Source organism: Spermophilus citellus (genome assembly GCF_964194105.1).
Source record: "Spermophilus citellus genome assembly, chromosome: 5".
Classification (NCBI taxonomy): Eukaryota; Metazoa; Chordata; class Mammalia; order Rodentia; family Sciuridae; genus Spermophilus; species Spermophilus citellus.
In genome coordinates, this window is record NC_138186.1 from 8,651,579 (window position 1) to 8,723,667 (window position 72,089).

Consider the following 72,089-nt stretch of genomic DNA (forward strand, 5'->3'; position numbering starts at 1 on the left):
AGAAACATAGTTCCATTTACCTTAAGGACCCCTAAAATATAATATTTAAGTATAACTTGAACAAAATATATGAGGAAAATACAAAATTCTGATTCAAGTCATCAAAGAAGAACTAATAAATGGGAAGATCATCTGTATTTTCAGAATGTCAGCTCTTTCCAACTTGATCCAGAAATTCAATGAAATCACAATAAAAACCCAAGTATGTTATGTGGATGTCTACAAATTGATTCTAAAGTTTCTATGAACAGGCAGAAAACTCAGAACAACCAATACAATATTGAAGAAGAATGGCGTCGGAGGTGGGACACTGTCTCACCTGAAGACTTTCCATGAAACTATAGTAATTAAGACAGAGTATTTTGGTGAAAGAATAGACAAACAGATCAGCGAAACAGAATGGAGTCCAGAAATATAATCAATCTACCTTTGACAAGATAATACAAATGGATCAAATATAGTATTTTCAACAGACAATGCAAGAACAACTGCATGTCCACATGTAAAAAATAAAATATGGATACCTCACCCCACCACACATAAACCTACTGAAAATAAATCACAGACCTAAAGGCAACAAAGTAAAACTATAAAACTCCTTGAAGATGACATAGGAGAGAACCCACATGACTTTGAGTGGTGATGATTTTTTTTTTAAATTCGATATCAGAGCATGGACCACCAGAAGAATTTAGTAATTTAGTAAGTTTAATTGGTTAGGTTTTATTGAAATTAAAAACAGCTCCATGAAAGACAATGTCAAAAGAATAAGAAGAAAACCCATAGACCAGGAGAAAATATTTGCAAAAGACACATGTGAAAAAAAAGCTTTAATCCAAAATATACAAAGAACTCTTAAAACTCAACAAGAATATGGCTCCATTAGAAAACGGATCAAGGAGCTTATCAGACACCTCATCAAAGAACATATACACTGGAAAATAAGCATATGAAAAGATGTTCCTCACCCTCTCTCACCAGGAAATTAGGATTAAAACAGGAATGGCCCCAAACTAGGACATGGCCAGCACCCACTGACACAAAATGGTGCAGACACTTTAGAAGTCAGGTTTTTCATTTAACCTTTATTTTACTTATTTATTTCTATGAGATGCTGAGGATTGAACCCAGGGCCTCGCTGAGCCACAATCCCAGCCCCAGTTTTGTTGTTTTTGACAAAACTAAAAGTACTTTCCCCGTATAATCCAGTCATCTTGCTTCTTGGTATTTACCCAAAGGAAATGCAAATTTATATTTACCCCAAAACCTGCACATGGATTGCCGCAGTCTTGGCTGGGCACAGAATCACGAGCCACTCAAGCAGGAACAAAACTTTATTTTGAAAAAGCCGCCAATACTCTGTAGGCGCCGGCAAGCCAAACCCGGTCCTCCCACGCGTGCGTCTACCGGAACCTCCCGTCTCCCGGAATCGGGGGTCCCCCGGACCTCCCCCGGAATTTCCTCCTACTATCCTTCCCCAACCAATGGGAACTCTCCATGAGTCCCGTAACATGAGTCCGGTAGCAGGCCAGGGTGAACAGCGGGAGTCCAATTTCCATATGAATGTAAATCTTAACATAATCATATCTCAGTGGCTAGCTGGCGTCACTTTACAACCAAAGGTGCCATACATCGTATATTTGCTTGTGGCTCCTAGCATCTGCCCCCTTCTGTTTAATTAAGCAACAAGCAATGTGGCTAGGGACCGTGCCTGGGAGGTTGTCCAATTTAACATATGGTTCTTACCCGTCATGGGAGAACTGACATTTAGGCGTCAGCTTCCTGTCTTAGGTTGAATCCACTGTAATCAGATCAACCCGTCACTGACTACCAGTCCAGCATTCAGCCATGCTTGTGGATAGGCCTATGCACCAGTGGGGGGGTGAGGTTCTTGCCTCACCTCTGTTGGCCCCCAAATTTAGCCTTGGTGCCAGTGGGGGGGTGAGGTTCTTTGCCTCACCTCTGTTGGCCCCCAAATTTTAGACCATCACTAGTAGAAGGGAGGAGGATACAGAAATGCCACGACACCAAGCCAATTGATGGCTCCTTTGGAAAAATTGCGTCACTGGTGACACCATCAGCAAAGATATGCCAGTATTACCACAATAAACATGGGGTGAGCTGGCAAGGAGATTGGGCTAACATGTGTCGATCTGTGCTAAACGGAGGACAATATTTGTTATGGAAGGTTGCCAATGAGGAATTTTGCATGGAGACAGCTAGGCGAAATGCAGAAGCTGGTTACCCTCAAAGAAATATAGATATGCTATTGGGAAAGGGACCTTATGAGGGTCAAAGACAGCAAATTGAATATGACCCTGGCATATACGCACAAATTGCTGTAGATGCAGTTAGGGCATGGAAAACTTTACAGGGGCATGGAGACTTACAAGGTCAATTATCTAAGGTAATACAAGGAACTAATGAACCTTACGCTGAATTTGTAGATAGACTTATTCAGTCAGCCTCTAGGATATTTGGTAATACAGAACAGGTAATGCCATTTATAAAACAACTGGCTTATGACCAAGCAAATCGTTGCTGCAGAGAGGTCATTAGACCATGGAGACATGAAAATTTAAACACATATATTAAATTATGTAGAGACATTAATGAACAAGGGCAAGTCTTAGCAGCAGTACAACAGGCTTTAGATGCCAGGCCAAAAACATGCTATAATTGTAATCAAACAGGACATTTTCAAAGGAGTTGCACCATAAGAGGAGGGTTTAACAAAGCTGGGTATCAAAGGAATAGAATACCGGGTATTTGCCCACGATGCCATAGAGGGAAACATTGGGCTAATGAATGCCGTTCTCAAACCACCATAAAGGGTATTCCATTATCAAAAAACGGACAAGGACCAAGTGTTTACCCACGATATCGTGGAGAAAGGTATCAGGCTCCATTGCCAAAAAACGGACTAGAGGGCCCAATGCCCCGGGGCCCCAAACCACAAATATATGGGGCAATGGAGGAACCCAACAGCACCATCAAGGTAGTGCCCAGGACGCATTATCCATTAAATCCCTCATCAGACAAACTAGAGGGAGCACAGGGCTGGACATCTGCGCCTCTGCCAGAGCAGTACTAACTCCAGAGATGGGAGTTCAAATCATTCCCACAGGAGTAAAAAGACCTCTTCCCCAGGGAACAGTAGGCTTATTATTGGGACGCAGTTCTTCTACACTAAAAGGACTTATGATAAGTCCTGGGGTAATTGATCCCGATTATGAGGGTGAAATAAAAATTATAGCTAGTTCTCCAAGAGGTATATCAGTAATTTCACCAGGAGATAGAATAGCACAGTTATTAATAATACCCAGCCTGCATGATAAATTTTCCAGTTGTAATGTAGAAAGAGGTTCCAAGGGATTAGGCTCCACAGGTATAGATTGGGCTATGCTGTCTTTAAATTTAGATTCTCGCCCAATGCTAAAATTAAATATTCAAGGACATGACTTTAATGGGCTGCTGGACACAGGAGCTGACCTTAGTGTCATCTCTCGTCAAGAATGGCCAAAACATTGGCCATTACAACAAGCCACTCAAACGCTTCGAGGCCTAGGAGTGGCGACTAATCCCGATAGAAGCGCAATGGTATTAGATTGGAGGGATCCTGAAGGATGTGAAGGAACTATACAGCCCTATGTATTAGATCATCTTCCTGTAAATTTATGGGGACGAGATGTCCTAGATCAATTAGGATTGACATTAACAAATAACATCAATCCTAACGCGCCCACTACTAGGGCTAAACAAGGCTTTAGGAAAGAAAAAAGATTAAGAGAACAAGAACAAGGTATGACAGCACCTATTCAAATAGATCAAGAAATAAATAGACATGAATTGGGTTTTCAGAAAGGGCCACTGAGACAATCAAAATTACTTGGAAATCAGAAAGACCAGTGTGGGTTCCTCAGTGGCCCCTGACTAAAGAAAAGATACAAGTAGCCCATGACTTGGTCAGACAACAATTAGCGGAAGGACATATACAACCTTCCGTATCCCCGTACGGGCCACCAAATGCCGCAGTCTTGGCTGGGCACAGAATCACGAGCCACTCAAGCAAGAACAAAACTTTATTTTGAAAAAGTCGCCAATACTCTGTAGGCGCCGGCAAGCCAAACCCAGTCCTCCCACGCGGGCGTCTACCGGAACCTCCCGTCTCCCGGAACCGGGGGTCCCCCGGACCTCCCCCGGAATTTCCTCCTACTATCCTTCCCCAACCAATGGGAACTCTCCATGAGTCCCATAACATGAGTCTGGTAGCAGGCCAGGGTGAACAGCGGGAGTCCAATTTCCATATGAATGTAAATCTTAACACAATCATATCTCAGTGGCTAGCTGGCGTCACTTTACAACCAAAGGTGCCATACATCGTATATTTGCTTGTGGCTCCTAGCAATGGATGTTTATGGTAGCCTTATTCACAACGGCCAAAGCCTGAAAGCAGCTGAGATGTCCTTCAGAAGTTGGGTGGATGGGCTGTGGTATACCGAGACAATGAAATGTCTTTCAGCACTAAACAAGAAATGAGCCCTGAGCCTGGGCAAGACATGGGCAGAGCAGGGCTTCTCAGTAGGTGAAGGGAGCTAGTCTGAAAAGGCTTAGACTGTATGTGCATTGTAACTCCACGGCATTCTTGAAAAGGCAAAACTATGGAGACCATAAAATGATGAGCAGTCATCAGGGTTAGGTAGAGAGGTAAATAGGCCCAGCAGAGAGGATTTTTAGGATAGTGAAACTGTTCCACGTGCTGCCATCATGGTGGGTATGCATTATATAATTGTTCAAACCTGTTCAACACAAAACACAAGCGTGAACCTAAAGATAAGGTAGAACTGTGGTTATAATGATGCAGGTTCTTCCATCATCACCAATGTGCCATTGAAGTGGGGGACGTGTGCTGGTGCGGGGCAGGAAGCATATGGGCAATCTCTGTGTCTTTGTTCAATTTTTCTGTAAAAATTGTTCTAACATATAAAGTCCATTTTGAAAAATTACCAGGTAATTTTATGAATTGATAATGATGAGTAAAATTATGGTACATTTACTAGATTCCCTCCAACAGAATGGAAATGCCAGCTCTCCAGGGGACATGGAATGAGCAGGAGGAGATCAGTGAAGCAATCTGCTGTACCCTGTCACTCTGCTCTCCCAACGTACTCATGATGGAGCTGTTCTTTGCAAAGGTATGACAATGACACTAATCTGTAGATTTTTCATCAGCATAAATAGAAGCTCAAAGGTGGGGGAAGCAATGTAATTCTGTGCCTAACTAAAACTAAACTAAGTCCTTCCTCATCTGAATCATTCAAGCCGAGAGCTGGAATGAAAGTGTGATCAGACACACACACACACACACAATTTATTCACAAGAGCCTCGATAACTACTAAAAGATATATGTAAGTAAGAAGAAATTAGATGGCAAAAGGGAAAGGGATGAAAGGAGAAACTAGCAAAGAAATTGATAACTTACTGAAATTCTAAGTAAGCATTGATTATTGGGGATTTGTTTATAAGTAAGATGAAAACACCATACTAGACAACAATGTGGAAAAGATCTTTGTGTATTTTTGAAGGAGTACAGATATTAACCTTAATAGCAGCCATATGTTGTTTTATGATGGAGTCTGGTTCTGAGAAAGGCATTGCTGGTGCTTTGGGGTTTGTGCAAACACCGTAGCGGGCACTTACATGAAGCTTAGTGGCCCAGGTCAGTCACTTGATGTTGCCTCCTGATGCCATCAGAAGGCTGGGCAAGCACGAGATGTGTGTAGCTGCTGCTGCTGCCGCCACCCAGCTCACTGTTTTACAGTGAGCTTTGTTTATGAGCAGAAGGAGCGCACGTTAAGATGATGATGTAAGTACCATGTGGTAAGCACAGAAGCAAGCCACAGTCATTTGTCATCTTTATCGAGTATGAGGTGCTGTGCGTAATTGTGTGGCTGTGCTTTCACATGACTGGCAGCACAGGAGGTTGGTCTGCATGAGCATCACACAAACACATATGAGAAATGGGCTTTGCTGAGACATTACCCTGGTTACGTCCTCACTAGGTGTTAGGAATTTCTGAGCTCCATTATAATCTTAGGGAGCTACCAGGGTATATGTGGCCAGTCCTTAACTGAAATGTTGTCAGGCTATAACACCTGGCCATAATTAACTCATTGTTAGCTGCTACTGTGTCCTATTTCATCAAATGCTGCTTAAGTGGTATTCTATTTACATATGTTTAATTTTTCTCACCTTTTTAGTAGATACTTATATCACTGATTTTCAGTCTTTACTTTTCTACTAAGTCCATCTAATATTATGAACTTCCTCTAAATTCCATCTTAGGCTTATACTAGAAATTGTATGTATTTGTGTATGCACTTCTTGACAAATTTCAGTTAGGGATATATGTCTAATTTAGGCTTGATTTATTTTTTTTGGCTGATGAATTAAAGATCACTCTTTCATTCCTTTATTTTAAATACACAGTGGGGATGAGGAATGTTTGTTTGTTTGTTTTTCTAGAATGTATTTTTAATGCACTGTGATCAGACATTTGCCGCAGTCTGGCTGGGCACAATTCAGGAGCCACTTGTCAAAAGAAACGAACTTTATTTTTAGAACCACACAGGCCAAACAAAACAGCTCCTCAGGAAAAACCCTCAGAGCCCAACTGCCACCACTGGCTTCCCACCAGCCTCTCTCTACCACCAGCCTCTCCACCTCCCACAATCCTCCTGCTCTTGAGGCCGATTGGCTGGGTCGCATGGGCGGAGCCAAAAAAAGTCCCCCAGTGAGCAGCTCCGTGGTCTGAAAGGGCAGGGAAACAGCCCAATGAGCATCACTGCAGAGGAGCCAATCAGCTAGATGTTGCTGGGGCCGCTGTGAGCCAATCATCAGCTGGCAGTCTGAAAGTTTGCTGGGGCCCCTTCGGCTGTGGCTCTCAACATCTCCCCCTCTCTGTTTAAACAACAAGCATGTGGCTTAGGGACCGTGCCTGCCTTAGGTTGTCCAATAGTACAGACATTGTTTTATATTAATTCTTTGGTTGTTGAGACTTCTTTTATAGCCTAGGATTTTTTTTTAATCTCTATGTGTGTTTCGTGGAAAAATAAGATTATGTACCCCATTTGTATCAAATGTATGATATGTCAAGATCATTGTAATGTTTTGAGCAACTAATAAAAAAATTAAAAAAAACTCTATCTTTGAAAGGAATCTCTACTATCTCTTAGCTGAATTTAGGATTTGTGTGTGCATGCATGTGGGGAGGGGCACATGTTTAATGGGTGTGAATGCACTTACTTAGAAGGTGGTTCAGCTTTGGTAGACATGCCCAGCAATTGTCCAGTGATTGTTTTAATTTCCCCTCCCAATAGCTGGGCAGGGTTCCAATAGCTCTGCATCCTCACTAACACTGTGGAAGCCAGTCTTTTATAACCTAATAAAAGCAATTTAGGATTTGCTGTTGTGAAAAGCGGCCATAGATGTTTAAATGAAAGGGCGTGGCTGTGTTCTAAAACCTTTTTATTTACAAAGTTGGTTTCAGCCTGATTTTGCTTAGGGGCTGGGGCCTGCAGACCAGGGGCCAAGGTGCTCCTCGCACTAATATTCTGCTAACCCGCCTTTTGTTCACCTAGTCTCTTGTCATCTTTTGGATAGACAGACAGATGAGAGACAGATATACATATATTTTTCTGAATCACTTGAATTAAACTGCCTGCTCTGGGACAAAGGGAAATTCAATGTTACAAGTGTTCAATATGAAGAGTTAGAAAAATTATGAGAGTAAACATGTATTATTAATCTTTTAATCTATTATCCATACTGATGGGTGGATTGAGGTAGCTCTTTATGACTTCAAATTACGTTTTCCTGAATACTCTTTTTCATTAGTTTATTGGCCACTGTATATTCTCTTTGCTCAATTCTTCATCTATTTTTACTCATTTTCCTAAGGGTTTGACTTTTCCTTATTGATTGGTTGGAATGTTTATTGGTGTCGCATTGCTACACATTGTTGGCTTAAGATTGCACTTATTCTTTTGCTGTTTGCCTGGGTCAAGAATCTGGGTGCAGTTTTGTTAGTTGCCTCTGGCTGATTAGAAGGTTGTAGTCAAGTCCTTGGCCAGAGCTATATTCATCCCAAAGCTTGACTGGGGTGGAAAGATGGCTTCCAAGCTCATTCATGGTTGGCAGACTGCAGTTCCTGAGAGGCCACTGGACTGAGGGCCTTGGCTCCTCCCCACACCATGTGACCTCTGTTTATGAGACAGAGACAGATGGAAAAGTTAAGGGAGGGGGAGATGCTTCAGTGGTGGAGGGCTTGCCTAGTGTGCATGGAGGGTTCTATCCCTAGCACTGAAGAAATAAAGAAAAACTAAGTTGAATTCTTTCACTATAATTGTGGCTCTATCTATTTTTCCTTCATTTTTGAATCTATTTTTTTGAAAGTATTATCAAAATTCTCATTGGCTCGTAGGCACGCACGTTCCTTCTCCGTCCTCGAGCCCCTTTTCCAAATACAGATATTGTTGAGAGCCACAGCCGAGTGGGGATGGCGCCTGGCATTGCCAGAAGGAGTGGTTGAGAGGTGACGGGCAGCAAGCCATTAAGATGATGATAATTGAGTTAAGCTGTGTATAATTGCTGTGACTGGATGATGCTGGATTGGGGCAGGCTGTGTATTCAGTTGTATATGGACCCCTGCTGTCCAGCAAATAGGGGGGCTCCTGCTGCCTCGGGCAACCCTTACTTTTGAGTTCCCATTGAGTTCCCATTGAGTTCCCGTGGAGTGCGGAGCCCGGTGGAGAGCTGAGGGAGTTCCCGGGTGAGAGTGCAGGTGAGAGTTTGGGCAATAAAGTAGTTCCTGTTTGAACCTACAAGTGCTTCATGGCGGCTCAGTTATTTTGTGCCCAGCCAGACTGCGGCAGATATGTTTGGATTGTATTTTCCATTTTATCATTTATTTTCTATTTATCCTTTATTGGTCCTACATTGTCCACGCTCTCATTTCGTGTATTCTTTGATATTCATCATCTATTTCTTTTGTCTTTCTGTTCTCCACTATTACCACCCACAGGTAGGTTAGATCTTTGTCTTTTTACTAGTGGTTACTTATAGAGCACATTCTTGACTCCTTCAAATCTAATATAAAATAATACTTTTACCTTTTCATGGAAAATAACAGAACTTTAGAGCACATTAACTCCATCTATCCACTTCTGCCCTTTGTGTTTTGGTTGTCATGCATTTAAATTCTATATATTTGAACCCTGTAAAAAGTTATTAGCTTTGTACAGTCAATGTTTGTATGAATTTGCACATTTCTGTAGCTTTTCATTTCTTCCTGCATGTATGTGCGACCATTTCCCTTCCACTTGAAAAACTTCCTGTAGTGTTTGTTTTATAATGGCATTAATAGTGACAAATATCTCCATTTGTGTTGATGTGGAAGTGTGTTGATTTCACTTACTTTTGAAAAAAAAATTTGTCAAATATAAAACGAGGTTAACAGTTATTTCCTTTCATTGCATGAAAAACGTCATTCATTTTCATTACTTGAAAGCTTTCTATTGTCTTCTGGCTTTCAACATTTCTGGTGCATCTCATTATTCTTTTTTTATCATTTTTCTTCTTCTCTCCCACTGAGAACAAATATGGGAAAAAATCTGCTTGAAGATGTAAGAGAGTTATCAAGACGTTGGAGAATTATAGGGTCAAGATCTAGAAGAAAAAAGAAACACAGACAGCTGAGCTCAGTATTTGTGGCTGCTTTCTCTTGGAGATATGTGTTGATTTCAGAAGAGACAGGAAAGAGTCTGAGAAGAGTTCTATACTGACTCATGAATCCTGGAGGACCAAAAGGAGAACTACGGACTGGCAAGGGTGGAAACACCCTGGTAACTCTCCCCTAAGACTTTGGATTGGAATCATGAAGAACTACATCTTAGAAGGAAGGGTGAATCAGAAATAGACCACTTTTGAATCATCTCATCTTTGATCAGATTAAGGTGATCTGGGATTGCTAATGCTATAGCCTAGCCTGTTAGCAACAAATATAAATCTCCTTGGAGGAATATAACATCATACAAAACCTAAAATTATCTTAGCTATCTTCACATGTAATGTTCCATGTGTAATTAAAATTAACCTGTCACAAGAGGAGAATACAGACCATGGCCAAACAACAAAGACTCAAAAGAAATAATAATAAAAATAGAAATAAATCTACATATTATACCAAATCAGATAAGGTTAAAAATGATCAGGAAATTTCTAAAAAGCCAATGAGAATTTTCACATATGACTGGAAAACATAAAAATGTACCTGATAATAATTTCAGAAGTAAAAAGAAATATATAATAGCTGGAATTAAGATCTCCCTGAATAAGTTTATTAGCAGAACAGACTTAGGTGAAAAGAGATTTGATAAGTGGAAGATAAATCAAAAGGAAATATCTATAGTGAATCCCAGATCAATAACAGTAACAAAACATGGAAGATACCATATAGTGTATAAGACACCTAGAGCATACACTGAAAATATCAATTTATTCATTATTGGAGTCTTGGAAGAGGAGGAGAGAGAAACAATGTGGGTAGAGGTAATAAATGAAGAAGTTATGATTGAGAATTTAAAAAACAAACAAAACCCCCAAAAGATATCAAGCCACAGATGTAAGAAACATCAAAGACCTCAGCTGAGTCAAATATAAGGAAAACCATATCTAAGCACATCGCAGGGTGCCAGAAGAGAAAACAAAATCTTGCAAGCAGTCTGAGGGGAAACTGTAAGAGTAACAGTTGATTTTTCAACAGAACAATGGAAGCCAGGAACAATGGAAAGATAATCTTCAAAAGTCTCAGGTGAAGTGACCAACTGATGGTTGTGGCAGGACTCACTCACATATCCTGAGCTCCTGGGTTGGCTCTGATCTGCCTCTCATCTTCCTCCTAGGTCTAGCAAGCTCATGGTAGTGGGAGAGATACAAGAGAGCAAGCAGTTATGTGCAAGCACCTTTTGAGCTTCTGCTCATGCCACATCTGTTAAGATCCCATTGACCAAAGCAAGTCACATGACTGAACTTTGAACCAAAGAACAGGAAAGTCTGTCCTGCCACTTGGCAGGAAGGGCTGTGAAGTTCTAAGACAAGCGCATTGTGTAAGACAGGGTGAAGAATCGGAGTCATTGATATAATGCACGCAAGGTAACCAGTGGAAAGGAACAATTCAAATGAATGTTTGTAGCTTGCTTCTCGGGAAAGAAACACATCAGGAATGCCTACCTAAGTCATGCTAGCTGTTCTGACCGGAAGAGATTTTATAAAGGGCATGGAAAGCATTCAAATGCTCTTTCGATTTGTACTTCAGACATGCTTCCTGTCATAGCTGCTTTTACTGAATTCCAAGAGCAACTTCTTCTGCAGGACAGAGGATAAATTAAGTGAAAGGAGAAGAAAACATGTGTTTACTCTTTAAAACATGGGAGTGATAGTAAATTGAGTTGAAGAAAAATAAATATGGATTTTAATAGCATCTTTACAATGCAAACTCCCAGAAAGCACTATGTAGAATTAAGTGGGAAGATGTTTTTTTAAGAAAATAAATGAGCAGTTCCTTTCCAGGCTTAATATTTCTAAAAAAATTGGCTTTGCCAAGTTGGATCTATAGTCCAAAAAGTACATGGCAAAAGAAGCATTAAAAACGATTCAAAGCTGGGCATGGTGGCATGTGCCTATCATCCCAGCTACCCATTAGGCTAAGGCAAGAAGATCTCTTGAGGCTAGGATTTTGAGGCCAGTCTAGGCAATATCTTAAAAAAAGAAAAAGAAAACATTAAAACCCCCCAAACCCCCAAATTAAAACACGTTAAGACATTTAGACCATTTCTTCTCTCCAAGAAGAAAATAAAGTAGATTTCAGTACCTGTGGGTTTGAATCATTTGTACTTGTTCATGTAGAAAAAATGGTTAGGATAAAAAGAAAATAGTCACAGTGGTCCTGGGGGGGGGCATCCAGGGCATCGGGGGCCATGTGGGGCCAAGTCAGGCTTGGTGCACGGTGCATGCTGGACAGTGGGGTGCAGCAACACCACCCACAAAGGTCTAAGCTCAGACTTCCTTTGGGGCTCGTGTTTTGCTCAAAGGAGTCCTGCGAGTTTGTTTCCTCCTGCATAATAAATACGTGGGTTTTTTTAAAATAAAAAAAATGATTTGCCTTACTCACCTTAAGGTAATATTCAGGATTTAGGAAGAAGGGCATATATTTATGCTGTGGCTTGGATTGCTTCCTGGCACATGATGGTATCTTTCCCTGCTCAGTGGGTCTGTATAAGAACCTGAGGTTGGAGTGCTGGACTGGGAAATCTGGAGGACTGGGTTTTACTCTTGTCTTCGCCACTAGCTTATGTTCATGTTGGAGAAGTTATTTAAACTGCCCAAACCCGTTTTCTTGCAAATTAGAGGGAGACTGGACTAGACCCTTTCTAAGGTTCCTGCCCCTTCTGAGTCCCCAGGAGTCCCTTCCAGGTTCCTAGCCTAGGTCCAAACTTGGAATTGGCTTATGAACAGGGCTGTCCTTGAGCTGATCACACAGTTGGTAGAAGCAACTTTCTAGTCCCAGGCAATCTCTGATCTAAGACGGTACAGAAGCAGCAAAGGGCGAGATGGGACAGGAAGGTGCGTACCCTAAACCATCCAACAGGCGCCGAGGTCAGGGGAATGTCTTCATGGAATTAACGAACTTTTCAAGGGGAGGTAGACGCCGTTGGTCTGTTAACAGATGCAGGTTTTTTGTTTTGTTTTGTTCTGTTTTGATTCCATCAGCATTGAAACTGAGAATGGTAACAAGATCGTCACATTAATAAAACAAGGTGGTATTTGGACACTTAAACTAAACAAAAGAAATTGGACCTGGGAGTGCATTACTTATTTATGGCATCTCCTCTTTGAGCTCTCAGCTCTTTTATGAGGCCTGGGATGCTCTCTTTATTGGTCTTTAAGGCAAGTGGGAAGTACTCTGCGGTGGCTTCTGGTTTAGGTCAATGTGAGTGGGTTGTGCGGGGTCATTTGGTCCAAAGCCTCCACACAGGGAATGTGCTCTCTCTCTCCTTTTCTTGAAGGCGCTTTGAAACCCAGCTAATGGTAAGCAGGAGATATGCTCAGGAATTTCATAAGGCCACTCAGCCAGGAGGCAGTAACCAAATGAAATCAGAGCGAGACAGGGCCAAAGGTCTTCATCAACTCCGAGAAGAAAAAAGTCCCGAGGAACAGGCGGCTGGCAGCTTGATTTCTTGTGTCTGTTAAAACCAACCTGGGGCAAGTGTAATTGAGCAGAGGGCTTTGGAGGGAACTTCTCTGCCAGGGAACTTAAAGTGCTGAGTGACTAAATGGCCTTGTTCATCTCCAGTTTCTACTGTTGTCCCCAAAACAGCCACAGCAGTTCTCAGGTTACCTTGTTCCACGTCATTTAAATACTGATGACCTGGAGTCTGACGTGACCCGCAGAACAGAAACATTTGCCAATCTCCAGTGAATTCTCAGGAGGTCTCAATGTGTGTGCCTAAGCAGGGAGGGACATGAGTCTTGTTGTGCACATACACATCCCCAAGGCGAGTACAAACTCATTGTAGTTGCATATGGCCACGTTCCCTATGGAAAACATCCATTCGGCTCGCACAAAGCTTTTGTCTTGGGATAAAATCAGTTCTGCCACAGAGCATCTTCTCCTTGTCTTTAGCTAGGAAGAAAGGTTCCGGTTTTGAGGAGAGCTGGAGGAAATCCCAGAGGCAGGGCTAGCTTCGCCAGCAGCAGCAGGGTACGACGTAGCCCTCCTTTTGCAGCCTGCTGCAGAGGTGTGATAGTGACCTTCTTGTGGTTCCAGCAACATTAAGGAGAGAGTGAAGGACCAAAATGAGTCAGAGCCCCCTGGAGATGTGATGGTCCCTCACCAGGCCCTGTAGTCAGAGTGGCTCCTGGATTTTTTTTTTTTTTTTTTGGCAAGACCAGGAAGATTTGAACAGACCTGAGATGGAATTCCTCTATATACAGCTACCATTTCAAGGCTCTCTCCTCCTCGAAACCTCTCCTTTTCCTGGCCCCTCTGCTTATCCACGTTGACCAGCCCCACTCCCAGCTGGTCAACTCCCTTCCTCACCTCCCAGTTTTCTCTTCCCTTTGGTACCATCGGCTCAGCTGATCCAGCCAGTCCCTCACCCAGGATCTCCACAACCTTTCATTTCCTCCATTCCTGTCCCTGGGCCAAAATATATATAACCCCAGACAAAAGCAAAACCTAAAACCCCAAACCGCATCAGGACCGGTTCCGTGACCATCATAGCATTCCCAGCCTCTTCCCTGTTTCCCAAGGCAGCAACCTTAGATCATCCTTTCTTCTATCGAATCCTGAACCTGCCCAGAGCCCGTCTCTCTCAGCAGAAGATGGTGTCCTGTTACACTGAGAAAAAATAAAAACTGCTGCACGGTGGCCATGAATCCCTTCCCTCTCTCTCTGCAGCCACCTTTCCTGTCTCCTTCAGAAAGTGGCTTCTCCGCCCGCTCCGGGGTGCACTCTCCGTTCTAAACCATGCCTCTTTCTCGGTACTTGTTATCCCAGTTGCTTTTTCTCATCTGTATTTTCAGTATCTTTTAACTCAATTCTTCCTTCATTGATCAATGTGCTCAAATCTCTCCCATGTATTTTTATTTTTTTGGTACTGGGGATTGAACCCAGGGCCACTTGACCACTGGGCGACATCCCAGCCCTTTGGATTTATTTTTATTTTGAGGCAGGGTCTTGCTAAAGTATGATCCTCCTGCCTCAGACGCCTGAGTTGCTGGGATTTCAGGTGTGCACTCCCCGCCTTAAGAAAAATAAAATAAAAGCATCTCTGTGTCAGGTTTCCTTGGTTTCCTCTACCAGTTTTCTCCTTCTCTTCTCCACCTCACTTAGCAGAGTATTCATGTTCCGCATTTGCTTCCTCTCCTCTCTGACACAGCATCGAGGCCACTGTGATAATGGAGAGGCACTCATCCTCGTGTCTGAATTGATCACCCCACTCTCCCTCCCTCCAGGTGGAAGGGGAGCATGGGCACCCTTGCTGGTGGGTCATCGTGGTCACTGTTGTTAACACCGAAATGTCTCCAGGAACCAGGCTCTTCTCCCTTGCTGTGTGAGCGGCGCTGCCTGCACAGCACTCAACCTGAGTTCCTCCCCAGTCATTGCTCTTGGCAGGGGGGAGCCATGTCACCAAGGTTATTCTCAGCCTGCGTCCGTGACGTGTCTATCTGGAGAAGGTACAAGGCTTGCTTCTTGCCTCAGTGTAGGACATCTTTGAAGCAAGCTTCAAATCTTCCCTTGAGATCAACAATTACAACTTCAAGACAAGTTTAGTTTCTTTTTTCTGCCAAGTCTTCCCTTCCCCATTGGGAGTTGTTTCTGAGAGCCCTTTCCTGCAGGCATGGGACTATCTCAGGGTCTGCTTCCTGGGGAACAGATGAAGCCAAGTATTTTCCCAGAAAAAAAATCATTCAGGCTGACCTTCCCTCACCTGAAGATCCAAAATCCAGAATGTTTCAAAATCTGAAACTTTTTGAGAGCCAACCTGATGCCCCAAGTCTGATGGTTCAAAGCACATAGACTTAGTTTCATACACAGAATTATTAAAAGCAGGTTATGTGTATAGAAGGCACGTAGGAAAAATGAGCTTTGTGTTTATACCAGTGTCTCTTCCCCACAATATTTCATTTGCTGTGACCAAAATACAATGTAGAGGGGGAAGAGTTTACTCTGGCTCACGGTGTCTGACAGAGGTTCAGTTCATGGTGGATTGACTACATTGCACTGGGCCGAAAGTGAGGCAGAACATCCATGGTGCAAGGATGTGGTAGAGGACCCCTGTCCCACTCATGGTGGCCAGAAAGGAGAGAGGGGGGTTGGGGGAAGGGCCTGAAGGGAAGATGCACCCTTCTAGGACACACCCCCTGTGACCCACCTCCTCCAGCCATCACCCAATCTGCCTACAGTCATCACTTGGTCCATTCAAACTAGGATGAACTGATTAGGTGACAGCTCTCACAACACAATCATTTCGCCTGTGAATATCCCTGTATTAACCATAGATTTGGGAGCCACCTCATATGCAAACCATAACAAGTGTGTACATGCAAATTTTCTAAAATCTGAAATCCAATCACTTCTGGTCCCAAGCATTCAGGTAAGGGATATTCAGGCTGTAGCAGAGCTAGGAATTCCTTACTCTAACTTTCACTTTTACCTTTTACTCTCCTTTGTGGGCACATAATGATCCCAGAAGATTTGATCAGATTGAAGCCATAAATATAATTTTGCCCAGGCTTTCAGAGCAGTGAATAAAGTTGAGCCCAATTTGTAAGCCTTTTGTTTAATTTCTTCATTTTTGTGAATAACGTTTACTTAGAACAGTATTAGATCAAAACCTTTTCATTGGATCCAACGTCAAATTTCTATGAATTAAAAATGTTAATCATTCTATCTCAATAATTTTCTCTTTAGGAGAAGCTGTACCCTGTACCCTTCTCTCTCTCTCTCTCTCTTTCCTTCTTCTCTTCCTTCCTTCTCCTCCTTCACCTGAGCTTCCTCCTCCTACTACTTCTTTTTCCTTCTACCCTCTTAAGTCCTTAAAGATTGATTACATAATGAAAGTTTAGCTTGCTCTCCTCTCCACATTCCCACTCTGTGAGTATCACAGAATTAAATGGTGCTATGCTCAGGACCTCTAGAACTAATAGGTACAACTGACCAAAATGTGCTAATATATGCTCTTTTGCTAGATCAAATCATTTTGACACATCCAATGATACATCTTAAGGAAGGATAGCTGTTCTAATAGTTCAGCTGCTCTGTCTTCTCTCATTCCAAAATATATTCTAGATCTAAACTTGTCTCATAACTTTTAATATAATTTATAGGAGTTATTTAATACTGAATAAGAAGCACTCTAAAAATATCTAAACAACCAGTTATTTTACACACACACACACACACACACACACACACACACACATATTTTTTCACAAGTCCTTGTTTGTCTGGACATGTCTGCTGATCTGGATTAGGCTTGGTCCCAAGCATGGGACGAACTTTGGGTGTGCTTGGAAAGTTGGATAGAGGCTGGCTGATCTAGGATGACCTCGGCTGAGATAATTCAGCTTTGCTCCACGTGGTCTCTCCTCCTCTGGCAAGCAGCTAGCTTGGACCTGTTCTTATGGTATAGCAGGGCTCCAAGAGCAAGCAAGACTAACTCTATGATAGAGCAAACCCCAGGACACAGGTCCCATTGTGTTTTCTGCTTATATTCTATATTCTTGACTCCTGTATCCTATTCTCCACCTAATGGCTAAAATTGTCTTTTCAAAAATCTCTATCAGACCATGTCAATCTCCTGCTTAGAATCCTCCAGGGGTTTCCCACTACTCTGAGACAAATTCAGATTCCTTACCATGGCTACCAGGCAACAGCCCCTGCTGATCTCTGTGCCCGGTCCCCTAATTCAGCCCTCCTGCAGCGTGCCCATTCTACTCAGCCACTCTCTTTTTCTCTCTGTCCTTCCAGCCTCAGGAATCTCATCTTTGATGCATGCTTTTCCCCAGGTGTTCAGATAGTTGATGACTTCTTATCTTTCAGCTCATACACCATATTCATAGAGACTTTTCCTGGCTAACAGAGGTAAAATAGCTGGGCCCCTTCTTCCCATACCACAACCTTTATCTTATTACTCTTTTTATAGCAAGTTGGTGCCTGAAATGATTATGCTTTCTAACTTTTCCCCCTGCTTCTGGCTAGAATGTGAACTCTGTGGCCATACAACCTGGTATGTTAGCCACCTTTCTGTCACTGTAACAAAATACCTGAGAGAATCAACTTGCAAAAATAAAAGATTTATTTTGGATCCCAGTTTTGGAGGTTCCAGTCCATGATCAATTAGCCCAATTGCTTGGGGCCTGTGGTGAGTCAGCACATCATGGTGGGAATATATGGTGGAGTCAAACCCCTCACCTCACAGCCAGGTAACAAAAGAGAAAGTGACGAGGCTCTGATATCCCACTATCCCCTTCAAGGGCATGCCCCCAATGACCTAAAGATCTTCCACTGGGCCCTACTTCCCATAGGTTCTACCACCTCCTAATGGTGCCATCTTGGCCACTAAGACTTCCACTTATGGACCTTTTAGGGGGACTCTTGTGATCTAATGTATATTACATTTTCTGTCTTGAACATTGCTTTCTCTCTTACCCAAAAGAGTGCATATAGACACTCACACAGAACACTCAGTCAATAGTTATTTACTGGATAGGTAAGTAAGCAATTAAATCCAAATCTCTTGGATCAACTTATAAACACATATATTCTATTTCACTGACTTAGGGTGCACCTATGGCCGTATCTCTTTCAGTGTTCTGCACCAATGCGGCCCTCGCTTTCTCATCCCAAGGCTTTTCAGCCAGATTTTCTGGTTAATTCTTTCCCTGTTTGTAGGCCCATTTCTTATTCTTTCCCTTCAGCCCATTGTAACTAGATGCTCCATAGCTAACCCTGTTTATCCTCTAGTCTCTGTCTAAAAACCCTCAAGAGAAAATGCAGTGGTCCACTAGACAAGTTGGGGGCATTCAATGACATTTGGGAGGTTACAGAGAGTGAGGGATGGACTGGCCATAGGAGCAAGATTTCTCTCTGTCTTTTATCATTGTCATCTTGACTTCTGATGACAAGTCAAGATGTCGACTTTAAATTCCACTGGAGTCAGTTTTCTGAGAGGACTGCTAGCCACAATTTCCCCCCCTATATTCTTCTAAGTTTGAGGCCTCAAAGATTGCTCTCCAGTGGAACAGTGTAAAGACATTTCAACTGAGGGTCTGCCTTTTCGATTCACAGCCTGCCCAAGGCAACATATTCTCAGACAACAGAACTCACCGACCAGTCTTATTATCTAGGCTCCTTTTGCCATATGATGCTCTGCCTTTTTGTTTGCTTGCAGGGCTGGGGATCAGACCCAGGGTCTTGTGCAAGTGCTCTACCATTGAGCCGCACCCCAGCCTGAGTTCTGCCTCTTGATGAGATCTACGTTTTTCTTGGGGCTTTTGCAGAGACCCAAGGCTCAGTAGGCATTCATTCAGGCTCATATTCTAAAATGCTTCTATTTTCTCTCTTTCTTCCAGAATTCTTCACTCTTACTCTTTCTCCACCTTTCCCCTGAGGTGCTCCAGAGCTGAATCTCATCAAGCCCCACTGACTAGGGCTTTGCTTAGAGCTGGTTGTCTGTCCCGGGGACGCATCAGTCTTCTGTTCTTCTTCAGAGCTCTTGCTTCTGTTCTTTCTCACATGTGGACTGATGTTCCTTTGCCCCAAAGCAGAAAGGACTGAAATCATTTCCATGAAGAAAATGAATTTTAATCCCCTCTTCTGTATTCATTCTTTCCAGGACCCTGGGCTGGGCAGTAGCAATGTATTTGTTGCCAAATAAGCAAAAACAAGATATTCTCAGGATAACAGAGAACATAATTCTCTTTCTCCTAGTGTTGGGTGGCCCTGGGAATTGAACTTCCCCAATTTAGGATAAGTTAAGCAGGGAAAGCATTGAGTTCAGAGACAGTGGACCCTGTCCATGTCCTCCAGTCACATCCAGAGACTGCAGGCCATTCCGATGCATGACTTTTAAGAATTCTACTGCCAGCTCTCCTGGCTCCCCGGGCAGGGCCTGGGGCCAATAATGTATACAGGTCTCCCCTTGGGAAACCGAAATACAGGGATGGTGGAAGAGAAGCAAGGTTTGAAATGCACTAGAGCCAGAAGGGCAAGTATTTGATTCTCATGAAGGCTTAGTCAAAACAGAGGTTTTCTCTGGAATATAGTCTGTGAGGCAGTGTATAAAATTATACATGCACTCTGTATTTTTCCCTATTTTATTGCAACCACATGAAATAGAATTAATCAGAATTTCTGTATTTGTAAGTGATAAGCTTGTAGCAGTACTATAAATAGAAAGTGTACTCTATATGAAGTCTCGGGGCTTATACATCCCAACATCAATAATAAGAAGCAAATTCAACAGCCCTGTTAGAACACTGAATGATGTTTCCATTTTCTCTATACACAATGTTACAAAAAAAACAATGTCATACCAAGAGGCAAAGCGTATACAGTCAGGATGTGTAGGAAGAAATATTAGAAAGAAGTATGATGCAATTACACTCTAAAATAATGCTATATTTTTAGATTCTGTCAGCTTCTTAAGTTTTGAATTTGTAGTGTTTCTTTATACCTGATTTTATATTCATAAAATTTTTATTATATTTTTAAAATAGAGCCAAAAATTGTATAAGCTTCAATCCCTCATAAAACCCAGGACATTTTCCTGGCAAAAACAAGATGTAATTTATTATCTCAAGAAACTCTTCCAACACACAGATAACAACTCTCATTACCTGAGCGCTTGCTCTGAGTCTGTCTATTCCAGGCACTTTATGTAATTCTCTTATTTGTTAAAACAACTTGATAAGCTATAGTCCTCATTTTAATGAATTTCAAAAAGAAAGAAAGAAAGAAAGAAAGAAAGAAAGAAAGAAAGAAAGAAAGAAAGAGGAGGGGAGGAAGGAAGGAAGGAAATGATTTACTCAGGGCCACGCTGGGCAAACCCCCTGATTCCTGTCTGTGCTCTTCCCAGCATGCTTTGCTTCTATTATGCGTTACAGTTTGGTGCTTTACAGTTTTTCTTGTGTAGCTTGCCTGCTGCTTTACGTCTGAGCTCCTGGGTCCCAGCTATAATGCAGGTTCCTTGAAGATAAAGAATAGAACCCAGATTTCTTCCATATCAGCCTCAACACATGGCAGAGAGCTCAACTTGTGGTGGAATCACTTTAATTCTTGACAATCAAAATTGATTAGAAGTCATGTCTGTCTGCAAAAACTGTCCCTGAGAGAAGCAAAGGAATCACTACAGGAATAAATGAAAACAAAATTTACTTATTTTTCCTGCCTTGGGTACAATGCTATCTCCTGGCCCTGGTGGGGGATATAACTGATCTTCAGCTCAAAATGCACAAGGAATAAATGTGCAGTCGGAAGCGACAGGTAGCTTTGGTTTCTGTTGTGAGCCATCCCTGTTGGCGGATACATGTGTGAAACGCTTGTTACCATAGCGACCAGCACAGCAAGATTTTTTCCCCCTCTTTGGTTTATGAATTCAAATCAATAAATGTTTATAAATAACTCTCCAATTGGCCCAAAGAAGTAAAAGCATAAGCCAGAACAATCCTTCTGTCCTGTGAATGTGAGTCAGAGAGACGTTGGCCATATTCTCGGGACAGAAAAAGGCTATCCATGGAATAAACAATTGGCCACATCATTTCCTTTGCAAGAGCACTTAGGGAAAACCTGCTGAGTGAAGATCTATCTCACAAGCTGACTGACAACACACAAAATGTGCACAGACAAGGAGCGTAGAGACCGAGGTGCAGAAATCGCACTGTTGGGTGGTACAGATGCTGGGATTGGAAGGCAAAATGGGGGTCATCAGACCTAAGTGATTCTACTGAAGTCCAAGGGCATATTTGAGGCTTTACCATGCATTTGTGGGTTGATTATGTGTTCTGTATGATATGCAAGTGGGAATTCATATAAATGTGGAATTTAGTCTCAAGAGTCCCAACAAAAATCAAATCAGGCCGTCACCAACCAGGGTAAGGATTCTTTCTATAGCATTGCAAACAGATGGCCAAACAGCCTCTCTCGGGGTATTTTTAGTAAAAGGGAAAGTCATTTCCCTCCACTCTCTATCTAGTAGCTGCTAAATTTATATCCTGAGCCAAGATCTCCTCCTACTCCCATCTCGTAACTTCCATCCATTGGTCTTAGTTTGTTCTTCGGCACCACAAATCCCTAATCCCTGAGGTTCCTCTTTTTGGTGACAGCCTTTCAACTCTCTGAAGGCAGCCCGGAATTCTTCTGTAGTCTTCTCTTATTGTAGGTGTGGGTCCAACCTCTCCTTCTCTTGGTTTCTTTTCTCAAAATGCTTTTTTTTTTTTTTTTTTGATTTGTCATCCTTCTTCTCAAACTGGGCTTCCAGAACAATCTGTACAAATGGGCCACATGTGGGTTAAGATTTCAGAGCACCGTGAAAAAACTTCCTTACTGACAACACACAAAATGACTTTCTCTGTCTGTGGATGTGGCTAAGTTGATGTTCAAGTTTTTAATCTTTCTTCCTCCCTCCCTCTGCCCACCCCTCCCTCCTCCCTGCTTCCTCCCCGTCCCCGTCCATGTTCCCACAATGCGCTGATGGCGCCCATTAGGCTTCTGCTAGGTTAAAACACACAGGGCATCCCATCCCTTCCCAGAATAGGGATGAATTATATAAATATTTTTACCAGGAAGAATCAACCAGGGCAGGGATTCCCTGGCAAGCCACTAGCCTGAACAGCACAAAGGAACAGCTGTTCTGATCGTTTTGGCCATGATTCTAGCTGGCTGACAACAAGTAGAAAAGGAATAATTGTCCACCAGATGTGCTCTCAAGGGCCTTAGGGGACCCTCTCTTGCTCCAAAATGTCTCATTCATACAAATGCTGGAATGGCTGGAATTTCACAATTTGGGAAAGCTAATCTACTCCTGACCATTTCCCCGCCCCCCCCCCAAAGGTCATATTAAATCACTAACAGTTTGGTCTGAATGAGATCCCATTTTCCTTTGGGAAAGAGTACAACTTGGGGCAGTTAGAAATCCCTCCTGGATTTGGAGGGAAGGAAGGGCGGGAAAACCAGGGGCAAAGGTTTGAAGAAGTCGTGGAACACTTTGAAGGGTTAACCATTTTACCCAAGTCCATTGTTGACACTCTCAGTAGCCAGGGAAAGGGTCACAACTCAAAGGCTGCAGTGCTAGTGACAGTAAGTGGAGTCAACAGAGAGTGGCAGGAACCTTGGGACCCGAGGGTCCTAGGACAGGGGCAGCCTTTGCTCAGCTTCAGCCCAGTGTTCCCAAGGCAGACACAGCCGTGCTGTCATGAATTTCAGATTGTCAGAAATCGGAGGTTTAGGGCTGGGGTTGTGGCTCAAGAGGTAGCGAGCTCGCCTGGCATGCGTGCGGCTCTCTCTCTCTCTCTCTCTCTCTCTCTCTCTCTCTCTTTAAAAAAAAAAAGAAATCGGAGGTTTACATAAAATCTTAACTTCATGTTGACCAATGCAAAAAAAAAAAAAAATCTCTCTCTATCCATAAAATCTATACTTGCAACTGTTCCAATTGAGGCAAAGAGGGTGACTCCAGAAATAGTAACTCAAACAAGATAGAAGTTTCTGCCTTACTGCTCCTCAAACCAGAGAGGGGTGTCCAAGGCGTCCTTGGTTAGCTCAATGCAGGTCTCGCTACCCAATGCATGAGGCCTGATGACTGGGATATGGGCAGTCCCAGGACAGGAAGCTGTGGCCATCTGCCTGCAGTGGCAGAAGACACAGGAAAGAAAACTCCATTGGTAATAAACAGCACTGGGCTGTTTGTGTGTGCGCATGCGGATGTTATCCAAGTGTGTCTGAAAAAGCTTTGGAATCTATTTCTTCTTGGGGCTGGAAAGGGCTTAGATTCCAGTGCAGGTTTGAACAGGCATGGGGAGGGAAAATATCAGTCTTTAGCTCATTCAGTAAAACAATCACACACACAGACAGAGGCACAAATGCATATAGGTTTTCTTTACCCACTAATATAAACCATCTTTATACAATGAAAATATCTGATATTGAGGGAGGAGGTAGGGGCAAAAGGACAGTCAGTGTAGGTAATGAATAACTGGAGGATGGGGGCTGACTCCAGAGGAAACAAAATGCTAATACCTCCAGAGCACTTCCCCCTCCTCCACCTGTTGCCAAGGTTACCTGCCTCCAGGGAATTGTTCCTCCTTGGCAAGTCCCTGAGTGTCTCCCTTCCTGCCTGGACCCCTGGGCAGGGGAACAGGACTCAACCTGATTCTCAACACTGGTATCAATATTGAGATTTTTTCATATCAGTATCAGTATTAATTCTCCCATCTGCGTATTAGATTATATGGATAGTGTATTTTTTCAACACAATACCTTTATTTTATTTGTTTATTTTTTATGTGGGGCTGAGGATTGAACCCAGTGCTTCAGAAGTGCTAGGCAAGCGCTCTACCCCTGAGCCACAATACCAGCCCCTGGATAGTGCATTTAAACAGTAAGATATCCCTTCCAAGTTTTTGCTATTGTTAATAATGCTGCAGTAAATTTCCTCATTCATATGTAATTTTACACCTATGTGAAAATACCATAGAATAATTACTAATTATCCCATGTATAAAGTGAAATTGGGACAAAGATGTGTGCTTTTTAATTTAAAAGGTGTTGCCAAATTGCCCTCTAGACAGACAATATAAATTTAATGCCCACCAGCAACACATGCTACATAAGGTGTGGGTGGGCCAGCAGAAGAAGAATCTCCAAAGAGCTTATGAGAAATATAAATTCTTTTTTTATTTGTCCTAATTAGTTATACATGACAGCAGAATGTATTTTGTTTCATTGTACACAGATGGAGCACAACTTTTCATTTCTCTGGTTGTACATGATGTAGAGTCACACCATATGTGCAGTCATACATGTACTTAGGGTAACGATGTCCATCTCATTCCACAATCTTTCCTGCCCCATGCCCTCTCCCCTCCCCTCCCTCCCTTTTGCCCAAACAAATTTCCTCCGTACTTCCCACGCTCCCTCCTCCATTATGGACCAGAACATTTGGCCTTTGGATTTGGGGGATTGGCTTACTCCGCTTAGCATGATAATCTCCAGTTCCATCCATTTACCTGCAAATGCCATGATTTTTATTCTCTTTTAATGCTGAGTAATATTCCACTATGTATATACATCACAGCTTCTTTATCCATTCATCTACTGAAGGGCATCTAGGTTGATTCCAAAGTTTAGGTATTGTGAGTTGAGCTGCTATGAACATTGATGTGGCTGTGTCACTATGCAGATTTTAAGACCTTGGGATATAGACCAAGGAGTGGAATAGCTGGGTCAAATGGTGGTTCCATTCCCAGTTTTCTAAGGAATCTCCATACTGCTTTCCAGAGTGGTTATACCAATTTGCAGTCCCACCAGCAGTGTGTAAGTGTGCCTTTCCCCCACATCCTCACCTAGAAATGCAAATTTTTGGGCCCCATCCCTGGACCTTCTCAATCAGTATATCTGCATGCTGGTAAAATCTCCAGGGAGTTTTTGTGCATCTAAATTTTGAGAATTCGTGCAACCTGTTCATGGGTAGCTATGAAACTCCATCACTTTATGGTTTTAGTTTGTCTTCCCTTTTGGTTGAGTGAGGTTGAACATCATTTTATATGTTTAAGAAGTATTTGTAGGTTTTTATGAATCTTCATGTCCCATTATCCAGGGTTTTACTAACTTCATTTTTCATTACCCATAGTTAATGCAGTTAATTGTGGCCTGGAAATATTATTCCTCTTGATTCCTTCAAGAGAGACTACATTTATATCATTATTATTGCAGTTTATAGTTATATTTGTTTCATTTTATTGTTGTTGCTAACCTCTAACTAGACCTGATTTATAAATTAAACTGAATCATAGGAATGTACACATAGGAAAAAGCAGGGTGTGTATGGGGTTGAGTACTAGGCACAATCACAGGCCTCCACTGGGGGTCTTAGAATGTATTCCTGGTGGATCGCTGTTTCAGGCAAATGATCTCAATGTCTGTGATTTGAGTAGCAAATACTTTTCTGCTTGTCATTGCCTTGAGTGGTTAATGTTTTTTCTTTGCAGAATTTTAAAATTTTTATATAGTTAAATTTATCTTTTTATAACTTTTGTTGAGTCATAGAAAGGTCTTTGCTCACTTCCTAATTAAAAACTTTGTTTCCTTTTAATACTGTCTGATCTTGTTATTTACATTGCAATATGCTTTCTGTATGAAACTTATTTTGGTTCAAGGAAAATGATGTGGATGTAATGTTTTCCAAGTGGCTACCTCCTTGTCCCAATACCATTTATTGAAAATTTGTCTTTTGCCCCATTTATTTCAAATAAAGTCACTTGAATATACTAAACGTATCCCATGTGAGCTCCCTGTCAATTACATCCTGGATCATGTCACCTCAACGAGAACCAAGACTCTCTACTAAACCTTGATGTGTTTCCCCAGTTCTGTGTCCTGCCTCCTGTATGATGATTGAAATGACTGGAACTCACTTGTCTTGTGTCCTGCTTCCTCCAAGTTCCCACAGGTAACAACTAAATTGAAAAGGAACATGAAATAAAGGCTATTTGGGTCTGGAGTTTAAATAATAATAATAATAATAATAATAATAATAATAATAATAATAATAATAATGCCTTAAATCAAACAAGTAACTGGGAGGGATAAGGAATTCTAGAATAGATGGGGTTTCTAGAATTTATTATTTTATGCCACAGAAATAGCACCTTATTGGCCTTCCCCGTCCTAGGTTTAAATTAGAAAAATAGACTGAATGTAAATTCCATCCCTGTCCTTTCTCTTCTTCTCCCCTTCCCCTTCTCTTTTTCTTTCTTCTTTTTCTTCTTCTTTTTGTCTTGAGTGTTCAGAGCTAATCATTGTTTCTCCAGGCTCTTTTTTTTTTAAACATACTTTATATTCTATTTCACCAAATCACGGCAACCAGCTGAGTTCAGAATTTGGAAATCACTGTCTCATCTTTATTTCTCTAGCCTGCCTGGTTCATTCACTTCTTTTTTCTCCTATCAAAACTCAAAAGTACTTAAGACAGGTTTCCTGAAGTCGTCCTTTTTATTTGAAATAAATTTGTGAATGGAGCCTGATTTAAAAGAATTACAAACTCAACTTGAAAACTCAAACGAAGTTACTTACAGATAAGAGTCTGGGTTCCTGACGGATGTTGCTGCAATGTTCTTTTGATCACGAGTCATTTTCTCTGCTGTTATTAAATGAGGGCATATTACCCGAACAAGGCAGGCTCCTGTGGAGCTCAGGATGCTCCTTGTGACACTCCTGTGAATGTTTGTAGATGCAGGCAGCTTTCCACGGAGGACTGAGATACGAGGAAGAATGCTGAGAGCTAAGGGCACCAAAGCCCGGCAAGGGAGCAAGTCAGTTAAACTCAGTACTAAGAGGGCTCTGCTGACCCTTTTCTTCCCTCGCCATCATCATGTCATCATTTCCTCTTTCCCATTTTGGAGCCATGTAAGTGCCCTCTCTCGTCGCCTTGGTAGAATATATATATATATATATATATATGTAGATAGATAGATAGATATAGATATAGTTGTAAACAGACACAATACCTTACTTTACTTATTTCCATGTGGTGCTGAGGATCGAACCCAGTGCCTCACACATGCGAAGCAAGCTCTCAACCACTGGGCTCCAGCCCCAGCCCTTGGTTGAATGTTTTAAGCCTTTAACTTACAGACATTTGACTGTTACCGATACTGTTAGCATTGAGCACATACTAGTGTAACATACAGAGTGTTGACATCAGTTTCCCTCTTTGGGGACTCTGTGTGTATGTGGTCCTAGGCTCAGGGACATGGAAGGTTTAGACCACGTGCTTTCCTGGCCATCCCTGCCGTGAGAAAAGCAGCTGAGCACCTTATGCACACAGGGCATGACCCAGGAGCAGGCTTGGGAGGGGCGCTGGGGACAGGGAGTCAGAGAAAAAGGGACTCCAACTCAAGAGAGTGTCATTGATCTGCTTATTCCTGTGGTCCAACAGGAGATCTTGCCCACTGCAAGGAACCTTCCAGAGTGTGCTTGAGGAGTGACCACAACAGAAGGAATATGTGCTCGCTGGCTCCACTTCCCTTGTTGTCCCCCTCTAGTTCCAATGTGGCAGGGGGGCTGGGTGTTCTCTGCAGGCATCCCAGCAAGCAGAGCATGAGAAAGAACACCAGGCGGAGTCCAGCGGGCCACGGACCCTGAGAACACTGGCTGTGGCTGTGGCCGCAGTGGCAATGCGGAGGAGGTGCTGGATCGGTGGCTCCCTGCGCATCAGGAAACTCACTCCAGAAGGTAACTGGCCACTGGCTGCACTTTACCATTGCTCTTGGCATGAATTTAGGGATGTGTGTGGATGTGACGTTTTAAGGTGCCCACAACAAAACAGCAAGTGGACAGTCCATACCTTCTCCTTGGGTCTACACCGCTCTATAGACCTTTGCAAAGGGGCAAACCACCAAACCAGTTCTAAAACCTAAGGATACTTGCTAAGTAGACAACCAGGTCACTTACTTTGTCCACTCAGAAAGTGTCCTGGGGCTTCTGGAATGCTGCCAACCATTTTTACTTACCCTGGTAATGAAGGAAACATCAGAGAGCAGAGAAACAAGTCCTGGGTGCTATGGTTTCCTGTTCTTGCCAGAAACATGGCAAACATTACAGTGGACACCTGTGAACTCATCCAAGGCCATGCACCGGTGCTGGAGAGACATGTGGGTCACAGAGATGGTTTTCGGTGTGAGGAGCTCATCCACCTTGGGCAGAGGGTCAGCACCATTCTGCATCCACCTAGTGGCCTCTCATCCTTATATTTGCAGGCACAGACATGTTCAGACATGCAGGATGGCGAGACCCATCGTGGGGCACTCAAGGACAGCGACAGATGTCTATGAAAATCCTCTTGGGTTGACACCAAGACGCAAGTAAAAGGAACATCTAAAGAGGGAATGTGAGGCTCTACCGCGTTTCAGGGAGGGTTCTGTTTCCACTTCTCCGGGTGGACTGGGAGGAGGACCCAGCCTGTTCCTGAGAGTTTTGGAACTGGCATCGAGTCCCTTGCCATTGGGTATGGGAGGGCACAGGGCTGGCAGGAAGGGACGCGGGATGGGGGCTCACCTCTCACCCGTGCTCTCTCGCCCTCCTGATGCTGTGTTAGCTGAGCCAACGCAGCCCCCGGGTCTTCCCCAGTTGTGTGACAAACACGTGGTCAGGCCTGGCTCTCAGCTAGGAAGTTGGCAAATGTGCTCTGGTTCAACTCCCATGGAAGTGGCGGGAAACACTGCCTTCCTCAAGGTCATGTGACAAGTGGCTGGTAGAGAGCTTCTAGCCACGCACTGCTGTCTGCCCCTGGCCCTTCTATGTGTGCCATCGAAAATTGATTGACCACTTTACTCCCATCCAGGCCTCCTGCGGTCCTCAGCTTGTTCCCTCCCCCACTCCCTCATTCTGTCTCGCCCCCTCCCTCCCTTCCCCTTCTCCACCTTTCCTTCCTTTAAAAAAATTAAACTTTGAAAATTCTGAGACCATTGTAATTCATGTGCATTGTAAGAAGAGAGAGAGGGAGGGAGAGGGCAGAGAGAGAGGGAGAGAAGGGGGAAGAGAGAGAGAGGAGGGGGGAGAGAGAGGGAGGGAGGGAGAAGGGGAGAGAGGGGAGAGAGAGAGGGAGGGAGGGAGAAGGGGAGAAGGGGAAGAGGGAGAGAGGGAGAGGGACTGCATGCCCTTCCCTCAGCCCTCCTGTTCACCCGGGTCCCTTGTGGTGGCTTCGCAGTAGCCTTCTTGTGTGATTCTCTGGTTGACCTTGCCTGTTTGCCTTCTTGGCTCAGCTAGATGGGGAGAGACCCAAGGGTGTGTTGTACTCAGAAACTTTCAGAGTCTCTGAAATTGTCCACGGGGATCTGAAGAGCTTGACCTTCCCAGGCCCCCCAGGCCAGCATTCAGGGATCCTCAACTCCCTTTCCAATCTCGGTCAGCTTGGTCAGAGCACCCATCAGAATCAGGGACCTTGCAAACAGCCACTCGGGCAGTGGGAGCAGCCGGGAGAGCTGGGAGAGGCAGGACGGTGCCTCGTTACTGCCCTGTAGATGTTCCCCTCGAGACGCTGAACCACCAGGGAGAACTTCTGTGACGTTCTGTTGACCGAGGCAGCCAAGTGTTGAGGACATCTTAGATTTCTTTCCCTCATAAAACAGTGCCTATAAAACTGTAGCATGAGCTGTTGTAATGCTGTTCAGGCATTTTATGGACGTGGAAGAGGTTGCTTTTTGTCAACGTGGATAGCTTTGAGGTGCCATGCAGTTCTTCTTGTCCCTTTAGTACCCTTTAGGGCCAAACCCCTTCATGAGCCCCCACCACCCCCTGCCTTTAGTACTGGGAATTGAACCCAGGGGCATTCAGCCATCGAGCTACATCCTCATCCCTTTTTACTTTTCTTTAGAGACAGGGTCTCACTAACTTGCTTAAGACCTCACTAAGCTGCTGAGGCTGGCTTTGAACTTGTGATTCTCCTGCCTTAGGCTTTTGAAAACAGGCATGAGCCACCATGCCTGGCTTCATAAAAACATTTGAAACTGATACTTTATCATTGTGTTGGTTTAAACAGTAACACAGTCTAGGCTGGATTCAATTTTCTGTATTCCTTTTATGACATCACTTATATTCAAGACTGTAACAAAATAGAATAACATTATTACTGAATATCATTATGTTCACTTTTTATTCTGATTTTAAAAGAAATTAAAACATTTTCCTGGGCCCAGGATTCTATGTCTACTAACGGTTCTGCTGGCCCTGCCCAGCTAGGGGGCTTAATCCACCGTTAGAGTGCTCGTGTTCCTCCAAAGGGCGTACACACTTTATAGAGGAAGATCCTAAATATTTTTTGCTCAGTTTCCCCAATCTTCCTTCCTTTTCAAACCATTTCTCACTGCCTGGAGGCACATTACATTAAAATTTGAATCAAAATACAGTTCCTAATGCTTTCTAAGCTGCTGGTACGAGTCTTTGCTGGCATTGAATAATTTGTCATTTTTGACACTAGTGACATTAATTTCTAAGTGTTTTTAAAAGGTCACAAAATATTTTCGGTTGTGTTATATCGTCACTACTATTTTCTAATTTTTAAAAGCATTTTAGCACCATTCTCTAAATGTTTAAAATAAATCTCAAAATTATTGCTTTTGAAAGACACTAACTTCCAATAGATGCATCACATAAATTGGCATCTGGCTTTGTGCCAGCTGAGAACATGGGAGAAACAATTTCACGGGGCTCCTTATCCCCTAGGCCCCCACCCCTTTGTGAAGATACCTCAGGAGGTAGAGCAGATTTCCTCCACCTCTGCACCCTCAGGCTCAGGGCTGGGCAGGCCTACTTGGGGAGGGGAGCTGTCCTGAGCACTGGAGGATGCTCAGCCGTGTCCTTGGCTTCTACCCCCAGCTGCGGGTAGCACCCACCCCCACCCTTCCAGCCGTCTCCTGACACCCCAGAAGGCCCCCCTGGTGCAACATTCCTCCTGGTTGAGATCCACCGGCTCTGAGAATGGAGCCAGGTAGCGAGGTTGTGGGAACAGGTGATAAAGGATGCCTTATTGTCCCCGGGACTTGCGCTCTTTTCCCCAGAAAACCCTCCAAGGCCTCGTTTCTGGATTGACCTCCACAATCCTTGAAAAACAGGCTGCGGTGCAGGCTCCCGAGCCCACTGCTCAGCCCAGCCTCCAGCTCTGCCATCGGCTAAGGGTGTGGTGGGTTCTGGCACAGTGAGACCCCTGTGCCGTGATTTCCTCATCGGTAAAGTGGGGATATAGTAGAAGCTACCTCACGTACGAAAATCCAGGCCAAGCGCTCATCATGCATTGCAGGGCCTGGCATGTACTGTGCGCACACACTCTCTCTCACACACACACACACACACACACACCCCTTCAAGGCACACAGCAGAGCAGTTGAGATTTCCTGGCAGAAAACATGGGGATGGCTGTTTTCTAGAGTTTTAAGGAGATTCACCCAGTTGGAGTGACCCCAGACAGCGAGACTAGGGAAATGAACTGCCATTTACAGAAAGAGGGGCGACAGTGTTGAGGAACTAAGTGTTAAGAGCCATTCCCCCAGTGTGTTGAGAAGCCAGGGGAAAGCACCTACCACAGGCCAGGCATTAAGGTATCATTCCTGATCTTCTCTACAGCCACTTGAGAAGGGCCTTAGTATTCCTAAATTTAGGGTAGGGAAATAAGGTTCAGAGAGGGTAAGTTACCAACTCAAGGTCACAGTGCAAATAAGCTGCTGGAGCAGGAATCAACCTACAACTGGACAGATTCCACTGCCTCTTTCAGGAGGGCAGGGAGAAAACAAACCAAATGACCCTGCAGGGACTGTGAAGGAGGCACCCGGCCAGAGTAAATGCCAAGAGAAACCAGGGAGAGCGGTTCTTTCTGCCAAGGGAGCTGAGATGCCTTGACCAGCAGTGAGGCTAATCCTCATTTGCCCTGCCTGTCTCTGTTTAGGGAAATGAAGAAGGAGAGAGAAGAGGCAGATGTTGCCCATCGGCAGGAGGAGGTATGATGGAAGGGCTGTTTGGTGCCCCTGGGTGGGTGGCTGGCTGCTGAGCGCAGGCTGCTCAGTGGGCAGCCCTAATGTAGCCTGTGGAAACCAGCCGGCGGGGGGGGGGGGGTCCCATTGGCAGAAGTTTAATGAGGTTTAAAGGAGAAGGGCCCAGGGAAGACGAGGGGTTTTTGACTTTGGCCTTGGCTGGGATTATTTGGGAGGAGGATGCGTGCACACTGCTGCCTGGTCTGCCTGCCACCTCTGCTTGTCCATTTCAGTCCACCTGGCAGGTAAGTCCATGAAAGGCCAGTTCTTGGGGTGCTGGAAAATGGGGTCTGGGAGAGTGTCAGCTCGAAATGCACACGCCAGCGCTCTGACTGCAAGTTCTTGAGAAGGGAAAATGCGGCCCTTAGAGAATAAGCAGCCATTGATAAGCTCAGGCTGAAGCTTGTGGCACTGGTAGCAGCACAGCGGCTTCCAGGCAGAGGGTGTTTGGACCATATTCCTCTTTTCAAAGGCCCCTGGGCCAGCTGGAGGCTTTACAAGGGCCCCTACTCAGGCCAGCCGGACAGCAGGGAATTGAAGTAATCTAATTTTAATTATGTGACAAAAGCATGAAGAATCATTTAAAGGTCTGTCCGAGCGAAAGATGGCCCCAGTCTGCCAGGAGTCCTTGGATGGAAATAGAGAAAACCGCAGGCTAAATGCTGGGTTTTGGTGCTTTAAAAAAATAAGACTTGCACAATAAGTGGGCGGCACATGATTGGAATAGAGATTGGCTGTGAGGGTCGTCCCCAGCTTTGTTAATGAGGGGCAGGGCACCTCCAAGGCAGCTGTTCACAGGAGACAACATCTGATCTTTCAGTGGCTTAGTCTTTTTAAAAATGATCATGCCCTATTTTTCTGAAATCAAAGAAAAGAACATTTCTGTGGACAGCACCAAACCCAAGTGGTTTATAAAGAATTTTCTCATGCATTATCTAACTGGGCTTCACAAACAGGATCTTCCTGGATGTTTAAGAAAAGTTCTTAGTTTTAAGTGAAAAAAAAAAGAAAAAGAAAAAGTGGATTTCTGAGATTTCAATTCGGTTCAGTTTACTGCTGGTTTCTTCTTATGTAAACATGAAAATCAATGTCCTTTTGTCTAGAGCTAAATAGCACTCTTTTAAAGTTCTGAGAGCCTCAAGCCAAGAGGTCAGTTTTTCTTTAAATCAGCCAGGCTCCACCAAAAGAACTTTGAGGACTGGGGCCATTTCCTAGGCAGCCAGATCCTATAGCAAGCCTGGACATCCCGTCAAAAAACAAGGCAGGGTTGAAATCATTAAGTGGAGCAGACTAGAAGCTTTTCAAAGGGATTGCTTCATGTTCCTCAAATTCAGGACAAGATTCTGCCTAGAGCTCCAGCCCAGATAAACACGATTTGATTCATTGAAAAGTTTGCCACAAAAGGTATGAATCAGGAGTATCAGAGTAGACCTCAGAGAATCATCTGGGCAAATGGACACAAAATTATCCTGCCTCACTATGTTTTTATCTCATCTGTCCCTGTGGCTCCTAACAAGTGGGAAGGCAGTCTCCCTGGGTTGATTTCTAAACTGAAGCCACAGTCCTTTGACCCTGTATACACCTTTCCAGTAAAAATTACAGAGCTGCCGTTCCCTTCTCCCCCAGGGACTGGGTTAGACAGCCTAAGTCTAGGTTCTGCTTCAGTAACAAGGCAACCCCAAGTTCTCAGTGGCTTCATATAACTAAAGTGTGCTTCTCACGCATAACACAGTCCCCGGCTGGCGCCCCTTGGCAGGTGTCATCTAAACAGTGATTTTGGTGTCTTGGTTGCCTCTCTTATAAGATACTATCTGCACCACATAGCATTCCAGTCCCTGTGGAAAGGGGAAGTGAGGAAGAGGGGAAATACCTTGGCTTTGAAATGCACTGCGACAAATATTGTTTCTGATCCAAGTACATTGTCTTGATCTAGTCCTGTAACCCCAATTGCATGGACCTGAGGAGATGTAGGAGAGCCCATCAACATCTGGACGTCTCTGCCCAAGGCACTTATTCCTCACCCACACTCTCATCTGATTATTCCAATGCACAGGGAAGTCATTTTTCCTCCAAAGGATGGAGTTCATACCATATAGAAACTATTAACCAGGATGAATTTTTTCTTCTTGCGTCTCTCATAGGACTATTTACAAAATATTTTAGATTTCATCTGCAATATATTGCAAAAAACTCATTTGTTTTTCTTACGGTACTAAAAAACAAACAGTCAGATATATATATGGTAATTCTTGGCAGCTGATTAATAAAAGCACATATGAATGTGTGGAATGTTGGCCCAAGAGTCCTGCGTCGAATTTAGCAGGAAAGCAGAAAGTCCCTGGGGTAGGCTTGCAACTTCCAAAACAAAATTCATTTGTACATCATCCTCACACATATAGGGCCTCAACATGGAGGATACATTCGAGGAGTCCGTAAATGTACTTAAAAGGCACACAGTCCCCTTCTTTGTATTTCCCAGAGAGAATAAGAAGAAATTCCTTCCGTAATCCATAGCCATACTTGGTCCCACCCTTCTCTTGTCTATCCTATTTGCTTTCATGCCAGGGTGAAGCTGAACAGAAACAGCCAGGGGAGTTTTCTGCTGTTCCCTTCCTTCTTCCCAGTCCTCCATCTGCATCTCTTCCAATACTGGTGGACTGGGGGAGGGGGAGGGTTGAAATCAAGGAGATTGATTTCAACCCTCCCCTCAGTCCACCAGTATTAAGACCCAATATGAACAATTGTAGAGGAGGAAACTTTTTTTGGGGGGGCTCATGTTTCAGAGGTCTCAGTCCATAGACAGCTGGCTCCATCCCTTGGGGCTCAAGGTGAGGCAGAACATCATGGCAGAGGAGCGTGGTGGAGGGAAGCGGCTCACAGGATTCAGGAAGCAGAGATAATAAGCTCAGCTCACCAAACATATCCCCTAAAAGCATGTCCCCAATACGCACCTCCTCCTGCCACACCCTACCTGCTTTCATTACCACTCAGTTGATCCTCATCAGGGGATTAATTCACTGATTGGGTTAAGGCTCTCCTACCCCAGTCATTTTACCTCTGAATGTGCTTGCATTGTCTTACACATGAGCCTCTGAGGGACAGCTCACATCCAAACCACAACAGAAACAAATACGAGATTCAGCAGTGAAGAAAGGGGGAGGACTCTGAGCACAATGCAGTGGTTATTTGTACCCCGTCCCATTTGCTGGCCTTGACTCTGTTGAAGCACCTTACATACTTAGTACTCCCAGGACTTAGCAATGGCTTACTTATTTAATAACTCATCACACCACATGCAGTGACAGGCCCAATGTGAAGTTAAACAGAGAGAAATGAAAAGGGTTGAAGTGGATTTGGAAATGATTGTGAAAAGAAAATGAAAAGAAGAATTCCTTTTGGCAGAAAAGCATTCAGGAAAGAGAACCTGAGTTCGTGCTTCAATACCTTCAGTTCCATTAGTTCATAATTATGGGTGCAGAGTTTCCTTTCTCATTTTTCCATTTTCCACCCTGTAGTAGTGAATTTTGCCCTTGTCACAGAGTGACAAAGAATTCCTATTGCTCTTTTGAGTATACTTAATAACTCATCTAACTTAATAACTTAACTCATCTAACTGTTCTTGGTCTTACTGGGGTGCCTCCTTCCTCTAACAATTTCTCTTCCTTGGAGGCGAACAACTTCAAACCTTGAGTCAACCATTTCCCCCAGTTTGCCTGAGAAAGTTCTAGGAACAGGCAACTTGAAACAAAAACAAAATAAATCAAAACAAGAACACATTGTTTTTTGAAATGGTCACCCATTTTTTTTGCTCTCCTTCAGGAGCAAGCAAATTCACTTACCCCCAAGCTTCAGACGTTCCCTGTACGGGCCACCAAATGCCAATGTCTTGGCTGGGCACAAGATCACGAGCCACCACACACCTTGTAGATTCAAACAGCAATTCTTTATTCCCGAACTCACACCGGCCTCTACACACGTTCTGGGGAAATCCCAGTTCTGCTGCCGCCCAATTCACCTACTCCACGAGGCTTTTTTCCCCAAATCCTCTCTGAATCTCACGAGAACTAAAAGGGAGCTCAGGTAGCAGGAACGCCCTATTTCCAGCAGCAATAATCCTCAACATCGAACTTCCCTAAAACCCATAGTTTTAAATTGGGAATGCCTTAAACCCAAGGACCGGGATACTTCCTCAAACCTGCAGGATACACCCTAATCCTGGATCCACCCTGGTCCTTGAGCAAGGTCACCTTACATGCAATGTCAACAGCAAAATTCCAAGGCAAGTCCATTTAACATGGGGTACGCTGGCAAGGAAATTTCGATGCGTCATTCCTACTTGGCAATAGCCCTCAGCATCTCCCCCCTTCTGATTAATTAAACAACAAGCAATGTGGCTTAAGGACCGTGCCTGGGAGGTTGTCCAATTCAACGTATGGTTCTTACCCGTCATGGGAAAACTGACCTTTAGGCGTCAGCTTCCTGTCTTAGGTTGATACCACTGCAATCAGATCAACCCGTCACTGACTACCGGTCCAGCATTCAGCCATGCTTGTGGATAGGCCTATGCACCAGTGGGGGGGTGAGGTTCTTGCCTCACCTCTGTTGGCCCCCAAGTTTTAGACCATCACTAGTAGAAGGGAGGAGGATACAGAAATGCCACGACACCAAGCCAATTGACTGCTCCTTTGGAAAAATTGCGTCACTGGTGACACCATCAGCAAAGATATGCCAGCACTACCACAATTTGATGCACCAGACGATATTTCACAATGCATGTAACTGATATATAGTCCAGGCAAGTTCTGCAAGCAGTTCAAAGTGGAAGAGTCTATCAATATGTCCATTTCTTCCCAAAGTAAATTGAGTCCTTGATTGAACATTACTTGTTGAGTTATATTCATTGATGCATCAGTTTATACAGTTTACTGTGATAGCTATCATAGAAGCTGTAGTTTGGTTTTATCTTAGTCTTCACCGGCACTGGGATGGAGATGGGAATTCTGGCAATGATGCTAAAGAGACATTATCCTGAACTGAATTATTAAATATAATGAAAAGGAAAGGTGAAAGTAAACAAACAGATCTGTTAACCTCCTTTAAAAACAATCCTTAACAGCTGTTTACCTAATTTAAATTAGTAAGCAAATTAGTTAGATCTGTTAACCACCTTTAAAAACAATCCTTAACAGCTGTTTACCTAAATTAAATTAAACCATTTAAATCATGTGAATAAAAAAAAAATTCGGATCCATTTTTTCATGAGCGCTCCTCATATATGAAATATGGACATACACACATACAGACATACAACACAAAACAGAAGTGTGCACATATAAAACACAGTCAAAAAATAAAACTGATCAGAAAAACATTAACCTAGGTTTGTATGAGCTCAAAAAATAAAATAGAACTTTATGATGTGGGAAAAATGCAATAATAAAATAGATATTGAAAAAAGCAGCCTGGTTGATCACTGTCGCAGATGTAAGAATAGCCAAGCTGGAGCTCTGGATATCAGCTGTTATGGATTTGAGTCAAATCATCTTCCTTTTGGTCTGTAGAAATTGCTTTAGTTAGTCTCTCTGGAATCCAAATCGGCTGCTGTTCTCCCTGTGGAAAAACACAAACGGAACCCCGACTCCAGACAATAACTGGATCAGGACCTTTCCATTGTCCTGTTAGAATATCTTTCCAAAGTACCTTAGGCTTATGTACATTTTTCGGATACATATGTCTTTTCGCAGCACTAAGTCCTGATGAATCCAAATTTAGAAAGTTTAGAGTAAAAAGGGTTATTTTAAGTTTATCTTTGGGAGACATATGCCCCTTAAAGATCCTTTTAAATTTAAGTCATTCAAAAGCATTCTGCCTTAGGTTTTAGAATTACTTTAGTCCTTTAAATTTTTTGATGTGGTTTTAAACCATAGTTGTCTTAGCCTCTTGCATTTTCTATCTGAAATACCTTTACTTGACATTTTCAACCATTTTTATCTTGTTACTATATTCTAGTTAGATATTCTAGTTTTCTTCTAAGGTTTTTATATTTACCCTTAGTTGCTTTTTTCTCTCCTAGTTTTCTTTTGTTTCCCATTTTGTGGGTTTAAAATTCTTGTCTTTCTACATCTTTTTTATCTTCCTATATCTTTTTTATCTTTATACATCTTCTCTCTTTTTTTTTACCTTTCTGTACTTCTGTTTTTAAAGTTTTTCACTTCAAATTTTTAATCTTCTTTATCTAAATATCTTTTATCTTATTATCTTCCCATTTTCATGGGTTTTTTTCCCTCCATCATGAAGGCATCTTAACCACCTTCAATTTGACCTTTTAAAGCCTTTTGCAACTTATTTAGACATTTTACAACTTTTTACTTTACCACAAAGATTATCTCATCTCCCTCTTTTTGGTTTAATAAGTAATAGTTTAATGAGTAAAGCAATCTTTTTTCCGCCATGAAGGTATCTTGACCACCTTCAATCTAACCTTTTAAATCCTTCCAATTATCATATATACTGCACTTTTAAATGTACTTTTTCACCACCTACAACTTCACTCTTTTAAACGAGGCTTAGATTCTGTTTAAATCGCTTAATGTTAGTTTACATGGCTGCCCTTCAACCAAAGGCTTTTTTTTTCTCCATTAAGAAGCTTTGTCTCAATCTGCCATGTACAAAATACCTTTTCTCTTCTTTCTTCCTTTCTCAAGCTTTTAAAGTAAGTCTAGTTTCCTCAAAATCTTTTTAAATGGCATTTTACAACTTTTTACTTTACCACACAGAGATTATCTCATCTAGAAACATTTCTTTTTTTTAACTTTTATATTAAAATATATTTCCACATCTTAAATCTTTTTATATCCCCTTTTTTACCATTGACCCTTTTTATAAATTCACATTCTGAAACAACTCTTATAAAATTTTTGAATTTAGACAAATTACTCCACTTTAATAAGATGAAATACTTTCACGTTTTTTTTTTGGTACTATAATACTGTAATTGAAACCCAACTGAAACTTCTTATACTCTTTGTATATAAATTACACATGATAGAATCTTAACTCTTAGTAACCTTGTTTCAGCAAAGACACAGACCAAAGCAATATTAAACTTTTTTCTATTTACCAATTTATGAAAACACACATAATGTTTAAATATATTACCTTATGGAACTTAATAAGTAAAGAGTACTTGATTTTATATTTAGTGGTTGATATTTTAACACTTTAGCTTTGTAAATTAATCAGATGTCTGTAAAAACCAAGATCTTAGACAAGTATAGTAAACAGAACTAACCATCTCTTTCTTGTTGAAGAAAAATCCTTCTACAGGATACCATGATGGTCCCATTGATATACTTAATAACTCATCTTCGCAGATGGTCTTCTCCAGCCGACTGCGTGGGTCCCTGTGTCTGAAGCCCTTGTTTTCACATGTGTGTTGCCAACCGGTTCCTCTGCAGCTCAAATGCTACAAACTCTCAGATCCTAACTCCCCTGCTCAGCAGGTCTCAGCCCTGGCTGCATACTGGAATCATCTGAAGAGCTTTGAGAGATCCCAGGGCCCTCGTGCACCTCAAATCGTCCAACCAGCAACTCTGGGGCAGGGACCCAATCCCGATATTTTGTATAGTTCCCGAGTTGATTAGAAAGTGAAGCCAAGTTTGGGAACCACAGCTCCAGTGTGGTGCTTCTCAAACTCTAAGGGGTATCAGAATTTCCTGGTAGTGCCTGTAAAAAAAAAAAATGCAGTTTCTTTTTTCTTTTTGAAAGATTCTGACTCACCAAGTCCAGTAACCTATTTTATAGCACCCGGGAGAATGCTAACAAAAGGTTCCCAGACCACTCTTTGAGAAATATGCCCCCACTAGGGCTCAGATAACAAGTCTCATCACGCTGCCACGTATCTGCAACCATTTAAAATATTTTCATTCCGGAATTCTCACACATGCATAAAAACAGATAATATTATGATAAACTTATGGCCATTTATTACTGCATAATAAATCACTTCAAATTAATTTGTTTAAAATGACAGCAATTTAATTTGCTCATGAATATGCAAATCAGACAAGCTTCAGTAGAAACAGCTGTTTTCTGCTCCATCTGTGGCCAGCTGGGATAGCTCAGCTGGGGCTAGAAGATCCACTCCCAAGATTGTTCCCTCATGTGACAGGCAGGGTAGTGGTTGGTCTTACCTGAAATTCAGCGGGGATGGCTATACAGCTCTCATTTCCTTTACAAGACTGCTTGGGCTTCCTCTCAGCATGGCAACTGGTTTCTAAGAGTGAATCTATCGACAGGCAGAACAGAAGTGGCAGTTGCTTAAGGCTTGGGTCAAGAAACTAGCAGAACATCGTTTTCTTCCTATTCTATTGACCAAATCGATAACAATAATAAAAATCTGCTCACATCTAGGGTGGAGGACATAGGGCCCATCTCTTAAAAGAAACAGCGTCAGATTTGCAACCTTCATTAACCCATCATAGTAGATGGCTCTTGTATGCACCACTCAACTGTACTTAGGTGTGCTTTTGAAAACTGGCCTCTTTCCTATTCCCAAACCATAAGATCAACCTTAAACCTAATTCTGTGAGTAGATTCCATTTTTGGGGTCTACCCACATTGTGGCCAACTTCTCTGGTGCCATCTTCCCTGTGTGGTTTGAATCTCTGAAAATTAACAGCTCCAGTTAATTCTCCCACCAGTTCTTCACCTGCCATTTGGGGTCCACAGATTCTGGGTTCTGGAGTCACTGTGCATTGTCTGGCCACTCGGACCGAAATCTCTGTTTGCCTCTGTGCCTCTCCCTAGCTTCTGGAGCTAGGTTTAATTTTCCTCTACCCAACAAGCAGATGGGAATTATCTCTACCTTTCAGTCCTGATCCCTTCTGGACAGATTTGGACACAAGGACTAGATGGAAAATACCAGTCTTCTCTGAGGTAGCACCAAACTTTTGACTTACCTTTCCTTCCTCCTTGCCACCTTTCTTCATTCAGATTACAGAATTTTAGAATTCTAGAGCAGGAAGGGGCCCCTGAGTATCTGGAACACAGGCTCCAGTTTTACAAACAAGGACAACAATATTCTTTCCCCATGTTTCCTCCTGGAGGCCTTTGGAATTCTGGGAATGGATTTCAGCTCTTTTTTGGGAAAACGACTTTCCCATTCTCCCATTCAAAACCTGCTTTTTCTGAAGAAGAAATAACCAGAGGAAGCAAAACTAACTTTATAGACCAAAAAAAGGGCTAATGGGGAAAATTGAGTGGGGTGTGGTAGAAAGAAACAAGTCCTCGCGTTCTTCTGATATTCAAAGACAAATTACACTGATTTCCAAATGATTTGAGCACATTCATGTGTTTGTATGCTTTTTGTGTTTTCTACTGAGCAGCACTGACAACTTAATAACTGTAAAACGACATTACTGTTTTCCCACTACACGGTTAAGAAGAGAGAGTGTGTCTCAGTCACAGGGATAAGGAACGTGTAGGACTGTGTCTTCCAGGGCAGCAGCTAGTGATCATAGCAACCTGAGCAAGCAGCACAATGCTTGCTTAGGAGATGCAAAGTGGAGAAGACAGGGGTGAGGTGGGAACCCCTGCCAACAGGATTACCTTTAGGCAGATGGGCTACTTCCCCGGACCTTGGCTTTCCAGCTCTCTAGTCCTGAGCTGAGTCAACAGGCAGAGGTCTTTTGTTGATGGGGAAAAGAATCAACTCAATTTGACTTTAAAAATTATGGTATAAACTAGTTGTACCCTCTAAATGTCAGTGTCCCGTCACAAAGCCCATCTACCTCTGACCCGTGGTACCTCCTCAAAAGTCCCAAATCCTTGAGCAGCTGGGTGCATCAGTGTTAAGGATTTCCGGTAAGTGGTGGTGTGTGGGAGCATGTACACACACACACACACACACACACACACACACCCTCAATATTGACGTTTTCCCAGGACTTCACAACAACACGGGGATTGAGTGACCATTATATGTAAGGTGCTGATTTAGATAGGCCCTGGGGATATAAAGCCAAACAGACAAGATTCTAGATTTCAAGGGTACTGATAAGTTTACAATTACTCTTAAATGTATGGAGTGGAGAAACTGGTGCTTTTTAAAGTATACTGTTTCAGATCTTAAAGGAGCATAATTATATCACTCATTAAAAGTCTTATCAGTAACCTATCTCTCACTCTCTCTGTTTTAACCACATTAAACATTTCCTTCTTTATTTCATACTTTGGCTTTAGGGAATCAAAATTAGGTCCCCTAAAACAGCCTGTCTTGCCCTGGCCCAGGCTGGCTCTTTTATTATTCTTATGATATGGCCCCAAAGAAGCATGGCCTTGGGGCGTTGGAGGGAGCTTTGGTTACAGAGCCCTGTCCCAAATTGGTCTTTGAAACACATGCGGTGTTACTTTCCATTCTGTTATATATATTGTGCAGCTGTTCAGGGTCTGAGAGTGGGGAGCGTCACTGGTATAAATAGCAGGGCTCACTCTACCAGGAATGCACCCCTGGGGCCTTTGGAAGTGAGAGGAATCATCCCCTGAGTACAAGTCAACAGCACCAAGATGAAGATTTACTGCTCCCAATAGGAAGAGAAAAGGGTTGTGGAAATGAGGGCAGTCGTGCTGAGGTGACTCTGAGAAGAGAATTTCTTTGTGAAATCATGTCCTAAGGCTGGTTTGGTGTTTCCAAGATCCAAACCCTCAGAGATAATTCAGAAAAAAAGCTCTTAATAGGCAAATGCCCTAGTGGGATGCAGGCGTGTCTCCCATGATGAACTGACTCCAGGAGTGTAGGAAAACCCAACCCAGGTGTTAATCACATTTAAGCAGCTCTTTAGCCATAGAGTGTCTTCAGAGGCCTGGAGCGTAATTATTAATCAGGTTGGCTACATCAAATCAGAAACTGCATTCATTTCACCTCTGCTCATACTACCATATATTTTAGAAATACTGGCTGAATCTTTCTTACTGCAGAGAACATCTTATATTTAATAAATGAATAAAAGCAGCAATTTTCTTAACTTTGGAGCCCGGAGATATGAAAATGCACAGAGGAAAAGACCAGCATATTTGACGGCTTACCAATAAAGAACCTTAATTTATTCAACAAATATTTAATGAACTCTCTCAAGACTTCATTATTGTTTTGGGAGGGGCGAATTTGGTATAATATATTCATGTGTGCACAAAATAAAACAGTGTAATTTGATTAATTTCCTTCCCCAGTACCTCCCCTTTTCCTCTCCTCCCTCCCCTACCCCTTCCTCTATTCTATTGGTCTTCCTTCAATTTTTTAAAAAAAATTTTTTTTAAAAATTGTTCTAATTAGCTACATGTGACATGTATATATAGAATGTATTTTGACACATTGTACACAAGTGGAGCACAACTTCCCATTGCTCTGTCTGTACATGGTGCAGAGTCACTCCAGTAGTGTAACCCTACATGTATACAGGGTAATAATGTCTATCGCATTCTACCGTCCTTCCCATCCCCACAGCCCAACCCCTCCCCTCACTGCCCTCTGCATATCCTTTATTCCTTTATTTTTCTCTACCCGCCACCCCCCACTGTGGATCAGCATCCACTTATCAGAGAAAACATTCAGCCTTTGTTTTGGGGGGATTGGATTATTTCACTTAGCATGATGATCTCTATTTCCATCCATTTATCTGCAAATGCCATAATTTCACTTTCATTCAAAGCTGAGTAATATTCCATTGTGTATATATACCACATTTTCTTTATTCATTCATCATTTGAAGGGCATCTAGGTTGGTTTCATGGTTTGGCTATTGTGAATTGGGCTGCTATAAACGTTGATGTGGCTGTGTCACTGGGGGATGCTGATTTTAAGTCCTTTGGGTGTAAACCGAGGAGTGGGATAACTGGGTCAAATGGTGGTTCCATTCCAAGTTTTCTGAGGAATCCCCATCCTGCTTCCCAAAGTGGTTGGACCAATTTGCAGTCCCACCAGCAGTGTATAAGAATACCTTTTCCCCTACAAGGCTTCATTATTCTTCATCATTATGTTTCTGTGTGCTGAGAAATAAGGTAAAATAAAAACACAAAGATTGTGAGAAAATACTATATGAAATCGAAAAAGGCTCCTATATCTACTTAGTGAATTTCAGTGGAATTATCGTTGGTGACAGTAACATCAAAGCTAAGTTAGGGAAACACGAAAGAGACCATAAAAAATGAGTAGGTTAAAACCTAATGGAAAGGGGATGTGGCTCAAGTGGTAGCGCGCTCGCCTGGCATGCAAGCGGCCCAGGTTCGATCCTCAGCACCACGTACAAACAAAGATGTTGTGTCCGCCGAGAACTAAAAAATAAATAAAATTCTCTCTCTCTCTCTCTCTCTCTCTCTCTCTCTCTCTCTCTCTCTCTCTCTCTCTCTCTCTCTCTTAAAAAAAAAAAAAACCTAATGGAAAGAAGAACCAAGGGACCAAATGGGATTGCAAGGTCCCGGTCTCTTCTACTCCGAGGGCGTTCTTTGGTGGAGTCAGGTGATTGTCGGCTTAGGTTTCGGCAGTGTCTTCATGCCAAAGGGACGGGTGCTAAAGCCAGATCCCCGGCACAGTGGACAGTCTCCCACGTGCCTCTCCCTCCCTCTGTCGTGGACTGAACTGAGTCCTCCCAAAATCCACATATAGGAGCTCTGCCCCTAAGACCTCAGATCGGACGTGCACAGGGAATTAAGTGAGAATGAGGCCATTAGGGTGTGTTCTGATACAATGATTCTGTCCTTCTGAGAAGAGGAGACTGGGACACGAAGAATAGACATCAAGGGCACTAGTGCACAGAGCCACCGAGGGCTAAGAGGCAGCAGCAGGATGGCCATGTGCCCCCGGAGGAGAGAGACCTGGGGGACCGCCGCTGCCAGCCGTCTGGACTTCCACCTCCAGCACCGTGAGAGAACAGAGGTGGCTTGAGCTGCCAGGACTCAGTGCTTGTCACAGTAGACACCTCTCTAAAGATGCTGGGGCTGGTCAGAGTCAGAGGAGACCCCAACCATTTCTGAGGAGCTACACCCAGCAGCTAGTGCCTCTGAGAATTTCCTGGTCAGTTTGATGTTTCCTGAATGATACGACAAAAACTAAAATCGTGGTTTAATTTAAAAGCAGCCCCACATTGGTAGTGCCTGAGGTGCCCACGTAAGCAGACGCCAATCCTCTCAGGATGACAGAGCCTTCCCCTTGGCACCAACCAATTCCCACGACAGATGCCACGGCACAGAGGCACAGAAGGACCTTGAGATAACCCAGACACACAGGGACAATCTCTGTATGATGCTCCTTACACCAGGGACCTAGAAGAGGAAAATTCACAGGGACGGAAAGTGGAAGGAAATTACCAGGAGCTGGGGGTGCGGTGGCTTGAAGGGGAGAGAGATTTCAAAGGGAAGAAGGAAAGTGTTTTGGAAATAGATGGGGGAAAGGTTACCCTCAGGGTGCATTTAATGACATATTAAATGCATGTATTTAGTGCCTTTTAACGTGGCATTTAATGCCACATTCACTTACAAATGGTTAAAATGACATTTTATACATTTTACCATAACTTTAAAAACTCCAATAAAATTCCCCCAAATAATGTCTCAAAGGCAACTCGAGCAAGCAGACAGAGATAAGCAAGTCCTCGTGAATGGGAAAAGCAGCAGCTGGAGAGACCTTCAAGGCCTGCAAAACCTTCCAATATAGAACCATTTCTCACCTACTCACTGTTTTATGTTTTGGTACCTGGGATTGAACCCAGGGGCACTTAATCACTGAGCCATGACCCCAGCCCTTTTTTATAATTTATTTAGAGACAGGGTCTTGCTAAGTTGCTGAGGCTGGCTTTGAACCTAGGAACTTCCTGCCTCAGCATCCAGAGCCGTGGGATTACAGGTGTGGACCACCATGCCTGCCCGGCCTATTACTCACCCTTTAAATTAAAACTCTGCCTATTATGGTTAATAGAACAAAGACAAGACTGAATCTGAAAATAAGCTGTAAAAATGACCTAGTAGCTTGGGAAAAGAAGCAAGTAGAAATTCTAGAACTCAAACATGATAATTAAAACGGAGCACTCTGGGGGTAAGTTTTAAATCAAGTTCAACAATGCCGATGACCAAGTGTAAGATATGTATGTTTATATGGAGAATTATCCAGAGCACAGACAAGAGTCAGAGATGGAAAAGATGGGAGACTGGGTGGAGAAGATGAGTTGAGGGACAGAATGAGAATCAAAGTTCTGTGGGGAGAACAGAGAAAAAAACCAGCACAGGCCAAACTGGAAGAGAGGAGAGCTACGATTTCTTCAGGAATAATTAGAGGCACATTTTTGTGAGTTCAAGGAAGTGGATGAACATGAAACAGAAGAGGCAGGAAGAAATCAAGGGCCAGATACAGTATGAAGAACAGACAGAAGGACAGAGGCAAAGACAAGAGAAAATCCCACAAGTGGCCAGAGAAAAAGGATAGGCTGCCTTTGTTTCCACTCTCCACTGTTGTGAAGCCAATGATTCCAAAACGTAGTTACTGGAAATAATGATGACTTACCATCTATCACCCTCTTGTGTGCTGGTTAGGCCATTCTTGTACTGGTCTTGTGCAGGCTCACTCACACAGCTGTCACTCACACAGCTGGGTTCTGAGTCTTCTGATGAGCTAACTACGGGTTGCTGAACTGGAACGCCAGGGAGGGCTTGATCTCTCTCTCCATGAGGTTTTTCATCCTCAAAGACGATAGACCAGGTTTCCTCACCTGGCAGCAGCCGCATTTCAGGAAGAAAAATAGGACATAGATGTTGGGTCTCCATGGTTTGTATCACATTTTTGGTGCCCACCCTCAACCAAGTAAGCCCAGGGTCATTGTGGGAGAGGATCACCGTGGTGGGACATCAGGAAGCACGATCCACAATCGACCACAGTCTGGCCCATGAGTCGGTTCCCTCCCTTACAGAAAACCCAGTTTATAGGATCTGAGTATCACCCAACAGCACAATCAAACTCTAAGTCCATTATCTTGTGATCTGCACCAGGTCTGGATGCAGGTGAGACTCCTTAGTTGTCAACCCTCATGGGGGTAACTCCTTCTTTACTCAGAGACCTGTGAGCTAAAAAGTTGTGTGTCTATTAACCACCCAGCTGCTCTTCCTGTGCTCACACACCACTCAACACCACACTTGAGACACCAGACGTGTGGAGTAATTTTTCTCCCACACCCTGGGTACTACGCCCTTCCATGGATACCAGTTGATGGTCTTCTACTTGAACGCAATTCTGATCCCATCTACCTGGAGGTAGCATCAGATACCATAAGTTAGGGGCTCAGTCCCACAACCACAATCATTTCAGATGCCAATTACTAAAGGTAACCTGTTGCAGATGGATCAGCTGTTAAGTTGGGTCTCCTAGGACCCTCTCCTCAGATCTGATTAACTTTGCTAGAGGAGCTCACAGAATTCAGGGAAACACTTTATCCTTATAAAGGGTATGGATGGAAAGCCGGATGGAGGAGATGCACAGGGCGAGGCATGAGGGACTATCCCCCAGGACCGTCCACTTGTTCAGCTTTCTGGCTTTTTGGTTTTTATGGAGGCTTTTTTACATAGGCATGATTAGTGAAATAATTGGCCACTGGGGGTCAAACGTCCCTCCCTGGAGGTTGGACTGTAAGTTCCAACCATCTCATCATGCCCAGCTTTGATTTTCTGGTGATTAGCCCCTATCTTGGGGCGGCAGGGTCCTGCCGGCACCATTCAGACACTCAGGTGTTTTAGGTTTGCGACAGGAACCGGGTGCGGAGACTGACACTACTTCATGTTGGACTGCAGTATCACAGCACTGGTCTCTGCAGCTCTCTACCCTCGTCCCTCTCTCATTTTGTTGTGGGACTTGTCTAGTGTTCTCAGCTAAGGAACATTCTAAGTTTTTAGTAACATTCTTAGCTTGTAGATAGTTGGGAGCCCAGAGACTTCCTTGCATTTTGAGCTATTCTTTACCCCTTTTAGCCCAACCAGGTACATCTTCCTTTAAAAACATTTTTGGTTTCTTATGAATTTAGTTGACATTTACTCCATGCTCTAGAGCCATAAGGCCCCAAGAGGCCAAGGCAGACCTTTCCATATTGGGCATATCAAGCTACTGTGTGATTCACCACCCTTAAGATTCATGGATGCCCATTTGTCTAGCTCGGAGATCTATTAAGAACTGCCTAAAATCTTTCCAAGGCCTAAATAAAGAAGTTTACAGCTACACTTGGGTTTTATTTTAAGGCCATTATCTTAAGAGTTTTGTGCTGGCTGGAGAGACTGTGTGAGTCAGTTTTCCTCCATGATAACAAAACACACAAGATGGTTAACTTGTGAAGAGAACAGGTTTATTTGGGATCATGGTTTTAGAGGTTACAGGTCACGACTGGGCAACCCCATTGCTTTTAGGCCTCTGGTGGGGGTGCCAGATGGCAAAGCAAAGCTGCTCACCTCCTGAGCAGGAAGCAAAAGAGAGAGAGGAAGGGGCCAAGGCCCCACAGTCCCTCCACGGGCTGCCTCCAGTTACCCAGGAGCCTCCCTCTAGGGTTCACCTCCCTGGGTTCCTCCTCTTCCCAGTAGCAACGCTCAGGGGGCCAAGACTTGAACACTTGGGCCTTCTGGGGTGGGGGGACGCTATCCCAACCATAACAACATGGTGAGGAAAAAGTTTATTTTATGACCCAACAGGTCCTGAACACTCTAGATTTCCTCTAAATCCTACTTTCAAACAGAACAGACTCTTCCAGCTCATCTCTCCGGCCACGGGTTACAGTATCTTATCCTTAGAGAGGCCTGCTGACACTTTCAGCTCTCTGTCGACACCTTAGCTACAGCTAGCTGTAAGTGTGCCTGGGCATAAATTAGGCACATCTTTTTTCTCTTCCAAGTTACCACAAGCAACACTACTGCCAATAAGTTATGGCACCTCCCTGGAATTCATAAATTGAAATCCCAGCTCACAGCCTGAAGGAATTAGAGGTGGGGCCTTTGGTGGGTGATTAGGTCATAAGAAGGGAGCCCTTGTGAGGGAGTCTAGAATGAGATTTCAGTGTCATCAAGAATACAAATAAAGCCAGGCGCAGTCGGGCACACCTGTAACTCCAGCAGCTTGGGAGGCTGAGGCAGGACGATCACGAGTTCAAAGCTAGTCTCAGCAACTTAGTGAGACCCCGTCTCTAAATAAAAATAGAAAAAAAGGGATGTGACTCAGTGGTTGAGTGCCCCTGGGTTCAATCCTTGTTACCCACCCCTGCCGCCCCCCCAGCACACACACACACACACACAAATGCTGGAGGGGTTGTGGAGAAAAAGGAACAATTTTACACTGTTGGTGGGACTGTAAATTAGTACAACCACTGTGGAAATCAGTATGGTGGCTCCTGGAAATAGTAGGCATAGAACCACCATATGACCGGTTATACCAATCCTGGATATTTATCCTGAAGGATCAAAGTCATCTCACTAGAGTGATGCATGCACACCCACGTCGATAGCAGCACAATTCACAATAGCAAACTACGGAGCCAGCCTAGGGGTCCATCAGTGGATGAATGAATAAAGAAAACGTGGTGTATATACACAGTGGAGTTTTATTCAGCCAAAAAGAAAAATGAAATTATTTTCATTTCAGGAAAATGGATGGAACTAGAGACCATTGTGTTAAGCAAGATAAGCCAAACTCAGAAGGTCAAGAAACAAACGTTTTCTCTCATTTGCGGAAGTTACAGAGGAAAGAAGAAAAGAAAGGTGGGAGTGGATCTCATGAAAATCAAAGGGACATCAGTAAAGCGGAGGATAGGGGTCGGGGTGAAAGGCAGGTAGGACGAGGGAAGAGCCGGGGAGTGATATTGGTCAATTTATATTGTCATTTTGTGTGCAGGTCTGAATGTGTAACAGCAAGTGCCATCATTACCTACAACTATAATGCACCCATTTAAAAATGTGGGAAAAAATAAAAGAGACTGCAGAGAACCTTCTCACTCTTTCCCTCACATGAAGACACGGTGGGAAGACAGCCATCTAGGAATGAGGAAGCCGGCCTCACCAGACACCGAATCTGCCAGCACCTTGATCTTGAACTCCCCAGGCTCCAGAACTGTGAAAAATAAATTTCTTTTGCTTATGAGCTATTTAGTTACTGATATTTTGCTATAGTGGCCCAAATGAAATAAGACACAATTGTTTCACTATACACAAAAATGACGACCTTTTTAATGGTTTTTGATGAAAAGCCCCGCCCCCCTGCATTTCCAGCTTCTGTTTAGTTTGCTCACCATAACTCAAGGCTTTATCAATACCCTGGAGGTTCTCAGCCTCTACTCATGGCCCACTTTCAAAGCTGACCCCACATGTTCTAGCTTTCTGTTATGGTAACAATCCTGGGTTCCAATTACTCTTTATATTATATGTTGCTGTATAACTAATCTCCCTAAAATTTAGTGGCTTAAACAACAATGATTTATTATTGTTTTTATGATTCTGTAGGTTGGTCAAAAGATTCTTCTGCTGGTTTTGCCCATGATCCCTTACTTGACTGTTCAAGTCGTTGGCTGGAAGTGGAACTCAGCTCCAATGTCTGGAATGGTGAAGTTGGTCTCTTCACCTGTGATGAATTCAAGGAGCTGTCATTCCCTGGGAGCCAGCCAGCGTCACAGACAGCAACCTTTCTATCAGAAATAGGAGAAGTTGGAAGGCAGTAAAATGGTGTCTTCAGTGCATTAAAACTAAACAGAAACAAACAAACAAAAACAGACAAACAGAATTTTCTACCCAATGAAAATATCAAGAATGAAGGTGACATAAAATCATACGTGCATAATTAGTGAGAAAGTACTTTTCTGAGTAAAACCGAGAGAGTTTGCCTTAAGTAGGTGCTCACTAAAAGAAATCACAAAAGATAAAATTGAGGAAAATGGAAAGTAATCCCAGGTGGAAAATCTGAGATGTGGGATGAAACAAAGGGCGCATCAAATAGTACATCAGGATCTCACGGTGGGTTTAACATGCGTTTATGATCAAATGTAAGCTGGACATGGGGTAAAAGGAGTTCAAGTTGTTCTAAGTTTCTTGATTTTGTATAGCTCAGTGTTTATGATGTAAAGATGTAAAAGAAAATGTAGAATGGGTTGGACAGATAAATATAAAGCACAGAATGATATGGTTGGCAAAAGTCAAAATATATTACCAAGTACATTTAATGTAAATGAACTAAAATTTTAAATTAAAAGGCAATATATTTTAGGCACTATAACTTAAGCACCCAATCTCAAAATACAGAAAACATAACAATGAGACAAATTGGACATCACAGCAGCAGGTTTTAATAAACACCTCTGGGTGAGTGATACATCTAGCATATAAGAATTGAATAAGCTATAGAAGCTTTTCATAGCATAAATAGCAATCTTGGCCTAATGAGCATGGAGATAAGACTGTCCACTGACTCTTTCCCTAGTGCACACAAAACATGGACAGCAAAGGATCATCAAAGAGAAGGTCATCATATCAGGCCTTACTGTAAGTCCTGATAAACGGTGAAGAACAGAAATTTTACAAATCGTGGTTCAGTTACAATGTAATGAAACCGAAAATCCATAATAACAATAAGTGGAAAAAACATAATTCTATAAATTAAAAAATATATCTCAATATAACACATAAATCAAAGAAGGAGCCATAATTGAAATTAAATAATATTTTGAACTGAAGGGAGTTGGCCGGTAGCGGCTGCTTGTGGAAGGCAGTTAACACTTTTCATAAAGGAAAATATCAACTCTAATGTGGACCCTAGATGAGAAGAGTGACTGAGAATTAATGAGGTAAGCATCTGTCATAAGAGCCAAATAGGCCTCCCCGAAAGGGAAACAGCAGGAATTAAGATAGAGAAATTAATTTAGAAAAACAATTGAAGAAATCACAGTGAAGAGAATCGATAACAGCAACAGAGGGTTCCTTGAAAAAAAGAAAGCTGAAATATGCCCAGTGATATTAAATCAGGACCAAATATACAAGGTGTAAATAATCAATAACGGGAATGAAAATGAGTTTCTACTTCAGAGGCTGCAGCTATTGTGCAAGTGAGAAGAGGAGGATGTGAGTAATATTGCTCGAAAGAAGTCCGGATCGAACCTGATGACATCACTGTGCACCAAGGAGCTTGGGAGAGTCAGTTTCCCCAGACCTCGGCCACTCAGCGTGCTGCTGGGCCGCCACCCTCCCCTCACCTCTGGTCACCTTCCTGCTTGTTATCCACGACCAAGTTATCCACAACCCCCAATGAACACAGCCCCTGCCTCTGTGCGCTGAATCCCAGTTCTCCCTGGTCCTTGTTCCACTTCATGGTTCAACTCTTTACTTATTTATTTCCTGTACCACTGGGCAACTAGGTGGTAGGTGAGGGGATGCTCAGACTAATGGATACCAACTGGAGCTCTTTCTCCCGCTGCCCCCTTCATCTCTAGACTCTCTGACCTCCCTTGCGACAGTCTTTGGCAGGGGATGTGGTAGGGAGGCTGCGAGCTCACGGATGTCAGTGGCACTTCTCTTAACGAGGTCCCAGAGAGCTCCCGAGCCCCTCTGCAGGAAGCAGCCCTCAACAGACACTGAGGCTGCTGTCGCCTGGAGGTAGGACCTCCCAGCCTCTAGAACTGTGAGAAAGGACTTTCCGTTGTTTATAAGCCACCCACCCTATGGTATTTTTGCCATAGCGGCCTAAGCTGACCAAGACAGAGAAATTTCTCTTTGTAGAAGTAGTCTAGATGAAATAAGTTGATAGAATATCATCCTGACTGAACAGAAGGGTCTACATATTAGTCACAGCAGGGGAAATGACTAGATACTGTGTTCCTCCAGGTGGAAGGACATACAACCATTTATGAAGCAGTCCTCAGAACAATCATCCTGTGACCACATACCCGGATCCAACTTCCCATTTTCAGGAAACTACAGAGGAGAGAGCAATACGTTAAGATTCCCTGGGGATTAATGAGCAAATCCACACTGGGAAGCTATGAGACAAATCCCTCAGTTTCCTCAACAGCAGCAGTTCAAGGAAGTAAGATGCCGAAATAGGATCCTAAAGACACTTACGCACATGGCAAGCAATAGCCCTAGACGGGCCTTGTTTGTGTCCTGATTCAAGTCAACAAATTTGTAAAAATCTAAAGGCACCTATTCATGCATTTGTGAAACAAAAATGCGAACACCAGATACTAGAAAGTTGACGATACTGTGGAATTCAGTTAATTTTGAGAGATGTGATAATCGTGGTTGTTTTTAAGTATTTTTATGTTTTAGAGATACACATTTAAAAATTCATGGATAAAATTTAAAAAGAAAGTAGAACTCATCCTGGAAGTCACAGAGAATTCACCGCAGATGTAAAGGACATCTCATTCATTTCAGCCAAGTTTCATTACCTGCCTGTCCCCATCCCCCTCCTCCCAGGAACAAGCCGAGGCCACCTGGAGGGTGGAACTTAAGCTATAGGAGCTGGAAAGAGGTGATGGATGGACATGGGGAAAGCATTCCATGCTTTTTCAGTCTGGCCCCTTATCATTTGACAGAATCAGTTAGCTTCAGCTGCTATAACAAACATCACAGACAGGGTAGCACACACAACAAGAGTTTATTTTATTGGTGTCATGTGGCTGAGAAGTCCAAGGTCAAGGCTCTGGCAGCTTCTATTTCTGATGAAGACTCTCTTCGTGTCTGTTAGACAAGGTGAAGATCTCTCTCTCTCTCTTCCTCTTTTTACAAGGACATATTTACTGTATTTAGGCGTATCCTCATGACCTCATGTAACATGAATCACCTCCTATAAGCCCCGTCCCCAAATATAGTTGCATTAAGGGTTAAGGCTCAGCATATGGATTTGGGGGTGCAACCCAGCCCACAGCATCCCCCAGGTGGGACTCTCCTCCTCAATGCAGGGTCCATGCCAGATCTCTGCCGGTAGCCAAGCACCTGAGAGGATCTAGCTCCACGGATGCTTGCCGGGTGTCGTGGCAGCCCATATGGCTGTGCCCTGTCTGCCAGAACCTGGCTCCATTTATGAGACCCCATCAAAGAAGAGAGCCTGATAGGATGCTGCTTGTTGCTGGACTTTTCCATCCTGAGGCCAAATACTGAAGGGAATTCATCAGACGCACACGGCAGAAACGGGAAGGCTGTGTTCTTGGGTGTCACTTAGTTTTGCTCAATTTCCAGAAAGCGTTTTCTCCAAGGGCAGAGCACAAGCATCTAACTCATCTGCTTTCCAACGTAAGAATAATGAACATGGGAACAAATCGGAGGAGACAACAGATTGTACCAGGAATTCATCAATATCAGGAGCAGTTGAGAGACGGGGTGTGGGAAGAGGAAACCCAGGGACCAAAGAAATGGAGAGAAAAATGAAAGAAAAGGCCCGGGCACCCCTGGAAGCAGAGTAGGAAACTGCAGAGGAAGGCGATCCAGAGAGCTCTGCGGAGGGAGAGCAGACCAGGGCCCAGGAACAGAACCCGTGATCCATGGAGACAGGACCCGGGGTCCAGCTCCGGAGCCCTGAGGTTGTGATGTCGCCTGAGAGGATGAAAGACAAAGTCGTCTTCTTTTCTAATTGTTTGGGTGGTTACATGGTCCCACTTGGTTCTTCTTTAGCTTTAAATGATCGGAGAGTACATTCTAGGTAGAAAAGCTCAGGCCCCAAGCAAATGGAACTAGAGTTTCAAAACAAGGTCAGCCCAATGGTAGAGTGAAATCAAACCAAGGACCAAAATGCTCTACACCTGCAGCGTGTGCTTCTTAATAGAGGTGGATGGTGTTGGTCGCCTCCCCAATAGCTGTCCCCACTTCTTTCCTTTTCTGCTAATAGGGCAGTGTTTTGTTTGAATGACAATGTGCCCCCTCTGTGGGAAGTGGGGAATAAGTTACCATAGGCTGAGCCAGTTCAGGACACCCTGCTCCCCACTGGTAGTGACGGGACTAGGGATGAACAACGAGGTGTGAGGGGAAACCTACTTAGGGACTTATGGGAAAGGTTTTTTCATTGATAATAGGGAGTATTCCCTCCTGCTCTGGAAGCTGTTGTCTCAGCATGTGCTGCTGCAGCCAGGTTGTGACCAAGAGTGGCAATTAAGAGGAAAAATGGAAAAACTGCCCTTGTGTCCTGGTCTTATTGAACCTTCTGCTCCGAACCATAGAACAAATTCTGAATCTCCCTATCTCAAGACTTCTTATAGTAGAGGACAATTAGATGTCCTGTTTCTTAAATCCTATTGACTTGATGTTCTGTTACTTGCAACTGGAAATAGTAAGCCAAGAGCATTTGTAGGTGCTATGGATTGAAGGTTGCCTCCATGATTTCACGTATTGGAAACTTAAACCACAAAGCCAGATGTTAATGGATTTTGGAGACAGGAAATTTGTGAGGTTATTAGGATCAGATGAGGTCGTGAGAGTGGGGCCTGCATGATGAAATTAGTGGCCTTATAAGAAGAGGGAGACCTGAGCTAGCAACTTGCTCTGTCTGGCCGTGTCATGTCCTTTGCCATGTCATGACCAACAATCAGCCCTCAACACATGCTAGACAGATGTTGGCATCATGCCCTTGGACTTTCCAGCCACCAGAACCATGAGCTGGGTAAACCTTTATCCTTTATAAATCACCCCGTCTGTGGTATTTAACTATAGCAACAGAGAATGGATAGAACGTGGGATTAGGTTCCTCTGTGAGGCACAGAAACCTTAAATAATACTGAATCAAAGGAGATGGAAGTTCTGTTCTCTCTTACATAATAGTCTAGAGATGAGCAGCCCAGATCACGTAGTCCTCAGATGTTCTCTGGTTGGTCAGCAACCCATACCCTCTCTTTTCAAGGTCACCTTGGGATCTGTGCCGGTTGCTCTGGTTCCAGTGTCATTTCCTTTCTTCATCCAGCAGAGATAGAAGGGAACAAGGGGCTCAGGCACATGGCTCATGTCCAAATAATAAAGAAATAAAGGTTTTCAGGTGTGAACCCCAGATAATGGGTGTGTCTAAAGGTCTCAGTAAGGCATGGAAGGAGATTCTCCCCACTGCAGAGATCCCCTGTGGGAGTGGTTGGCGGGCAGGGCTGGGGCAGGGTCGGCGGGTGGAGGCATCAGTAGGAATAGGGCATTAGGTTTCTGATACATGAAGAAGGCCCTCACGGAAAGCCAGCAGGTGGAGGCTCAAGGTGGTAAAGGGCAGCAGGAGGTCCCAGGGAGGAAGGGACTTCAGGGCAGAGAAATACTGTTTATTATTTTAACATGGCAATCCCCACCCTTACCCCCACGCTGGTGTGGATTGGGAAATGCAGGCCACTGGGCCATGTGGGTACCTTCTGAATGATAGACTGAGCCAGGCGGACCGGGGCACCAGGGCTGGTGGGACATCTGAAGTGCTAATTCCCAGCTCCTTAGAGCTCATCTCACTTCCAAAACCAGCCCGATGCTCAGGCGGGTCCGGACAAGGGCAGGGCTGAGGGTGAGGTGGCTTCCGTGGTCACTGGAGGATGGTGGAGGATACTGAGGCCTGGGGCCGCACTCTCTAGAGAGGTGCAGCTCAGCAACCTGGAGAGCAAGTGATGCAGCAGATAACAAAGGATCCACATTTGAAGGTGGCCCCTCGGTGCCACAGTCTGGCTGGGCACAAATCACGAGCCACTGAAGCAGGAACAAACTTTATTTCTGAACTCCACCAGCACACTCCACAGACGCTCCCCGGGAACTCTCCAGAACGCCACGCGGCTCCTCCAGGAACCACCAACCGGAAATCCCTCCTCCGGCACTTCCCCAACCAACGCGAACTCTTCAGGAATCCCCGCGAGAGCTCAACCGGAACTCAGGGGGAACTTAAAAGTCATCATCTTAATGGCTCGCTGGCGTCACCTCTCAACCACTACTTCTGGCAAAAATGCCATGCGTCATCCCGACTCGGCGGTGGCCCTCAACACCTCTGCTTCCTAGTTCTTGGTCAAGTTACCGGGCCTCATTCAATGTGAAGGTCCTCTTATAAAACAAGATGCAGAAGCAGTGTCCAGGCATGGTGGGATGGGAGTTTCCTTGGCTCGATCCCTTGCAGGCCCAAGGGACCATCCCCAGTCTAGGTGCTGAAGGGTCCATGCTAAGACGGGAAGGCCCAGGGCTTTGCTTTGGGAACAGACAGTAGGGAAACATTGCTGTGAATGGTGGTTGTGACGGCCAGAGGAGAGCCCTGTGGAGGCCTCTCAATGAAGACACCCCCGTGGGTCCTGCTGAAGGTCAGGCACAGCCTTCGAAGGACCCACAGAACCCCCCCTCAGAACACGGGGGATCTCACTGTGTCCCTGCTGCCCACCCAGTGGGAAGAACTAGTGTAGAAAAGGCCCCAAGGACCCCGAGTGGAGGGGCCAGGGGAAGAGAGACCCGGGAGGGAGATCGCTGAGCTGCCTCTGGGTCTAGGAGCTGAATGTTTCTCCCTGGGAAAAGTCGTGTTCTACACCATCTTCTTACCATTGTCTTCTTCTTCTCTGGTAATGGGCGACCCCAGGACCTTCTTACTCATGTGAACTTAATGAAGTGCTTGCATATTTCAGAGAGAATTAAATGTTCTTATGGGTCCAAAGCACTGAGCACAGAGCCCCGCACAGGGTAAGCTTTCAATAGCTGCCAGTCACTGGGTTTAGTCCTGGGAGCTGTGTGAAGACATAAATGCGGACCCAGGTCTTTCTTTAAAAAATGAGATGATCTCTAGCATCTGTTTTAGCTCTCATGCCCTTGTGGGGTCAGGGTGCAAGGATAGAAAGACCCTGTGTATTTGCTATGATCTTGGATGATGGGAATCAGAGGGAGGGGTTCTTGTCCTAAGATTCCCCTAAAGACAACTCAATCCCAAACCTGGAGGACTTCAAAGGGGAGAGTTTCTTCTTCTTCAGAAGGAAAACTGTGTCCAGTCTTAGAATATTTTCCGTGTATATGAAATCCTATCATTTGTCAGTTATTTTTAAGAATCCTCTTTAAAAATGGCAATGCTTTAGGCAAAGGGTAGCAGCATTTTTTTCTAATGGGAACTGGTTCAATTAAACTGATTTTCTTTGAAGACTTGAGCTGAGGACTTTCTTTGAAGACATGAGCTGCAGGTAGAAAATGAGTGGTTTGATATGAGGATGGAAAAGTACAGAGCAGTGGGGTGAGGGACGAAGACATGAAGGAGATTGTAGGTCTGCCTGGGACACTTGGGCTCTGGGTTTGGGAGGGATGGGAGGGATGCCTAAGGGCCTCCAGACGGTATGAGTGTCTCGTGGCTGCTGTAACAAATTAACACAATCTTGGTGACTTAGAATGACAGACATTTATTCTCTCACTGTTCTGGAGGCTGAACGTCTAAAATCAAAGCATCAGGAGGGCCAGGCTCCCTCTGAAAGATCTAGGGGAGAATTCTCTCTCACCTTTCTCTCGCCCCTGGTGGCTCCCAGATTCCCTGACTTGGGACATCATCACATGGTCTCCGCCTCCCTCTTCACATGATCTTCTTTCTGTTCACGTCTCGTCTCTCTGTGTCCTTTCTTCTTGTTATCAGGTAACAGTCATTGGACCACCCTAAATTCAGGTTGATTTCATTTCAAGGTTCCTCACAATTACATTGCCAAAGCTCTTATTTCCAAATAAGGTCCCTTGTAAGACTCTGGTTCATCATGAATTTGGGGTGGGGTATGATTCATCCCACCTGATAGACCCTGAAGAGCCAGGGGTGTGGTGGGGTGGGGAGGGTGACTTGAGGGGCAGGGTCTGAATGCCCACGAGGCCAGCTGTACGGTTTTCTCTGTACAGTACACGTTTTCTCTAGCACTGATGCTTTCTTCCAGGTGGAATGTGGCTTCTATTTTCAGAAAATCAGACTTAGGGGAAGGCAGGGCCTTTGTAGATCCTCTCCCCTTGCTCCTCCCCTTGCCCGTTTCCCTGCTGCTTGCTCTTCCCCGCAGAGGAATCTGCTTCCGAGGAACCCGGGAGGGCTTCATAGGCACTGGGCTGCAGGGTGTTCTAGAGAACCTGGTGTTTGAGGTTTCTGTCCAGGAAAGAAATCACTAGTGGCATTCAGGCATATAAAAGGCACCCTCTGTCTAAGAGTATTATTAATCACTGACATAACAGGTGAGTGAATGGGTCTCCTCAGCCTCTCCCCTGAGCATCCATCATCTATACAAGAGCTCGTGTCTCACAGGCACATCTGCGCCTCTCCTTTATGGGTGACGCACCCAGTCCAGGAGCGGAGGGTGGGATTCCTGTTAGTATTTCCCACCAGCCAGGCTGGGTTCTCCCATGCAGATGTGCCGGGCGCTTTCCTTTTATGTGAGCGTCTGATCTACAGCAGGGCTATCCTCTGACAGCTCTTACCCTGCTCAGATCCTGCAGAGCCCTTTTAAGGTAGGAATCACTAGGCAGCTCTATCAAAAATGTTGGCCTTCTTACACTAAGAAGGAGGAGTTCTGAGGTGGGCCTGAAACTCCTCCAGACAAGTGGTCCATATATGCTCAGTGCGATGGGGCATTCATCCTGAGTTATCCCCCCCCCCTTTGGTTATGATAAAGATCCACTCAAATTAACTTATGCATCTGAAAGGATTTGATAGGATATCAGTGTTTCTTGTATAATCAAAGGAAAGAGCCAACCAACGGCCGGAAGGGCAAAGACACGGGACTGCTCGAGGAACGGTTGCCGTGGGAGACTGCACTGTGGCCCTAGGGTCATCACAGACGGGCCTGAACTCTGCATCTTGCTGCTTGCACACCTACAACAGGACTGCCTCACTCTCTCTTTGGTTCCAAAGTAAAATTAAATAGCAGGGATGGGCTGATTGGCTCAACTTGGGCAGAGGGGTCTTTCCTGGGCTGAGAGCCTTCACACATCTGGAGAAGTTGGTTCCCTGGAGAGTTGATCAACTTAGGTTGAATGCGCTAAGCTTAACTAAGTCATCCCCTTTTCTGTGTCATGTAGATCTTGATGGTTTTATTCAACCCAGGTCTCTTTTGAGGAAATGGATGGTTTGAATATGGTGTTTGCTGCCTTTGACAGAACTTCTCTGGAAATATCCATTTCAGCAAAAATGTCGGCAGTTACAAGTTTATTAAAATGGGTTCTATATTAAAAATCTCTTGTTACTATGTCAAGACTATTTAGTGCTATCATGTATGGATTCAATAAATGCTATTCAAATATATTATGTCTTGCATGAAAAAACCGTGTTCTGTTTTTAAATATACCTTTCGTTTATTGAAGAATTGCAATGGGATTTTGGGGGAGAATCGATAAAGCAGTTCTGGGCTACATCTCCACTTTTTAAAAATAAGATCCACAATGGTAGGATGGAATTTGTAGGAAGACAAACGTTGATTGCAACACAAACCATATCCAGTCCTACCACTAGGCCCAGCTCTGACGCTGTCAATCATCATCCCTTGTTCCTCTCTTGCCTCATTCCTGGCCTGGCTCCCTGGGATAGCTGGCACTTCCTTTAGAAATACATATTTGCCCCTTTTGAAGGATGTGGGCCAAATCAAGAAGATTGAACAGAGAAGCTGGCTGTCTTGTGGCAACACGGTGCAGAGTGTGACACGTGGAGGCAGATGGGCCTGGATTCAAATGCGGACTTGACCTCATGCTGTGTGTCGCTAAATATAACAGCCAACACTTTAAAGTTCCCAGTCTCTCATTTGTGAAATCGGGATGCTAGCATCACAGGGTGGTTTTAAGTGTTAAATGCTGGTGCAGGGTGCTTAGCCGTGGTTACTTGGTGAGAGTGATATTTGGACACAACCATACTCTGATCTCATCCTCTCACCCAAGTCTCTTCCTAGACCCCTCGACTTTTTAAAAAATATTTATTTTTTTAGTTGTACTTGGATACAATATTTTTAATTGATTTATTTATTTTTATGTGGTGCTGAGGATTGAACCCAGGGCCTTGCCCATGTTAGGGGAACGCTCTACCACTGAGCCCCAGCCCCAGCCGCTAGACCCCTTGACTTTTCCAGAATAAGTGAGGACCACACACACTCCTGGTGCCATGGGATGGAAGGCCAAGGCCAGGCACCTTTAGCGTCCTTTCTTTTTGTTATAGGAATGAGCAGTCACTTTTGGTTGGCTGGCTCATCTGACGTGGAGTGACTGACTATCCTATGTGCTGTGAAGGCTTTGTGAGGTGCGAAGTGTGTCTTGAGCAGAGTGTTGCTATCCTTTATATGACTGGTATGTACCCCAGTCTCCCTTCTTTCACCTTCCACATTTATTGTATGTCACTGGAAGCATCCCATATTCTTCGGAGAACGTTTGTTAGAAGAAAGAGTTCTCAAGTAAAAGCACCAGACGGGGGGTATCCAAGTTGGCGGGATAGAGGGAGGCTGTGTTCTGTGTCACTCTGGGACCTGGGATTCAAGTGGTGGGAATACTGTTTCTCTGCGAGTGATTAGAGGACCCCCGGCAGCTGCTTCCACACAAGAACACGGCAGCTGTGCCGCTCAGTTCTCCAGGGCTCAGCATCAGTGCAGGACTCCGGGCCACTCGACCACACAGGTCCCCTGGGTACCCGAGTAGGACCACCCGCATCAGCACCTGTGCAGGACTCCTGGCCACACATCCATACAGGACACCTGGCTGCTGCCCATACGCAGGAGCTCTGGCCACCACCCCTGGATGGACCCCCACCTATCAACGCCGGGCTCCTCCCGTTGCCTCCGTCTTGGGACACTGCAACCACTGCCACAGTCCCCTACCCGCGGTAGCCTGTACCTGGGGACACTGCACCCGGTCTGCAGAGAGCCGCCTGCCACAACACTGCATGCCACAGAGCTGCATCTCTGAACACGCCACTCAGTGCCACCGTCTGGTCCCTTCTGACCCAGGACCCCATCACTGAAAGCAGCCTCCTCTTCTTGGGACACCTTCGTCACCATCTTTAGTGGGGAAACTCCCAGCTTGGAACACTGGCTGGGCCTTAGAATCAGTATCAAGGTATTGAAAGTCCCCAACTCTCCCCACTCCTCCCCTGGCAGCTGCGAACCCTGCACGGCCGGTCCGGTCCCTAGGTTGCAGAACTGGGTCACAAAACTGGGTCCTGAACTACCCAATATAAAACAGCTCTCCTCGGCAGGTGCGCAACTCCCAGAGCGCAGCCCACAAGACGTCCAGAGAGAGCGGTTCCTGATTGGGAAGTAGAAAGGGAGGAGTGAGTGAGATACAGTTTAGAGGTTAAATGAGAGACCAGGAATTTCGAGGTCTCCAGGTGATATAAGGAGATAAGACCAGGCGCCCACACGAGCAGGCCCCAAAGGAGGTCCTTGGACCAACCCTCCCACCCTGATGACCTTCACCATCCTGAGGGTGGAGATACCAGCAAACAAAAGACGATCCCACCTATTGGATGAGGAGGAAAACTGGAAAGATACTGACCTCCTACAGAAACAATCCTGGTATTATCTCTCAAGATGTTTTTGTCTCTCTCCCTTTCTTCTCCCGCCCTCACATCCCTAACATTTTTGAAACCAAGTACTTTTCATGAATTAGTCTACTGAGGACTGGGACATCTGAATAGTATGTTACAGTGGTGTTGTATATTGGTTTATCTCCTATTTTTACATTTTTTACTTTTCTTAATATTTATGTTTGTTTTTTGAGCTCTACTGTCTTCCCACTTATTTGTCTCCCCAAAATCACTTTATTTCTCTTCTCCTGCTACTAACTAACTTCTTTAGATTCCTCTTTTACACTTTCTAATATCTAATATCCCTATATCCTCACCTCCTTCCCCCTCAACATCTCATCCTACACCTCACCCGTGATTCTTTGTCCACCATCAGAAACTGTAGACCCTTTTGCAAATCTACAGTTTATATTGTAGATAATAATTGAACTCACCATTTCTGTATATTGTGACAAAACTGTAAACGTCTTAGTAGCAGCTATTTGGTTTAAGGCTGTATATTGTTTGTACTGGGATCTGTTCACATTGTTCTTCCCCTTAAAGGAGAGATATTAGAACCCTGTGGGAATACCATAGGCCTATAGGGTAAAAACTGTAACGTCTCGGATCCGAATTGCTAGAAGGGAAGACACACGAACAACATGGAAAAACAAGAGAAGAAAGTGCCCCCAACAAACCAAGATATTACATTATGAGAATCCATGGCCAGCACAGCAGAAGAAATGACAGAGGAGCTCAGGATGTACATAATTAAAATGTTCTGTGAATTAAAGGGTGAGATAAGGGAGCAAATACCGGCAGCAAAAGATCATTTTGATACAGAGCTACATAAGCAACTACAGGAAGCAAAAGATTACTTTAATAGGAGGTAGAGATTCTGAAAAAAATAGTAAACAGAAATGCTTGTAATGAAAGAAACAATAAACCAAATTAAAAGCTCAATGGAAAGCATCACCAACAGATTAGATCACTTGGAAGACAGGATCTCAGACAATGTAGACAAAATATAAAATCTTGAAAAAAATGTTGACCACACAGTGAAGATGGTAAGAAACCATAAGCAGAACATTCAAGAATTATGGGATAACATAAATAGACCAAGTTTAAGAATTATTGGTGTAGAGAAAGGCATAGAGTTACAAACCAAAGGAATGAACAATCTATTCAATGAAATAATGTCAGAAAATTTCCCAAACATGAAGAATGAATTGGAAAATAAAATACAAGAGGCTTACAGGACACCAAATATACAAAATCACAAAAGATCTACACCAAGTCACATTATAATGAAAATGCCTAGCATACAGAATAAGGAGAGAATATTAAAAGCCACAAGAGAAAGGAATCAGATTACATATAGGGGGAAACCAATTAGGATATCTGCAGATTTTTCAACCCAGACCATGAAACTAGAAGATCCTGGAAAAACATATACCAAGCTCTGAAAGAAAATGGAAGCCAACCAAGAATCTTTTATCCAGAAAAATTAAGCTTTAGATTTGATGACCTTCCATGATAAACAAAAGTTAAAAGAATTTACAAGTAGAAAGCCTGCACTACAGAACATCCTCAGCAAAATATTCCATGAGGAGGAAATGAAAAATAACAATAAAAATCAGCAAAGGAAAGTATTACACTAAAGGAAATACAAATCAATGGAGAAATCAAAACACGTTAAATACCAAAGTAAACAAATATGACTGGGAATACAAATCATGTCTCAATAATAACCCTGAATATTAATGGCCTAGAGTCACCAATCAAGACAGACTGGCAGACTGGATTTTAAAAAAGACCCAAAAATATGTTGTCTTCAAGAGACTAGTCTCATAGGAAAAGACATCTGCAGACTGAAGGTAAAAGTTTGGGAAAAAACATACCACTCACATGGACTATGGAACAAGCAGGGGTTTCCATCCTCATAGCAAATAAAGTAGACTTCAAGCCTAAGTTAATCAAAAGGGATAGAGAAGTACATTTTAATATTGCTTAAGGGAACCATACATCAACAGGACATAACAATTATAAATATATATGCCCCAAACAATGGAGCATCTACATTTATCAAAGAAACTCTTTTCAACTTCAAAAGACAAATAGACCACAATATAATAATTCTGGGTGACTTTAATGTGCCTCTTTCACCACTAGATAGATCTTCCAAACAAAAGCTAAACAAAGAAACTATACAACTCAATGATATAATCAATAACTTAGACTTAACAGACACAAGTATTTCATCCTTTAATGAGTGAATACATTTTCTTCTCAGCAGCACATGGATCCTTCTCTAAAATAGATCATATATTATGGCACAAAGCAACTCTTAGCAAATACAAAAAAAAAATAGAGATACTACCTTGCATTCTATCAGATCATAAGGGAATGAAATTAGAACTCAATGATAAAATAAAAAATTAGAAGCTACTCCAATACAAGGAAACTAAATAATATGCTATTAAATAAACAATGGGTTGCAAAAGACTTCAAAGAGGAGATTAAAAAATTCTTAGAGGTAAATGAGAAAACTCATACAACATATCGAAATCTCTGGCACACGATGAAGGTAGTACTAAGAGGAAAGTTCACGCATAGAGTTCATTTCTTAAAAGAAGAAAAAGTCAACAAATAAATGACCTAACATCACATGTCAAAGCCCTAGGGGAAAAAAATCAACTCAAAAACAGTAGAAGAGAGGAAATAATTAAAATCAGAGCTGAAATAAATGAAATCGAAACAAAAGAAACAGTTGAAAAAATTGACAAAACAAAGAGTTGGTTTTTTTTAAAAAATAATAAAATTGATAAGCCATTATCCATGCTAATGAATAGACAGAGGGAGAAAACTCAAACTACTAACATCCACGATGAAGAAGAAAATATCATGATGAACACTAACAGAAATACAGAAGGTATTAGAAATTATTTTGAAAATTTGAACTCCAATAAAATAGAAAATATTGAAGGCATTGACAAATTTCTAGAGTCATATGATTGCCCAAACTGAATCAGGATGATATACACAAGTTAAACAGATCAATTTCCAGTAATGAAATAGAAGACACCATCAGAAGCCTACCAATCAAGAAAAGCCTTGGGACCAGAAAAAAGAGGCAGCACTTCCAAACTCATTTTATGAGGCCAATATCCCCCTGATTTCAAAACCAGACAAAGACACATCAAAGAAAGAAAACTTCAGGCCAATACTCTAATAAACATAGATGCAAAAATTCTCAATAAAATTCTGGCAAATTGAATACAAAAACATTAAAAGATAGTGCACCGTGATCAAGTGGGATTCATCCCAGGGGTGCAAAATTGGTTCAACATATGGAAATCAATAAATGTAATTCATCACATAGATAGACTTAAGATAAAAATCATCTGATCATCTCAATAGATGCAGAAAAGCATTCAACAAAACACAGTACTGCTTCATGTTCGAAACATTAGAAAAACTAGGGATAACAGGAACATATCTCAACATTGTAAAAATCTATCTATGCTAAGTCCAAGGCCAGCATCATTTTAAATGGAGAAAAATTGAAAGAATTCCCTCTAAAAACTGGAGCAAGATAGGATGCCCTCTTTCACCACTTCTATTTAACATAGTTCTTGAAACTCTAGACAGAGCAATTAGACAGACGAAAGTCATTAAGGAGATATGGACAGGAAAAAAGAACTCAGGTTATCACTATTTGCCAATGATATGATTCTATACCTAGAAGATCCAGAAAATTCTACCAGAAAACTTCTAGAACTAATAAATGAATTTAGCAAAGTAGCAGGATATAAAGTCAACACCCATAAATCAAAGGCATTTCTGTACAACAGTGACAAATCCTCTGAAAGAGAAACTAGGAAAACTACCCCATTTACAACAGCATCGAAAACAAAACAAAATAAAACAAAACTTGGAAATCAACCTAACTAAAGAGGTGAAAGACCTCTACAACAAAAATTACAGAACACCAAAGAAAGAAATTAAAGAAGACCTTAGAAGATGGAAAGATCTCCCTTGTTCTTGGATAGGCAGAATTAATATTGTCAAAATGGCCATACTACCAAAAGCACTATACAGATTTAATGCAATTCCAATCAAAATCCCAAAGACCTCCCTCATAGAAATAGAAAAAGTAGTCATAAAATTCATCTGGAAGAAGAAGAGACCCAGAATAGCTAAAGCAATCCTTAGCAAGAAGAGTGAAGCAGATGGCATTATCATTCCAAACCTTAAACTATACTACAGAGCAATAGTAACAAAATCAGGATGGTATTGGCACCAAAATAGACTTGTTGACCAATGGTACAGAATAGAGGACACAGAGATAATCTCACATAACTACAGTTACCTCATATTAGACTAGGGTGCCAAAAACATACATTGGAGAAAAGAGAGCATCTTCAACAAATGGTGCTGGGAAAATTGGAAATCCATATGTAACAAAATGAAATTAAGCCCCATCTCTCACCATGCACAAAACTCAACTCAACACAATGTGGATCAAGGGCCTAGGAATTAAACCAGAGACTCTGCGCCTACTAGAAGAAAAAGTAGGCCCCAAACTACATCATGTAGGATTAGGACTCAACTTATAAAAGACTCCTATAGCAAAAGAAATAAAATCAGGAATCAATAAATTGGATGGATTCAAACTAAAAAGCTTCTTCTCAGAAAAAGAAACAATCAGTGAGGTGAATAGAGAGCCTATAGAATGGGAGAAAATTTTACCACATGCATATCAGATAGAACACTAATCTCCAGGATATATAAAGAACTCAAAAACATTAACACTAAAAAAAAAAAAACACAAATAATCCAATCAATAAATGGGCCAAGGAATTGAACAGACACTTCTCAGAAGAGGATATACAATCAACCAACAAATATATGAAAAAATGTTCAACATCTCTAGGAATTAGAGAAATGCAAATCAAAACTTCTCTAAGATTTCATCTCACTCCAGTCAGAATGGAAGCTATTAAGAATGCAAACAATAATAAGTGTTGGCGAGGATGTAGGGAAAAAGACACACTCATACATTGCTGGTGGGACTGGAAAGTGGTACAACCACTCTAGAAAGCCATATGGAGATTCCTTGGAAAACTTGGAATGGAACCACCATTTGACCCAGCTATTTCACTCCTCGGTTTATACCCAAAGGACTTAAAAACATCATACTATAGTAATGCAGCCACACCAATGTTCATAGCAGCACAATTCACAACAGCCATTGTTGTGAAACCAAACTAGATGCCCTTCAGTAGATGATTGATAAAGAAACTGTGGGATATATATACAATGGAATATTACTCAGCATTAAAAGAAAATAAAATCATGGCATTTGCAAGTAAATTGGATTGAGTTGGAGAATAAAATGCTAAGTGAATAAGCCAATCCCCGCCAAAACAAAGGCCAAAAGTTTTTTTCTGATATGTGGATGCTGATCCATAATAGGGATGCGGGGGAAGTATGAGGGGAATGGGGGAAATTTAGATAAGGCAAAGGGGAGAAAGAGGAAGAGCGGAGGAAGGGGGGTAGGAAAGATGGTGGAACGAGATGGACATCATTACCCTAAGTGCATGTATGAAGTCATGAATGGCGTGACTCTACTTTGTTACAACCAGAGACATGAAAAATTGTGCTCTGTACATGTACTATGAACTGAAATGCATTCTGCTGTCATATATAACAAATTAGAATAAATAAATAATTTTTAAAAAAGCACCACACAGGTGGAGGGGCACTGTTCTCTGGAGTCAGGGGTCCAGCTAACCCCATCCATGGCCTATTAACCCTATCAAGTCTAGCAAACCCTCTCTATGGCTGGCTAACCCGATCTATTGCCAGCTAACCGTACCCAAGGCTGGCTAAACTTATCCATTACTGGCTAACCCTATTTATGGCTGGCACATTCTATCCATGGTTGGCTTGAGTCCTGGAGAATTCAATAAAGGAAAATCCACTGGCAATCAGAAATAGCGCCATGTAAACACTCAGTCACCAATATTCTCATCCAAGAAACTGCTATGAATGTCAAGTGCATCATATTGACTGAGGCAGAATCGGAGAGTAGCCAAAGCCTCAGCCACTAGCAGTGGAAGGGTGAAATATTACTGTCATTTCCCCTGACACCCAGTTTTTCTGGGTGACATTTCCCCTTAGTCCTAGAAGGAAATAAACATGTCTTTGGCCTTCTCTTGGTACCAGGAGTCCACAGTCATTCTAATTTTCTATTTATATCAACATGGAGGCCAGAAAGAAAAATCCACGTTGCAGGACCTGGGATGAGATAGCAGTGAACACCATGCAAGATTCGGCAGGGGGCTCCACAGGATGGCCAAGAATCCTGCCCTTTCTAGCACAGCTGAAGGAAAGGCGGAGACCAGCTATCTCCAGAATCAGACCCAGCTTCCTGAGAATTTGCACAACTGCCATCGACGGCAGCTCAACCCTCGGAGCCAACTTTGAGTTCCACCAGCCTCTTGCTGAAGGCTGCACACCACATCCTCTGAGGGCTCCTCTGCCGGCCCAGGGCCAGGATGATACTATTTCTGTTGAGAAGAGTCAGGAATACTCTTCATTTAATCCTGTCTCAGATAACATTCAGCTGCTCTAATCCATACAATGAATCCAGTGCTTTGAGGTCTATTGTGTGTCTGGGTGTCTATATATAGACGGCGGGAGCTATGTTTCATTATTAGCAGAACAGGGACTAAATGTCTGTAAGATGAAGCTGTGAAAATATTTTAAAGACTATAATTGTCTTGATAATTGGAGAAAATGCAATAGAATCCGATAAAATAAGAGTAGATTTTTTTTTTGAAATTCTAAAGACAATAAGTGGATCTGTTGCAGAGGCTAATTTTTATTTCTTAATTAGAAGAAGGTAAGAAAACCATTCCTATTGCTTTTGGTTCAGGTTCTGAATGAATAATTGCTTCTACCCCAGAATGGGAATTGAACTTGTCTAAAGAGACGTTGCAGGGACATCTACGGTGACAAAGACAACAGCTTGTGACTCGGTCCAGAGCGCGCTTCATGAACGGGTGCCTGTGGCTGCAGAAACCTCAGCCTAGGAAGTGCACTGAGCTACAGTTCCTGTTAAGAGAAGCAAAGTGAAAATCCTCTCATCACGGGTTTTTAAATGACGTTTCTCATCTGTAAATACAGCCCAGCGAACACCACCAGCCATGTCTTGGGTCAGGCAGAATCTGAAAGTGTCTTAGGGTTGTCCTTTGGAAAAATCAGTTCCCCATGCAGAGACTCAAGCTGGGGTTATAGTAGCTGAATGTCCATGTGTGTTCTTAACAAGTTTTTTACTCATACTATTTACCTTTTTAAATAAAGCATATAAATGTATTTACTACATTTTTCATGAGATGAGAGGCTTCATAAAGTGAAATAAAGATTCCCCCAAAACAGGGAAACTGGATATTTGTGCTGAGGCTAGGTGAGAGTGGATGGTCATGCAGAAGCAAGATTGGACAAAGGGGTGATAACCTGGGGACAGCACAGTGAGCCTGAGGGTTCAGACATCTCTGTCTTCTTTGCTCTCCTCTAGGTCCAGGAAGTGTCTGGAATAAAAGTCCCAGGACCTGCTCACTGCAGGGGTTTCCCCTTCTGGAGAACCTTCTAGAAGAGATGGCAGGTTGCAGAGCTCAGTTCAGGGGAAGAGGGCAGTTGCTGTCTCCCAGGGCAGGGCTGCTGGGCAGGAGGGCTGGTTTGGGGGGACTTTGGGGGTCATGTTGAAACTGGAGTTTTAATTTGAGACTAGATTCTCGCTTTGCCAGTTTCCTCTGGGTTTCTGTCTCTTGAATTTTGAAGAAAAAAATCCACAGACAATCACAAAAGGGAAGAGTAAATGGAGCAGGATTTATTTAAGTGAGAGGAGATAGAACTCCAACCATGTGGGAGGGGGCCTGATAGCTGAAAAGCCCCGCAATGTACCCCTTAATGACAAAAACTGAGAACAGAGAAATTCATTAAGTTGATGATGCTAGTTGATCATGTCATAGTTAATAAAGATGTTTTATACAGACACACAGACTCCCTTTTGTCTTTGTTCCGTATTTTTATTAGTGCTTTATAGTTATACATAATAGTGGGATTCACGGTTACATATTCGTACATGCACACAGCCTAACAGCATAATTGGGTCAATTACTCCCCAGTATTCCCTCTCTCCTTCCCTACCTCCTCCCCAGGTCCCTTTTCTCCATGCTACTGGTCTCAGATTTTCATGAGATACCCCTCCCCCTCTCCTTGCCTCTCCCTTTCTTCTCTTTGACTTTCACACTTGAGAGAAAACATATGACCCTTGACTATCTGAGTTTGGTTAATTTTTCTTAACATAATTCTCTTAAGTTCCATCCATTTTCCTGAAAATGAAATAATTTCATTTTTCTTTATGGCTGAATAAAACTTCAATGTGTATAGATTCCGTATTTTCTTCATTCATTTATCCATGGATGGACATCTCGGATGGTTCCATAGTTTGTCTATTTTGAATTGTGCTGCTATAAACATGGGTACGCACATATCACGTAGTAAGACGACTTTAATTCTTTAGGATAAATACCAAGGAGAGTATCATTGGGTCCTATGGTAGTTTCATGCCTAGTCTTTTGAGGAAGGTCCATACTGATTTCCGTGGTGGTTGTACTAATTTACTGTCCCAATCAACAGTGTAAAAGTGTTCCTTTTTCTCCACATCCTCTCCAGCATTACTACTGTTTGTGCTCTTGACGTCTGCCCTTCTGGCTGGAGTGAGATGAAATCTCAGTGTAGTTTTGATTTCCATTTCCCTAATTGCTAAGAATGTTGAACATTCTTTCATGTATTTGTTGGGTATTTATATTATTTCTCTTGAGAAGAATCTGTTTGGTTTATTTGCTCATTTATTGATTGGGCTATATATTTTTTATTTTTTGGTACAAAGTGTTTTGTGTTCTTTATATATTCTGGATATTGATTCTCTGTCAGGAGAGTATCTAGCAAAGATTTTCTCCCATCCTGTATGTTTCTCTGCACACTCCTAATTATTTCCTGTGCAGAAGCTTTTCGGTTTGACACAATTCCATTTGTTCATTCTTTGTAGGATTTCCTGAGCCTGGGGGGTCTATTGAGGAAGTTGTTGCCTGTGCTGTATGTTGAAATGTTGACCCTACATTTTCTTCTAGCAGTTGCATAGTTTCTGGTCTAATTCCTAATTTGATCCATTTTGAGTTGACTTTTGTTCAGAGT

The 72,089-nt window shown here is 43.2% G+C and overlaps 1 long non-coding RNA gene across 2 annotated transcripts; it reads left to right on the forward strand.

The window, feature by feature from the left end:
- Positions 1–4,513: 4,513 nt before the first annotated feature.
- LOC308649816 lies at positions 4,514–29,246 on the forward strand. Of its 2 annotated transcripts, XR_014022172.1 has the most exons (4): positions 4,514–5,195; positions 27,070–27,245; positions 27,778–28,073; positions 28,598–29,246. It is a non-coding gene; the product is annotated as an uncharacterized lncRNA (long non-coding RNA). The 2 variants fall into 2 exon arrangements; XR_014022173.1 differs by lacking the exon at positions 4,514–5,195 and having other exon boundaries at positions 26,416–27,245.
- Positions 29,247–72,089: the final 42,843 nt, after the last annotated feature.